Source organism: Diaphorina citri, unplaced genomic scaffold (assembly GCF_000475195.1).
Source record: "Diaphorina citri unplaced genomic scaffold, Diaci psyllid genome assembly version 1.1 scaffold813, whole genome shotgun sequence".
Lineage (NCBI taxonomy): Eukaryota > Metazoa > Arthropoda > Insecta > Hemiptera > Psyllidae > Diaphorina > Diaphorina citri.
Genome location: NW_007378245.1, coordinates 22,888 through 83,646, shown reverse-complemented (window position 1 = coordinate 83,646; position 60,759 = coordinate 22,888). Strand labels below are relative to the sequence as shown.

The following is a 60,759-nucleotide window of genomic DNA, read 5'->3' as shown; positions in this document are numbered from 1 at the left end:
CCCCCCGAGTAAATCTTTTAAAAGAAAACAAATAATATTGGGGATTTTAGATTATTTTTGTATTCTAAAGTTCTAACATTATTTGTTTCTTATTTTGCACCCCCTCAGTAATCAATTTTCAAAAAGAAGATAAATAATAAGTATTGGGATTTTAGAATTTATTTTATTTTGTAACTTGTGTGTGACTATGATATCGATATAAGCTGTTCCATTTGATTTAAACTATTATCTAGATTTTGTTGTTTTCAAGTGTGAAGTTTAATATTAAGACCATTTTGTAAAACTGAGTACCTATATCAAAAGAGAGTCGAAATTACAATTACTAGTTGCGATAGCAAACTTGCTGTAGCCGGTTCCACGAAAGTATGGATTAGTAAAAGTTGCTGGTGTAAAAGTGATAACAATAATTTAGGTAATCATGCAGAATGTATGACAATGACAAAGAAAGCTCCTTTTTGTGTTTAACCTAAGCCTAAAACAATACATATCACTGCTCAAATTGTGAAAGCACCTTTTTGCGTTTAACCTAACCCTATAGGTAATAAACCTAATAACATTGCTCACAGCTTATTTGTGACAGCTCCTTTTTGTAGCAATTTTCTATTGACGTGACTTCTGAACAAGTACCATAATTTACACAAGGGTACTTTTGCTTACAAGATGGCTGCCTTACGCTAGTGATTTTTATTAGTCCATAATTTTGTGGAACAAGACACTAATGTAACTTATAAGTAACCAAAGACCACTCACAGGAGTTCTGACTGTCTGACAGACTACGGTGTGTGTCAGACGGTCTGGGCGTTGGTGGCTGGCATTAGACGTTTAAAAGCAGTGAGATGTGTAGGATACCTTGGGACCGAGCGGAGATAACAGAATAGGACAACAAGCGCATTTATTTTGTTTATAAAAAATGGTTTTGTCAGATGTGGAGTGTGGACGGTGCGGACTGACGGTCCGTATGGTCCGCACTTCAAAGTCTGACAAAATCAACGTGAAAAAAAAAACATACATTAGATAGATACCAAATAGAAAAAAATAAATATGTAATTGTCAACTAGTTTTAAGACCTATCTTTATGTATATTATTATTACCACAATAAAATCAACATATATTTACAATTTACTTATCGTACCCAAAGCGAAGAAGGAAGGCAGGATAGGAGAAAGCCAGTGGTTCCGAGAACGAACCTTATCTGGTTAGGATAAAGTTTGTCCGGGGCGGGAATCGAAACCGCGATCTAGCGATTTAAAGGCAGATGCATGAGACCTCTAAGTAGCCTGGTAAAATGTGCTCTAAATTTGTACTCGTTTTTCGATTGCAAATATTTTAATTAGTTACTGTCTGATGTTCTCGTGTTGACCCAGCACCTAAATGGAAGGTATTGTGTCTCTTATCGCCCATCTTATGAGAGGCATACCTTCTACATGTCGGATATACAACGACAGAGACCACATGAGTCAAATGTAGCCGAATGGTGATAGCAGAATAAAGAAAAGATATCTTTTTTGTATCTGCCATACACCGGGGTGATACCCGTATTTTATTATGTGTCTTTCTTCATAGTCAACATGGCCGGCTGTGATAAGGGCTTAAGCCTAGGTACTGATCCGTCATCCCGCGCGCAAAGTGTTCTACAAGTCAACATGGCTGAACCAATGAGATTCCGCTTTGGACGTCCACACTCCACCAAGCGGAATCTCACAATCTCATCTCATTTCAGCACCAAGGAGGGAGCATTCATCACGGATCATTTCCAGAGATCTCCTCCCATGTCTGTAGGATCCCTGGCACTCTTCATGCATGACTTCCAAGTCCCTCCTGTCAACTATGAGAATGGTAAGTCAGTCCAGTAAGAAATAAGGTGGGAAGAGGAAATTGAAGGGATAAGTCCGATTCCCAGTTAGTTTCCAATATCCGTTCAGGTTACGCTCTAGTCGGAATTTCGACATACTGTGAGTTGAACGGCAGATGAGAATACTGCCATTTAATTGCAAAGAATATTTTGACTGTACTTGACTGGAGTGCTCCACTTCACTAGCTTTACTTACCTACATTATATTGGAAAATCGGGCTTAAAATTATAATATAAAGAAATAAGTGAATAATTAGTTTGACACTACACGTGGAGACAATTTTCTTTTCAAGAAGTGACAAAGCAGACGAATTTAATACATAATACTAATTGACTCTGTAGAAGGCCATTTATATTTAAATAAGATTAGGTTCAACCTTATCGAACGTTTGACAAAGAGCCGTAACAAATATGTACCTATGTGAACCGGCAATAAGTATAGCAAATAAAGAAAATCGCTATAAAAATAGGGTTAATTAATCCATGAGTTGTGAGGAACCATGAAAACAAAAAGAATGAATCACTCATGAACTGTTTGAGACGAAGCTAGAAGTTTCTTCACAATTTTAGTGAATTAGTCAACGATAGGAACATGACTAGTGCCTCCTCCTGTGCTATTCAAATTTTCAAATACCCACTCAATTACCTACGTACTGGTCGCTACTCAATTACTGATTACACTGTCTTTCTGAGGCTGAGTGCACCTCAAATTCGGAATGTCAAGTATAGCCGAAAAAATAAGGAAGTGAAAGTGGAACCACGGCAACTTAAACTCATATCATACAAACACTGAGTTTTACAGAACACACAGGGTTTTTTGTGGGAAATCTTTCACAACTTTTCCACTTTTTCTGTCCTAGTCGGCATCAAATCCAGTGTATGGGGTCGGCACGATTTCTACCTGTCCCTCAGTAAGGCCCACTCCCTATTACCAAGCGTCCTGATTGCTCTCGAGCTCTACATGTCGCGGCCATTCCCTCTACCCGAACTCAATTTGGTAGCCCTACCCAACTTCAGCGAGGACGAGCCGATAGACTCCTGGGGACTCATGATGTTCAAGTAAGTTTGCATGGGAGGGGCGGTCGAATAGGAGGATTCGATGTGAAGATATTGCAAGTCTCATTGTTATTAGAGATTTACAACTTTACACCCACATTTATGAACTAAAATTCTCGGTCTCAAGTCAGCCAGTCCTGGGGAACATCTCTCAGGAACTCGTTTTTTAAAGCTCTGTTTTACGCGGGTATGACGCCTACCGAACGCGTGTCTTTCATTTCACTTCCCCTCCTGGCGTAACTTTTCGTGTTGACGCGCCCACGCTCAGACCATCTGACAGACCTGAGACAGAGTGGTGGAAAAATCTCGAGACAACTGTCTGTCAGACCTGAGACAGAGTGGTGGGTGGTGGAAAAATCTCGAGACAACTGTCTGTCAGACTCTCTGAGCATGAGTAATTGGCATTACATAAACTTACGCAAAACGCTTCCGGACTCCGGCATTCTCTTCCACCTAACCATATTTCCAAGCGTCGTGCCCATTTCCAGGGAAAGCGAACTGATGAATGGAGACAGCTTCTGGTTGACGTACAAACTGGCCAAGTATGCTTCGTCCCAATGGATCAACCATTTGACTACTCCAGATACCAACGCCACCATCTTCTATCAGGCCCTGCAACATTTCCTTGGGGACAAGACTTTTCTCCCTCTTAGGGCGTCCACACATCTCCACTTTTGGCTTATGCCTGTCTTGCAAATGCAAAATCATACCCTATATGAACATGATTTAGTCTATAAGGAATTTTCAGTGCAGCTGATTCTTCACATGCTGGAACACGTTCTTGGAACGCAGAGCTTCAAGGCCGGATTCCAGACATTCCTAGTGCGAAGGTAGGACCTGAAGACTCTAGGGACAAGACTTTTCTCCCTCTTAGGGCGTCCACACATCTCCACTTTTGGCTTATGCCTGTCTTGCAAATGCAAAATCATACCCTATAATCCTATAAGAACACGATTTAGTCTATAAGGAATTTTTAATAATTGTGTTAAGCCTACTTAAATGCTTGTCACAAATATCGTTCCCCGATTATTACACATAGATAAATTTTATAACTTGACCCAGACTCGAACCACCAACCTCCAGTTTCTCATGGTGCTTAATGGACAATTTCGGGGATTGAGCCTAACATATGTATAAGTCCCCATTTTCTATCTCTCTTTATCTGAAATAACAGATCTTCACATCTTCTCTTTTTCCTCATTCCCTCTTTCTCTATCTCCCTGCCTCAGTGCCTCTCTCTCTATCCCTCTCTCTTTCTTTCTAAAACCTTTTTCATTTTTCTAAAAAAAACTTTTCCTCACTTCTCTCTGTCTCTTTCTCTCTTACTCACGTAAGCTAACCTCTATCCCTCTTTCTCTTTTCTGTCATAAGAGTAATTTCATAAAGTTCTCTCTCTCTCTCCCTCTCTTTTTTTTCTCTCTCTCTCTCTCTCTTTCTCTTTCGTAATCTTTTACGATTCTAGTAAGATCCAAGCTAGCTATTCCTCTCTTCTTCTCTCTCATAATCAAACCTATTTCTATCTCTCTCCGTTTCATTATTTGTATTCATTCGCTCAGTTTATCCCTATAGGTATTAAGCGTGACTATCTTTTCATTCTGAAATCATTACCATATTTGAATATCCAGTTCTGATGACTAATATTCAGTTCTGTTACTTTGGACCATAAAGATTTGGAGGGTGCCACCCATTTGACTAAAAAAAAATCTCCACCTCCACCAAAGAATACTCGTAGAGGATGGTCCTAAGAACTTTCTATTGACGGAATGTATTGCAGAAATTGAGACATACATTCCATTGTTTGAAAAGAAATTAATTCTAATATTGATATTTTGATTGCATTCCTTCGATCACAACTCTTTCTCGAGATTTTTTCATAGAGGGAACTGTAACAATGGAGGTGTTATCGTGCCGAAATCGAAGAGGAGGACAGGAAGAAAGCCAGCCGTTCCAAGAACGAACGTTATTTGTTTAGAATAAGCCAATCGACGGACGTTCAGGCTAATCAGCTTTAACTAAATCTATACATACGTACATAGACTATACATACGTGTTGTTAGGGCCGTATCCAGGATTTTGTCGAGGGGGGCTCGAGAGTCCATGCTCCAAATTTTCGGAGTCTGGCTTATGGTAAAGGAGAAAAAATTAAGTTTAGGGGGGTGGGAGGACCTTCGGCAATCCCTAAGTACGGGCCTGCATGTTGTATTTCCTTGCATAAATTGGTTATTTCGCTGTTTATTTTTAAAATCCACCTCGCTCGTTCGCCCACTACTCCTACTAGATTGCCTTGTATGGGTGCACAGAGCGCAACGTTTAGTCAAATGGTCAACTAACTTTACAAGAGTGAACGTCCTCAACACCTCGCATTAGTGGATTTTTACTTTCCATTACCTCTATAATCCATTAAATCACGAATTTTATTTATCCTCTAAAGGCCTACTCCGAGGCTTAGGTGTAATAATAATAATAATAATAATAGTGCTTATTTATACTGCTCGTATAGGACTGAAAAGTCCCTTTACTCCAGCAGTAGGCTACTACTATTATTGAGGTCAAATTCTCAAATTATATTGAGGATAAAATTCTATACCTCGGCTGGGATTGAACCAACGCCCTCCTGTTTATCAGACGAGCGCCTTGACCACTACACCACCGAGGCCTACTTAAATGCTTGTCACAAATATCGTTCCCCGATTATTACACCTAGATAAATTTTATAACTTGACTCGGATTCGAACCACCAACTTCCAGTTTCTCAGGTGCTCAATGGACAATTTCGGGGATTGAGCCTAACATATGTATAAGTCCCCATTTTCTATCTCTCTTTATCTGAAATAACAGATCTTCACATCTTCTCTTTTTCCTCATTCCCTCTTTCTCTATCTCCCTGCCTCTCTCTATACCTCTCTCTTTCTTTCTTTCTAAAACCTTTTTCATTTTTCTAAAAAAAAAAAACTTTTCCTCACTTCTCTCTGTCTCTTTCTCTCTTACCCGCGTAAGCTAACCTCTATCCCTCTTTCTCTTTTCTGTCATAAAGAAAGTTCTCTCTCTCTCTCTCCCTCTCTCGTAATCTTTTACGATTCTAGTAAGATCCAAGCTAGCTATTCCTCTCTTCTTCTCTCTCATAATCAAACCTATTTTCTATCTCTCTCCGTTTCATTATTTGTATTCATTCGCTCAGTTTATCCCTATAGGTATTATGCGTGACTATCTGTCTGTCTCTCTCCCTCTCCCATTCTCAAGTATCTACCTATCTCTGTCCTCCCTCAGTTCTCTCTTCAGCTTTTCCTATAGTGAAAGTGTGGTCGTAGTTGACGATGAAGGGACCTGGAAGAAAAACAAATGGGTTAATTTCATGAGATAACAAACAAATGGGTTAACCTCTTGAAATCTGAACTTTGGTTTTGTAAATTTGTGGCCATTTCTTTCACCTCCCTCGGTTTTGGTGGTATAGTGGTCAAGACTCTCGTTTGGCAAATCAGAAGGTCGAGGGTTCAATTCCAACCGAGATATGGGATTTTATCATCAATATTGACAACTTGCTGGAACCCAACACATACCACTAGTACAGTGGGTGGCAGTACACACATAGTCCACGGCCGTCGATTGATGAGGATGGACGAGGTGAATCTATGTTGTCGAGGCAGTGTCGACGGTTTCAGTCATCGATCGACCACCGTCGACTATGTGTGGATATAGCTTAATGTATTACCCACTAAAGGCCCACCCCAGAGGATACCCACCAATATTTCCCGGCCGTACTTACAACCATTGGTAAAGGTAGGGCCATCGGCTTTAATAAACGCCCTTGGTCACTGCGACCTGGTTAGATCTTTTGTGACATACTTACAACCATTGTGTGCTTACCAATATTTCCCGGATTGAACACCATGAAATTCTTGGCCGTCAGGTTTTTGTCGCGGATGTAGATCTTCTGCTTCTCCTGGGGTTCCAACCATTGGACCAAGTTGGATATGTTCTCATAGTCCGCCATTTTGTCTTCCGTTACTATGACAACAGGTATCCACCAGACATCGGGCGTCTCCTTCTTGGTTTCGGCGGCGTAACAACGGTTGTAGTACATCGAGTAGGAATTGATACTCTGCAGATATGCTTCCTGTAAAGATTGGTTGTGAATTGCTCAAAGTTCGACAAAAATCGAGAGTTGAATGGAAAAAAAAACGTAAATCTAAAAAGATTTGCTCAAATAATTTTCTCAACTCCTGAGATGAATTGTGGGTCCCCAAAACAAATGCTTCGAATGTTGAGCAATTTTAAGAGAAAACCTATTAGGTACCTATTACATACCTAAAAGTCAAGAGAAATGTTCCAGAATTACCTAAAGTCTGGAGAGGGAGAGGAAAAAAGTTGCTGAATTTTTGGATATTTCTGATTAAAATATTGCTCGTGGGAGCTAGGTTTAGAAGAACTTTGTAAAAAAAAAGAACAATGACTAAGTTACTTACCACAATAGGGACTAAGCTGAGTCCACACAGAGTCGTCGGCCGTCGATCCACAACCGAGGACTATGTGTGGACACAGCTTTGGGTACTCACCTAGTAAATTGAATTGCCCGGTTTCAAATCCAATACAAAACATGGGACTCTATAGTCACTCTATCCAGGAGACGTGTAAACAGAGCGCAGAGACTAGCTGTAAGTTTTCTGTTTGGGTGTTTCAGTGCAGCTGATTCTTCACATGCTGGAACACGTTCTTGGAACGCAGAGCTTCAAGGCCGGATTCCAGACATTCCTAGTGCGAAGGTAAGACCTGAAGACTCTAGGGACAAGACTTTTCTCCCTCTTAGGGCGTCCACACATCTCCACCTTTGGCTTATGCCTGTCTTCCAAATGCAAAATCACACCCTATGAACATGATTTAGTCTATAAGGAATTTTTAATAATAATAATAATAATAATAATACTAATATAGTGCTTATTTATACTGCTCGCATAGGACTGAAAAGTCCCTTTACTCCAGCAGTAGGCTACTACTATTATTGAGGTCAAATTCTCAAATTATATTGAGGATAAAATTCTATACCTCGGCTGGGATTGAACCAACGCCCTCCTGTTTATCAGACGAGCGCCTTGACCACTACACCACCGAGGCCTACTTAAATGCTTGTCACAAATATCGTTCCCCGATTATTACACCTAGATAAATTTTATAACTTGACTCGGATTCGAACCACCAACTTCCAGTTTCTCAGGTGCTCAATGGACAATTTCGGGGATTGAGCCTAACATATGTATAAGTCCCCATTTTCTATCTCTCTTTATCTGAAATAACAGATCTTCACATCTTCTCTTTTTCCTCATTCCCTCTTTCTCTATCTCCCTGCCTCAGTGCCTCTCTCTCTATCCCTCTCTCTTTCTTTCTAAAACCTTTTTCATTTTTCTAAAAAAAACTTTTCCTCACTTCTCTCTGTCTCTTTCTCTCTTACTCACGTAAGCTAACCTCTATCCCTCTTTCTCTTTTCTGTCATAAGAGTAATTTCATAAAGTTCTCTCTCTCTCTCCCTCTCTTTTTTTTCTCTCTCTCTCTCTCTCTTTCTCTTTCGTAATCTTTTACGATTCTAGTAAGATCCAAGCTAGCTATTCCTCTCTTCTTCTCTCTCATAATCAAACCTATTTCTATCTCTCTCCGTTTCATTATTTGTATTCATTCGCTCAGTTTATCCCTATAGGTATTAAGCGTGACTATCTGTCTGTCTCTCTCCCTCTCCCATTCTTATGTATCTACCTATCTCGATCCTCCCTCAGTTCTCTCTTCAGCTTTTCCTATAATGAAAGTGATTGAGAGAAGTGAGTGAGAGAATTTTTTTATTATTTTTTTTTTAGAGGATTGATAGAGGGAACTCTAACTGCTATGGTCTTATCGTCCCGAAGAGAGAAGGAAGACAGGATAGGAGAAATCCAGCCTCTACTTAGAGGTCTCATGCATCTGCCTTTAAATCGCTAGATCGCGGTTTCGATTCCCGCCCCGGACAAACTTTATCCTAACCAGATAATGTTCGTTCTTGGAACCACTGGCTTTCTCCTATCCTGCCTTCCTTCTTCGCTTTGGGTACGATAAGACCTTAGCAGTTACACTTTCATTAAACTTATTTAGCAGGTTACATTCTGGTGTTCTCGTGTTCACCCAGCACCGAAATGGGTAACATTGTGTCTCTTATCGCCTATCTGTTGAGAGGCATACTACGGGATGGGCATGCTACGACACAGAGACACAGACGACATGAGTCTAATGTAGCAGTTGTTTCATTGCTACGAAATTAAAACGGCGGTGAAACACTCATCTTTTTTTTAACTGAAATCTGACTTCGTTTGATTTTCTCTTTCAGACTTCTCAACATGACGCTTATCAATGAAACCAGTTCCAAACATTTCACGGAGGAGGACAAATTTCCAGCAAGTTGTCAATATTGATGATAAAATCCCATATCTCGGTTGGAATTGAACCCTCGACCTTCTGATTTGCCAAACGAGAGTCTTGACCACTATACCACCAAAACCGAGCGAGGTGAAAGAAATGGCCAAAAATTTACAAAACCAATGTTCACATTTCAAGAGGTTAACCCATTTGTTTGTTATCTCATGAAATTAACCCATTTGTTTTTCTTCCAGGTCCCTTCATCGTCAACTACGACCTACAGAATTGGTACTTCCTCTCCCAGAAGGCCACAACGCTCCCCGAAGCCATCCGCATCCAAGTCCTGCACGATGCTCTCTCCCTGGCGCTCATAGGGCGTCTCAACTACACCGTGGCGCTTAACATGACGCATCTGCTACGCAAGGAGCAAGAACCCACCGTGTGGCGAACGTTCTACCCTCTGGCGGAACAAATGAGGAAGCAGTTCATCGGCAAGTCCTGGTTCACAGTTTACCTTCCTCGCCCACTTCTTTAGTGTTGACTTTGACGGTAGAGGGTACTTTAGTGTCATCCTTAAGTATTAGTAGCATTTTGGGCTAATGCGGTGCAATGTCATGGCTTGAATTATTTCTTCAGCAGACCACCTTACTAATCTATGACAGTCTTTTAATTTCAATATTTGCCGTTCATCGGCACAGAGCTTGCGCGTCCGTTTGATGTGAGTGGGTTGCGATCAATGTCGCCGATTTAGAGCGACTTCGAAAGATGTAGTTGAAAGTTTCCCCATGAGATTTTAGGTCATTTCGTTCAGGACAGGCACACTACCATCACGTGACGTGACGTGACGTAAGATGGTAGTGTGGCTGTCGTAAACGAAATTACCTTCAATCTTATGGAAAAACTTTCAACTACATCTGACTCCCCATGACTTTACGTGACGTAACGTGATGGTGGTGTGTTTTCACTTTTTGTGTCTTGGACATGGGAGTGTAAAGACGTAAAGTGAGCAACCAAGACCTCACTTTTCAATTTAATTCCATTGGATTCCCAGGCATACATCCGTACACTGATCCAGCCGGTATTTGACGCGCTCGGCGCGGCTAGTCCTGACGAATCCGCGCTCAAGTCGGACTTCCGCGCTAAAACCAAACACATCCTGTGCGCGGCCGGACACGAACCTTGCATTAACGAAGCGCGAACCATGTTCCAACAGTGGACCAAGAACTCTGCGCCTGACTTCGGTAAGTATAGGGTTCCTACCACACTGATGGTGGATTTCAACAATGACTGAGAGATTTAACTAATGGGAGAACTTAGTGAGATCTCTCATTAAGTTATTGGTGAAATCCACCATGAGAAAAAAAAATTAGTGACTCACCTATTGGGGAAATTCAAGTTTAGGCCAAAATGGGCCCCGCTCAATTCTCGGACCCCCAATTTGAACATGAGACGTGCTTTGACGTGAACCTGTACAGAATCAGACCAGGCAATCGCGCGTTATAGCGGAACAAACAAACACGCATCCAAACCAAATGCATAATGGTCGAGTTAAAATGTATGCTAATGAATAGAAGCGTCTTCACTTCGTTCGGTCAAAAAACATCATCGACCATCGCAGAAACACCGAGTTCCATTTCTTCATTTTCTGCGAGGGTCGGTACTATGGTCGAGGCTCCGTTGAACCTGCTTCTATTTATTAGTATGGTTTATTGTGTCTTGGGTCGGTACTAGGCTATGGTCGATGATCAGTCGGTTCTCCGTTGTGGACGCCCTACATGTACCTAAGTCGGGTTGTACAACAAACTGGTTTTTCTTCTCGCGGACCAAATCCATCACTTTGTACAGACTTCCATTAACCTCGGCTGCTAACCCGGCAAACGCGGGTTGCATAATTCTCATGAAGGGGTTGCTCTCTTTTTCATCCCCTGCAACACATTAGAGACATTTCGCACTGCTAACTTGATGGAACTGCTAATGTTAGTATAATGAACTGTTCATTGCTCAATTGCTCATCTCTTTCCAGGTATGCCTATCGCCAGCAGTTACCTGTGCACGGTGTTCGCCTGGGGTTCAGTAGAAGAATGGAACTTTGCTTTGGATCGGTTCATCAACTTCCCATCAGAGAATAGAACCCAGAGTGAAAAGGTGTTCCTGCTCCGGACACTCTCAGGGTGCCCTCAGGATGCGATCAAGTTGGAAAAGTAAGTATGTACGAAGCTCATCAGTCACTCACGGGGGAAATCATGCCGAGGACAATCATTGGAGAGAGGAGGCAACGCCGGAACGACGAACGCCTAACTACACATGTATGCATGTCTGTCTGCTACGCTAAATAGACCTTTGGTTGTCCTCTTTTCACGCAAAAACGGCTGGACCGATTTTGATGAAATTTTTTGTGGTTGTTAAGAAAAGTACTCCGGGTGACACAGGCTACTTAAAATCGTTAGGGGGTGCAAAATAAGAAACAAATAATGTTAGAACTTTAGAATACAAAAATAATCTAAAATCCCCAATATTATTTGTTTTCTTTTAACTCGGGGGGTTGTACAAACTGGTTTTTCTTCTCGCGGACCAAATCCATCACTTTGTACAGACTTCCATTAACCTCGGCTGCTAACCCGGCAAACGCGGGTTGCATAATTCTCATGAAGGGGTTGCTCTCTTTTTCATCCCCTGCAACACATTAGAGACATTTCGCACTGCTAACTTGATGGAACTGCTAATGTTAGTATAATGAACTGTTAACTTAATGGAACTGCTAACGTTAGTATAATGAACTGGTAACTTAATGGAACTGCTAATGTTAGTATAATGAACTGTTAACTTAATGGAACTGCTAACGTTAGTATAATGAACTGGTAACTTAATGGAACTGCTAATGTTAGTATAATGAACTGTTAACTTAATGGAACTGCTAACGTTAGTATAATGAACTGCTAACTTGATGGAACTGCTAATGTTAGTATAATGAACTGTTAACTTAATGGAACTGCTAATGTTAGTATAATGAACTGGTAACTTAATGGAACTGCTAACGTTAGTATAATGAACTGGTAACTTAATGGAACTGCTAATGTTAGTATAATGAACTGTTAACTTGATGGAACTGCTAATGTTAGTATAATGAACTGGTAACTTAATGGAACTGCTAACGTTAGTATAATGATAAAATCGTTACATTCCATCCTGATTCAAAATGGCGGCGGTTCAAAGTTATGCCTATTATGCTGCACTGTGGGACGTGTCAGGCTGTCAGGGAGCGCGTAGCGCGACCGTGTGTGTGGGTGTGAGGGTGGTTTGTGTGGGTGTGAGGGTGGTGTGTGTGGGTGTGAGGGTGGTGTGTTTGGGTGTGAGGGTGGTGTGTGTGGGTGTGAGGGTGGTGGGTGTGTGGGTGGTGTGTGGTGGGTGGGTGTGTGTGGTGTGGGTGTGTGGTGGGTGGGTGTGTGTGGTGTGGGTGTGTGGTGGGTGTGTGTGTGTGTGGTGGTCCCGTACAAAGGACGGGTCAACCACTTGTTCATCATGAGTTCTGTTTTCATCAGATGAGAAGAGAGGCTCATCACCATATGGGAAGAGAGGCTCTTCACCAGATGGGAGTTCATCAGATATGAGATCTGCTGTTTCATTCAGGGGATGCAACGTCGCGAAATATTTAGAGAGAGGTGGTCCCACTGATGATCTATAGTGCGTTCTTCTCGTTGCTTCTATCTTGGCGGCCATTTTAGGTACCATAATTCTCATGTACGAGTTGGTCTCTTTTTCCTCCCCTGCAACACACCGTTTGCAACCCGTTTATATTCGGGACCATGAGTGTTTACATGGGACCATAAGTATTTACACGGGATCCAATTATATTCGGGACCATAAGTATTTACAGGGGGCCATAAGTGTTTACACGGGACCCAATTATATTCGGGACCATAAGTATTTACAAGCGACCAGTATTAGTGGACCATAAGTATTAACACGGGACCAGTGTTAGTGGACCATAAGTGTTTTTAGTGTTTGTCAGTGTTTGAGGTCGAGTGGATTGGAACACATCACATGCCTTCAGGCACACTCCACCTGTCAAGGGTCCTGGTTTCCCTTGTCCTTGGGATCAATTTAATTTGAAGAAACCATTTACTGATGAATTTGTAATGTAAACCCAATTCGGAATCATAAGTATTTACACGGGGCCAGTGTTAGTTGATAAGTATTTTCAGTGTTTGGGGTCGAGTGGATTGGAACATATCACATGCCTCCAGCCACACTCCATTTGTCAAGGGTCCTGGTTTTCCTTGAAAATTTGTAATGCCAACCCAATTATATTCGGGACCATAAGTGTTTACACGGGAAACAATTATATTCCGGACCACAAGTGTTTAATGCGGCAAGTCTAGGCAGTATAACTCTAGCGAACGAATTGGTCTCTTTTTCCTCCCCTGCAACACACCGTTTGCAACCCGTTTATATTCGGGACCATGAGTGTTTACATGAGGACATGCGTGTTTACACGAGACCCAATTATATTCAGGACCATAAGTATTTACATGGGGCCATAAATGTTTACACGGGGCCATAAGTGTTTACACGGGAAACAGTAATATTCGGGACCATAAGTGTTTATACGAGAAACAGTTATATTTGGGACCATAAGTGTCTACACGGGAAACAATTATATTCGGGACGCTAAGTGTTGTTTTTTCGTATACTTTAGTTTTTTTCTCCATAAATGTTTACACGGGGCCATAAGTGTTTACACGGGAAACAGTAATATTCGGGACCATAAGTGTTTATACGAGAAACAGTTATATTCGGGACCATAAGTGTTTACACGGGAAACAATTATATTCGGGACCATAAGTGTTTACACGGGAAACAATTATATTCGGGACGCTAAGTGTTGTTTTTTCGTATACTTTAGTTTTTTTTCTCTCTCTTTTGTTTTATATTTAATTTTAACAGATAATAAATCTATTGGAGTTCCAGAGGATTGGAGTAACGTCTTGGACCAAACAGAGAAATGAATGAAATATGAAATCGTCTTAACCTTAAATCCTTAATATTCTTAATCTTTCTTAATAAATAAAATTAAAGAGCATTTTTAATTTTCAATAGAAACATAGAAAAAGATAAAACATTTTTTGAAAATAAGAAACAACGAGAAGTTATACTATGAAAATAACGCGAAATTCGACTAAATTGTTGCATGTTGCATACACAGAAATATGTCTATTGGAGTTCCAGAGGATTGGAGTAACGTCTTGGACCAAACAGAGAAATGAATGAAATATGAAATCGTCTTAACCTTAATATTATTAATCATTCTTAATAAATAAAATTAAAGAGCATTTTGAATTTTCAATAGAAACATAGAAAAAGATAAAACATTTTTTGAAAATAAGAAACGAGAAGTTATACTATGAAAATAACGCGAAATTCGACTAAATTGTTGCATATTGCATACACAGAAATATGTCTATTGGAGTTCCAGAGGATTGGAGTAACGTCTTGGACCAAACAGAGAAATTAATGAAATATGCAATCGTATTAATCTTAATATTCTTAATCTTTCTTAATAAATAAAATTAAAGAACATTTTGAATTTTCAATAGAAACGTAGAAAAAGCTAAAACATTTTTTGAAAATAAGAAACAACGAGAAGTTATACTATGAAAATAACGCGAAATTCGACTAAATTGTTGCATATTGCATACACAGACATATGTACTGTATGTCTGTCTGTTACGCTGATGGACCTTTTGTTGTCCTCTTTTCACGCAAAAACGGCTTGACCGATTTTGATGAATTTTTTTTTTAAGACATATGTACTGTATGTCTGTCTGTTACGCTGATGGACCTTTTGTTGTCCTCTTTTCACGCAAAAACGGCTTGACCGATTTTGATGATTTTTTTTATGGTTGTAGAGAAGAGTACTGTGGGTGACATGGGCTACTTAAATTTGTCACATTCCATCCTGATTCAAAGTGGCGGCGTTTCAAAGTTATTCGGCTGATCCCTGATCCCGTACAAAGGACGGGTCAACCACTAGTATTGTATATTTATATTTCTCAAACTACCCTCCATGTGTGCTCCCACTCGTCCGCCGTAGTGCTGCTCTCTTCTATCATTACGCCAAGTCTAGTCATTAAAATTTTCATGTACGAGTTGGTCTCTTTTTCCTCCCCTGCAACACACCGTTTGCAACCCGTTTACATTCGCGATCATGAATGTTTACACGGGACCCAATGATATTCGGGACCATAAGTGTTTACACGGGACCCAATGATATTCGGGACCATAAGTGTTTACACGGGACCCAATGATATTCGGAACCATAAGTGTTTACACGGGACCCAATGATATTGATGGATGGAAATTTTTATAGAAGTTACCCCATAGCCTGATTTACTTATTATAAGTATGTGCCAGGCTATGGTTTATGTACTGCAAAAATATACCAAAAAGAAAAGTCGAAAGTTATTTGGGAACCGTAAGTGTTTACAGGAGACCATAAGTGTTTACACGGGACCCAATTGTATTCGGGACCATAAGTGTTTATTAATTTATTTATTTTTTTTATGCCTACTTTAGGATTTTTTTTTTCCTGTTTCATACTTGGTTTTAACAGATAAGTGATCTGTTTTATCTATAGGAGTTCAAGGGGATTCATCGATAGGACTTATCGGAGCCACGTTTTGTCCACGAATGGACTGCACAGAGCACGGAAGGAAATAATCGACATATATTATGGTGTGGTGGTATCCCCATATGATGTGGTGTGGTCGTGTGGTGCTATCTTCTATCGTGTGGTGTGGTGGTATCCCCTATGATGTGGTGTGGTGCTATCTTCTATGGTGTAATAATAATAATAATAAAATTTTGTACATTTCTTCTATATTTTCATGTACTACGTATAATAATGTGTCATGAAATGGTCACAAATTGTTTTGTATAACATAGACTTTATGTATAATGGAACAATCTTCTTCATACAACACATTTTATAAGATATAACATTCAATTTGTTCTTTAAGTATTTAGTTTGATTTGACCATTTCATGTCATGATTGATCAAAATGAATTCCCAGATATTTTATAGATTTATCGTTTTGTATTTTCATACATGAACAGTTCATGTAATTATTATCAATGCATTTATTTTTATGAATAATCAAATAAATACTCGTTACTTGATATTTCTCTGAATCTTAACATTGGACTTACACTCAACATCACAATGGTCTTATCTTTAACACGGGACCCAATGATATTCGGGACCATAAGTGTTTACACGGGACCCAATGATATTCGGAACCATAAGTGTTTACACGGGACCCAATTGTATTCGGGACCATAAGTGTTTATTAATTTATTTATTTTTCGTATGCCTACTTTAGGATTTTTTTTTTTTCCTGTTTCATACTTGGTTTTAACAGATAAGTGATCTGTTTTATCTATAGGAGTTCCAGGGGATTCATCGATAGGACTTATCGGAGCCACGTTTGGTCCACGAATGGACTGCACAGAGCACGGAAGGAAATAATTGACATATATTATGGTGTGGTGGTATCCCCTATGATGTGGAGTGGTGCTATCTTCTATCGTGTGGTGGTATCCTCTATGGTGTGGTGTGGTGGTATCCTCTATCATTCTGCATGATTACCTAAATTATTGTTATCACTTTTACACCAGCAACTTTTACTAATCCATACTTTCGTGGAACCGGCTACAGCAACTTTTGATATAATCAGTTTTACAAAATGGTCTTAATATTAAACTTCACACTTGAAAACAACAAAATCTAGATAATAGTGTAAATCAAATGGAACAGCTTATATCGATATCATAGTCACACACAAGTTACAAAATAAAATAAATTCTAAAATCCCAATACTTATTATTTATCTTCTTTTTGAAAATTGATTACTGAGGGGGTGCAAAATAAGAAACAAATAATGTTAGAACTTTAGAATACAAAAATAATCTAAAATCCCCAATATTATTTGTTTTCTTTTAAAAGATTTACTCGGGGGGTTGTACATGGGTCCCCAGTTTGGAAATTTCCCTCTACACGCTTTGTGTCTGGTCTTACCTCGTTATTATTATTTCGTGAATTCATTTATCTTATCTTTATTTAGAAATATTTCTTTTTTATGTAACCAAATTGTTATTTTATTCAAATTGGTTTGAAGTATTTTGTACATTTCTTCTTTATTTTCATGTACTACGTATAGCTTATCTTTATTTAGAAATATTTCTTTTTTATGTAACCAAATTGTTATTTTATTCAAATTGGTTTGAAGTATTTTGTACATTTCTTCTATATTTTCATGTACTACGTATAATAATGTGTCATCCGCATATTGTATGATTTTTGATTCTATCCCTATTCTATGTATACTACTAGCAGGTTACCCGTGCTTCGCCACGGTTTAGAATATTTTAGTAAAAGAAAAATTCTCCGTCAGTAGGAATTGGAATCCTCACCAGAAAGAATGCTACCGTTGACTACGCGCTCCCTACTGGCTTTACACCTTTTAGAAAAAACGGTCGCGCTACGCGCTCGCTTTTGACTTCAATCTTCTATAGAATATGGTCGCTCTACGCGCTCCCCATCGGCTTCTCACTTTGAGAGAATACGGTCGCGCGCTAAGCACTCCCCATTAGCTTCACACTTTGAAAGAATACGGTCGCGCTACGCGTTCACTATTGGCTTCGCACTTTGATAGAATATGGTCGCGCTGCGCGCTTTCTGTTAGCTTCGCACTTCGAGAAAATAAGGCCGCGCTCCGTGCTCCCTATTGGCTTCTCACTTTGAAAGAATGCGGTCGCGCTAAAGAATACGGTCGCGCTACGCGTTCACTATTGGCTTCGCACTTTGATAGAATATGGTCGCGCTGCGCGCTTTCTGTTGGCTTCGCACTTCGAGAAAATAAGGCCGCGCTCTGTGCTCCCTATTGGCTTCTCACTTTGAAAGAATACGGTCGCGCTACGCGCTCCTCATTGGCTTCTCACTTTGAAGGAATACGGCCGCGAACGCGCTCCCTATTGGCTTCGCACTTTGATAGAATATGGTCGCGCTGCGCGCTCCCTATCGGCTTTTCACTTCGAGAAAATACGGTCGCGCTACGCGCTCCCTAATGACTAAATAAAGAAAAAAGGGGGGAATGGATTTGAAAAATGTTCCCTGATATTCCACCTGGTCGCGCTGCGCGCTCCCTATCGGCTTTTCACTTCGAGAAAATACGGTCGCGCTACGCGCTCCCTAATGACTAAATAAAGAAAAAAAGGGGGGAATGGATTTGAAAAATGTTCCCTGATATTCCACCATCCAAATACCGACCATGGTCAAAAATGAAGCTAAAACTCTGCGGGAGGAAAAAGATTCTCCTCGTCTTAAGTCTTCGCGTCTCTACTCCCTGTGTATTTCTTATGGGACATTTTGGCCTTCAGAAAAGGCCCATATCTCGGGAACGGTTGGGAATTTTAAAGGTCTGATATTTTTTTTTTTATTTTTTTTTTTTTTGGGGTAGATACGACCATTTTACTGGGGGTCTTCGTTTACACTTTTTTGATATCTATCATAGTTTTCTCTAAACAATTCCGACAGACATACTTACAGAAATACATATGTACATACATACATGACCCGTCCATATTTCTCTTTTACATATATAGATTTACGTATACATAAAATAGGGATATAAGTTAAATAGTGTAGCTGATCCTTTTAATTTTTCCCAGTTTTATTTTTTTTTTTCTTTTTTTTTTTTTTTTTTTTTTTTTTAATAATCGTTAAAGAAATTTTTTGTACCATTTGTTATGCCAAGTTCATCTAGGTAATACTTCAAGCGTTTTTGAATGATCAATTGTTTCATAAGCTTTTTTACTTTCTATTATTTAAATCTAAACTGACTGTCAAGCAATATTTATTTTGATCAAGGGCATTATTGACATCCTCCGAGTATTTATTTAGAGCTTGAATAGTGCTTTTCCCTTTTCGGAATCCAAATTGATGTTCATTGATAATTTTATGTTTTTTGAGAAAATCATTTAGTTGTCCACTTACATGTTTTTTCAATGATCTTTATTAAACAAGATAAAACTGCTATTGGGCGGTAGTTGGAATATTTTTCTTTTTGTTTCTTGTATACAGGTGATATTCTTGATATTTTCATTCCTGTAGGTATCTTGCCTTCTGTGATATGATAATCTTGTTAAATAAAGTCACCAAAATGTTTTGTATGGATAAGACTTTATTTTCGATGTCCTTAGGTCGTATCCCATCATTACCAGCTGCCTTCCTTTCATGTTTGTTTTTAGCTATATTTCTCAAATCCATATGTGTCATTTCCTCAATTTCAAAGAGTTCTCTTTCTTCATGGTGTGGTGGTATCCTTTATGGTTTGGTGGTATCCTTTATGGTGTGGTGTGATGGTGTGTAATCTTCTATGGTGTGGTGTGGTCTGGTGTTATCATCGATGGTGTGGTGCTATCCTTTATAGTGTGGTGTGGTGTTATCATTGATGGTGTGGTACTATCTTCTATGGTGTGGTGTGATGGTGTGGTGGTATCCCCTATGGTGTGGTGTGGTCCTATTATCGATGGTGTGGTGCTATCCTCTATGGTGTGGTGATGGTGATGGTGGTGTCCGTGACCATGCCCACGACCATGACCATGCCCATGACCGTGCCCATGACCATGACCATGCCTACGCTCGTTCCAAGAACTTTGAGTCACATTTGGATACTTCCTTCTTGCTCGTGCTCTCAAGGCGACCATTCTAGGTACTACAACCCTCAAGAACGAGTTGGTCTCTTTTTCCTCCCCTGCAACACACCGTTTGCAACCCATTTTATATTTGGGACGGTACGTGTTTAAACGGGACCATAAGTGTTTACAAGGGATTCAATTATATTGAGGACCATAAGTATTTACAGTTTTCCTCCCCTGCAACACACCGTTTGCAACCCATTTTATATTTGGGACGGTACGTGTTTAAACGGGACCATAAGTGTTTACAAGGGACTCAATTATATTCAGGACCGTAAGTATTTACACGGGACCATAAGTGTTCACACGAAACCCGATTATATTCGGGACCATAAATGTTTACAAGGGACTCAATTATATTTGGCACCCTAAGTGTTAACACGGGACTCAAATATATACAAGACCATGTGTAAGTGTTTAAACGGGACCTAATTATATTCGGGACCACAAGTGTTTAACGGGACCTAATTATATGCGGGACCATGTGTAAGTGTTTTATATTTTTGTATAGTATAATAACAGTCATAACTAGTACTTACCAATAGTTGAAGGTACAGTTGGTTCCTTTCGTTCCCGCTTTTCTATAGCCCACTTTAACTTCTCTGCAATCCGAGTGTTGTTAGGTTCAACATGTTTAGAGAAATACAGGTTGTTAACTGTGTACTCGTGACCGCAAAATACTTTCTGGAATAAAAGGAGGGAAAAATCAACATGACTGAAGAAGAAAAACAGGATATAACAGTGTGATGTTGTTAGGTTCAACATGTTTAGAGAAATACAGGTTGTTAACTGTGTACTCGTGACCGCAAAATACTTTCTGGAATAAAAGGAGGGAAATATCAACATGACTGAAGAAGAAAAACAGGAAAGTAAGTATTCTAGGCTTCAAATAACCCTGGGAGTTAGTAAGTATAAGTAAATTTACTTATGTAAACATAAAGGATAAAAAAAGATTTTTCCTGAAAGTTGTTTTTAAGATATGTATATCAGATATGCGATAACTGACACAAGACTTTCCGTTTATACGCTGCACTGGGCCAACACAAGAACACCAGAAAATACCCCCTTGAAATGTTTACAATTGAAAGACAAGTGTTTTGTCGACTCTGGGAATCGAATCCAAGATTAACCCTGGGAGTTAGTAAGTATAAGTAAATTTACTTATGTAAACATAAAGGATAAAAAAAGATTTTTCCTGAAAGTTGTTTTTAAGACATGTATATCAGATATGCGATAACTGACACAAGACTTTCCGTTTATACGCTGCGCTGGGCCAACACAAGAACACCAGAAAATACCCCCTTGAAATTTTTGCAATTGAAAGACAAGTGTTTTGTCGACTCTGGGAATCGATTCCAAGACCTTCTACATGAACTAACCGTTTCATTCGGGAGCTTAGCTAGTTTCACATTCAGGTTGTGATGCATTTCGGCACCGTCGCCTTCGAAAAACTTCCCCGCTCCAGCGACGAACAGTGTATCACCTGAAAGTGGGGAAGTAACAAATGCACCGTCGCCTTCGAAAAACTTCCCCGCTCCAGCGACGAACAGTGTATCACCTGAAAGTGGGGAAGTAACAAATTAAATAAATAAATAAATGCCGTTTTTTGTGTTATCAATGTTATCATATCACAACTTTGGTGCTCACTGCAGCATAGTAGGATTTTCTGAATATGTATCTCAATAATCCAGCACCCATGTTTACCTACCATGCTGGCACCAATCGCTATACGCATTTATATTACATAGCTACTAATTTTCCTCACAAGGCTGAGTGGGCCCTGCAAAAGCCAGTCAAATCAATCATTTGCATGATAAAACTTATTTTACCCCGCCGGAAATCGAACCCGGGTCTCCCGCGTGCAAGGCGAGCGCAGTGACCACTGCGCCATGGGAGCTGACTTTTGGTATTGGTATAAGTTGGGCCATCAGCTTTAATTAACGCCCTTGGTCACTGCGACCTGGCTGGATCTTTTGTGCCATGGGAGCTGATCACACTGGCCTGCAAAATGAAACGACCTGAGAGTTGCAAGCCAACTTTTAATGAATTCGGAGGTTTCTGAGGTCGCTGAATCCGAATATGATAACCGTATGTCGAACACATTATCAAAGAGTCAATCGGGCCTCAAGAACTTGGCATAAAGATAGGCAATCGTATCATCAACAACCTAAGATACGCGGATGACCTTGTACTAATATCAAACTCAAAAAACAACCTGACAGAATTAATGAAAAAACTCTATGACAAATCAAAAGAATACAGTATGAAGATCAACATCAAAAAGTCAAAACTGATGAGAGTTAGTAAGAAAGAAGGAGCCAAATGAAACGACCTGAGAGTTGCAAGCCAACTTTTAATGAATTCGGAGGTTTCTGAGGTCGCTGAATCCGAATATGATAACCGTTTTTCTGGGTTGGTTCAAAAATCGCGTTTTTTTAACGCGTTTTTACGTTTTTTCGACCATAGCGGGAGTTTGATTAGGTTTATATAAAACCTAAGGCCATATTCGGATTCAGCACAATATTTTACATATTATATCTAGTCCATTTTCAGGCCATATACAGGGTGTTCCTAAAATTAAAAATATATATATAATAATAATAAAGCTATGGTCGAAAAAACGTAAAAACGCGTAAAAAACGCGATTTTTGAACCAACCCAGAAAAACGGTTATCATATTCGGATTCAGCGACCTCGAAATACCCCGAATTGATTAAAAGTTGGCTTGCAACTCTCAGGTCGTTTCATTTTGCAGGCCAGTGTTATGATTAGACTTACTTAATAGGTTGAAGAGCGTGTGGCTGATGTCAGTACTCTATCTCTCGTTCATTTCCTGGATTTGTTCATCAATTCTTTGGTTGGTTGGTAATGGATGGTTGGTTGGTTGGTTGGTAATGGATGGTTGGTTGGTTGGTTGGTAATGGATGGTTGGTTGTTTGGTTGGTAATGGATGGTATGTCCCGTTTAGTCTGGTCCTTGGATGATAAAGTTGTCCAAACGGGTTTTGAAGATATTTGTAGATTGGGAGGTTACCAGTTGTTATGGGAGATTGTTCCAAGCGTTGAATATTCCATTTGTCAGGAAGTTTGATCTCTGAATCTTCTTGCTTCTGGTCTTGGTAAGCTTGTATTGATGACCCCTCAGGTTATTTTGGTTGTTGAATGTAAATGTCTCCTGATATTGTGGAGTACTTGTTCATTATTTTAAATGAGGTCCCCTCTCTCACGACTTTTTCCATATGTTGTTAGATCCAGTATTTGTAGTCTTTGTTCTAAAGGGAGGTATCTATCTTCACTTTGAAGAATCTATCCGTTAGGAGGTTTTCAAAATTTCAATCCATTTTAAAAGTTAACCTCTAATACCGACTAGGGTTGCCATTTTTTTTTTTTTTTTTTTGCCTTTACGGGACAAATCGGAAAAATGGGTAAAAAACAGGATTTTCCATTTTTACCCGGGACAATAAAATTGTTTTTCAGGCTTTTTTTTTTTTTTTTGAGGCGGGGGGATAATAATAATAATAATAATAATAATAATAATAATAATAATAATAATAATAATAATAATAATAATAATAATAATAATAATAATAATAATAATAATAATAATAATAATAATAATAATAATAATAATAATAATAATAATAATAATAATAATAATAATAATAATAATAATAATAATAATAATAATAATAATAATAATAATAATAATAATAATAATAATAATAATAATAATAATAATAATAATAATAATAATAATAATAATAATAATAATAATAATAATAATAATAATAATAATAATAATAAATTGGAAAATAATAATAATAATAATAATAATAATAATAATAATAATAATAATAATAATAATAATAATAATAATAATAATAATAATAATAATAATAATAATAATAATAATAATAATAATAATAATAATAATAATAATAATAATAATAATAATAATAATAATAATAATAATAATAATAATAATAATAATAATAATAATAATAATAATAATAATAATAATAATAATAATAATAATAATAATAATAATAATAATAATAATAATAATAATAATAATAATAATAATAATAATAATAATAATAATAATAATAATAATAATAATAATAATAATAATAATAATAATAATAATAATAATAATAATAATAATAATAATAATAATAATAATAATAATAATAATAATTATAATAATAAAACCTTCGGACATCCAATAAAAATCCTCATAAAAAGATATTTTTTTTTTTAAATTAACATTTATTATAGTGTGCAAACATAATTATAAAATGTTATATATACACTAGTTTTGAACAAACTAATAAACAGTAAAAAAATATCTTTTTGATTTGATTTTTTTTCCAAGTCATTTTTACTGTTTATTAATTTGTTCAGATGTTTTCCGTTGAATTGAAAAAAAAAAAAAAAAAAAAAAAAAAAAAAAAAAAAAAAAAAAAAACGGGACAAAAGTCATTTACAGGGTGCGGCGCAGTTATTTACTTTTTTGAAACTTTGATTAAAAAAAGGCTGTTATTCTTAACAGATGATTAATGCTGAATTATCAAGAAATGTGGGAGATTTGATTTTATGGAGTTTTGAAGTTGAAGAGTCCACCATTCAAATGACGACCGCCATTGAAGATACACTCTTGAGGCGATTTCTGAAATTTCGCTCTACTTTTCCAACATTGCAACAGGTATGCGTCCTATTTCGAGGTAAATGTTGTGCTTAAACTCTTCAATTGTTCTTAGAAAATCATTGTAAACATTGGATTTGAGGAAACCTAACGGGGTTACTAACATTCGCCGCGAAATAGGCCGCATACCTGTGGCAATGTTGGAAAAGTAGAGCGAAATCTCAGAAATCGCCTCCAGAATGTATCGTCAATGGCGGTCGTCATTTGAATGGTGGACTCTTAAAACCTTCATAAAATCAAATCTCCCACATTTCTTGATAATAATTCAGCATTAATCATCAGTTAAAAATAACAGCCTCTTAAAACCTTCATAAAATCAAATCTCCCACATTTCTTGATAATAATTCAGCATTAATCATCAGTTAAAAATAACAGCTTTATGAAATAAATACCTACCTGCCTTTATTGGTAAAAAAAAAAAAAAAAACAAACAAACAAAATAATAATAATAATGATAATGATAATATTTTTTTTCAGTTGTGTCAAGCTTACTTTCAAGTGAGGATATCTGGAAACCAGGTCATAATTGCCTCCCGCGTGATCTTGATGGTGATGCGTAGTCCAGATATGTTTGAGTTGAGCAGAGTGTGAGTTTACCGCATCAAGAATTTTGTGTGGTTCGACCGGGTCTATGGCAGCAGCATGTTTACTAGCTTTATCAACCACCTGAAACACACAACTCCAACTTTGAAAACCGGTTGAAAGACAACCAACCTCAGTGGTGTAGTGGTTAGCATGGTGGACTTTGAATCTGGTGGTTGGTGGTTCACACCCAAATAAAGTCATAAAATTTAACATATACGTAGTGTTGTATTCATTTGGGAATGACCTTTGTGACAAGCATTTGTGCTTAACACAATTAAAATTCCTATCTTTCAGTTGAAACAAGAAAGGAAATAAAAATCAAGTACTACTTAGAATGTAATAATAATAATAATAATAATACTGATACTGATACTGATACTGATACTGATACTGATACTGATACTGATACTGATACTGATACTGATACTGATACTGATAATAATAATAATAATAATAATAATAATAATAATGATAGTGCTTATTTATACTGCTCGCATAGGACTGAAAAGTCTCTTTACTCCAGCAGTAGGCTACTACGATTATTGTGGTCAAATTCTCAAATTACCTATATTGAGGATAAAATTCCATACCTCGGCTAGGATTGAACCCATGCCCTCCTGTTTACCAGGCAAGCACCTTGACCATTACACCACCGAGGTAATTTAAGTACAAAAAGTCCAAGTACCTACGACTTAGGTAGTGCTTTATTTTAGACTTATAACAAGATGTCCCATTATTAGATTAGAACAAGATGTCCCATTATTAGATTGGAACAACATGTCCATTATGCACACTTTTTACTTATAACAAGATGTCCCATTATTAGATTAGAACAAGATGTCCCATTATTAGATTGGAACAACATGTCCATTATGCACACTTTTTATTGATTTAATTTTGTTGTTACTTATACAAAGAATGACTTATTTCTCTCTTTGCTTTCAACATGATGAGGTCTTAGCAGTTACATTTCCCTTTATCAAACCTCTCTTATACTTACCAAATACATGTAGTTATCTTTCAATGCAGGAATCAAATCAACCGTATATTTTCCAAAGTCATGTGTAACGCGTTTTTCTCCATTATCAAACTCATGTGTAACAGCAGGTTTTCTTTCATGTCCAAAGGCATGTGAAAAATGGTTTTCTTCATGTCTAAAGTAATGTGTAACAGGTTTAAAATCATCATTGGCCATTGTACTGAACCTGGCCAAATAATTAACTGAAACAGATGTAGGTATTTTTCGTTTTATTTATATTTATTAGAAACAGATGTATATAATAAAAATAAAATGGCCCCATATAGCTCAAAGGAAGAAAAATAACAGCTTTTTTTTAATCAAAGCTTCAAAAAAGTAAATAACCGCGCCGCACCCTGTATTTTTACTAGGCGAGCGTCGTGACCACTACGCCACCCAGGCAGGTGGTATTAGGTGTGGCTTTTCCCATTTGTTTTATTTCATCAATTTTATTGACTAATTATAATTTCCGATTGATGAAATAAAACTTATTGAGCATTAGTGTGTAAGAATTCAATTTTTTTGTAACATACAGTGTTTTTTTTTTCTCTCTCTCTCTCTTTTCTCTTTTTTATTCTCTCTTTTGATATTTAAGCAAGGTCTGTTGTAAACATTATGTATTGTACTATGTTTAAACCCATAAAATACGCGAGACCTTGTTTAGACTGCTGGGGTAAAGGGACTGTTTAGTCTCATTCGAGCAGGATAAACAAGGTATATTCTATTCTATTCTATTAGAATTGTCGTTGTTGTTGTTGAAATAAGGTGTTTTGGATTGACTTGTTTCATTATCTCCGACACGTAGCAATTGTGGAACACCATAGACAAATCTCATCCTCCACTCTTCCTTGCCTTCACTTCTTTTCTGTTCCAACAAGTCCTGGAGAGTTTTCAGTTTTGCTCTCTGCGCTGGTGTCAAGTCATTTTTGACGTTTGTCATATTAAGAGTTCTTGCTTTCTTTAGGATTGCTACTGCTTCGCCTTTGTTTGCAGTTGAGAAAAGGAGCGGTCTTACATTTGGTGAGGACGTGTCATATCTTCTTTTGCCGACACGGAGGATCTTTGATGGCTTGATGTGTTGCATATTGAGTTTTTTCAGTAACAGATGAACTTGATGAATGTCATATTTCCTCCTTGTTATGGGGTGACCATCAAGCTCTTTTATGTCATAGATAAGAATATTCTTCCCCCTTCTGTACCTATCCTCCCTCTCATCGTATGTATAATTCATGCCTCCCCCCTAGAGAAAAAAAAAAAAAAAAAAAAAAAAAAAAAGAACATCTAATTGGTGTGATCTTTACAAGAAAGCTAGAAGACCATTTCAATTTAAGAACATCAAACTTTGGAGGCTGAGAATGGGAAAGGCCATTATTATCCGTTTCTAAGAATGGCCTTGGGAAATTTTGACTGCCTTTGTTTGAATCTAGTGTGCTTTACTAAAAGTGTTCAAATATGAAAAGTTCAAAGTTCCAATCTTATTCAAATTCTTTCAACAATATTGTACCGAGAAACAGTTTGGATCACTCACATTTAAACAGAAAAGGTGTTGCTGGTGGCAGGAGTGACATGCATTGTTTGAGAAGGGGTTTGTAAACCAGAAAACTAATTTTCCTTGTGATAGTCATGTTTAAAATTTTCTTATCGAGGAATGTAGGAGATAAAATGGGATGTTAGTCTAGAAAAATAAGCACAAAACAAAATTTCCATAGTTTTCTAGTTTTGACGAGAACAGATTTTTTGATTTTAGGTAATAACACTAACATACACTCTTAGTGCAAGACCCATCTTATCAGACAGTTGAGTTGCTATCTTTATTTTAAGATAACGTAATGGGTTAGTAAGTATTATAGGTTGATTTTAGGTAATAACACTAACATACACTCTTAGTGCAAGACCCATCTTATCAGACAGTTGAGTTGCTATCTTTATTTTAAGATAAGGTAATGGGTTAGTAAGTATTATACCAACAATAAAATATCTCCCTTCTACAAGGTGATGGAAAGGAGTATTCTCCTTTTTATGAGATGATAGAGGGGAGTATAAAAGGTAACAAAAGAGAGTATTCTAACCTTCTATGAGGTGATAGAAGAGGTAATAAATTTATAGCATTGTTCAGTTGTCATGCTTGTCAAATCCTGAATCATTTATCATTATAATCTTACATTATAAAATCAAGATCACTCTTTCATATTCACACACTGATCACTCTATCTCCTGAACCACAACACCTAGAAAGCTGAAATTTGGTAGGAATATTCCTTTTACAGTCATGGGAACGTCCATTGTTTGTTTCGTTTCTCTTGTTATCACTACCTTGGCCCTTCATGTCATGGGAACGTCCATTGTTTGTTTCGATTCTCTTGTTATCATTACCTTGGCCCTTCATGTCATGGGAACGTCCATTGTTTGTTTCGTTTCTCTTGTTATCATTACCTTGGCCCTTCATGTCATGGGAACGTCCATTGTTTGTTTCGTTTCTCTTGTTACCATTACCTTGGCCCTGGCCTGCAAAATGAAACGACCTGAGAGTTGCAAGCCAACTTTTAATCAATTTGGGGGTTATTGCAGGCCCGTGTTATTGATGCTCTGGAAATAAAAATAATGGAAAGTCTTACCTGTAAACACAGAGTGGCCTGTATGATCATCATTCTGAACATGATAACACAGATGTGTTCTGGTGTGACAGGGTGTTGTTATGGAGTGAATGTGCGTATGGTGTCCCAAAATGAACCCGCCATCTTGGTTTAGAATTGTTGTGACTCCCGGTATATTGTTACCTCCACCTATGACCTAAACAAACAAAAGTATCAAAAAGTGAGAGAGAAAAAAAAAAGAAAAATAATAATAATAAAATACCAGCCTAGTTAGGTGGGAAGGTAATGCACCTTGTTCCCGGGATTCCCCGGGACCCCCGGCAGACTTAGAATTGTTGTGACTCCCGGTATATTGTTACCTCCACCTATGACCTAAACAAACAAAAGTATCAAAAAGTGAGAGAGGATTTTGCAAAAATCTAAACCGATCCTGAGATATGATCAATTTTTGATTGCTAAAATCTCCACCATAAGAAATACACAGAGTGCAGAGACTGCAGGAGAGAAATGTTCCGCTCTCGACCAACATTTTGAGTTTTTGTTTATGTTTTTAGTTTGATAACTATGCAGCTAATAGGGAGCACACAGCCCATATTTTTATTATTTTCTACAAGTTGGGCCATGCCTTTTCTACCAGTTTGGCCATGCCTTGTGATGAATAAATAAAACCTAAAGGTAGGTACCTAAAATAACATTGGAGGGTGGTGGGTACTAAAAAGCAAGTTATATTTGACTTCTAATACAATCTCTTCTATCCCATGCTATTAGGAGGCCTTGTAATAGCCCATTATCTCGAGATAGGACCCTAATCCCATGTTCCCTTCATGCTTACCGCAAATAACACTTGTTAATATCGAAAACAGTGACATGTTTTCAAACACTTAATGCCACTGCTACACTGCAGAACAATCTTTACAAAGTGATGAAAGAAAGGTTTTTGAGGTACTCACCATTAAAAGATAAGCCGGCCAAAGGAATTTGCTGATAAGACGAGGAAAGGCTGAAAAAGCGAAATTGACAACTGATAAGAAAAAGAAGTGATAAGAACGTCCTTTGTCTTCGTTTTCTTCGTTCCCGTATCCCGTTGTCCCGTTGTTGACTTTATCTGAAAAAGCGAAATTGACAACTGATAAGAAAAAGAAGTGATAAGAACGTCCTTTGTCTTCGTTTTCTTCGTTCCCGTATCCCGTTGTTGACTTTATTACTTTCATACGTGAGAAGCGAGTCAAGTTTCGCGATTGATTCAGCAACTTTTTTTACAGATCGTGTGAACGGTTCTTGTGTATCTCGCGAAGGTTGTGACGTCATAAATCCTTATCAGCTGTTTATTTATCAGACAGGAAAAAAAAAAAAAAAATTAGCCGGCTTCGAAAAAAAAAACCATCTTGAACTTGAATAAAACTTTTTTTTAAATAATAGAAATAGAAAGTAATAGAAAGCAAAAATTCGGGGTTTCTGGCTGCCATTCGCTCTGTGTTTCCTTCATTTCTCTGTCTGTCACGTCTGTGATACTTTTATTTTGGTCTTTTGAAGATTTGGAATTTCACCAGTGTTTTTGAACCTCTGATTTGCTGATTCATTTGACATGTAAGTTGTATACCTTCACATAAGTTACCATTAGCAATAAGAAGCCTATTGGCCCAGGTCATTAACTCCTGTCTGTAGTTCTTTATGGACCTAGGTACTCCCAGCTCCCAGACTAATCTATTTTAGCCGAGCACCTGAGAGCAGCCTAAGACACATTTTGTTCTTATTTATATTAGCTCATTAGCTAGACAGCTCTGTAGGTGCTGGCTAAGAATTTGGAAGTGTTATGTACTTGTGGGGCGTGAGAAAGTGAGGACCTGTGAATAATGCAGTGGTCACCCAAGGTTTTGGGTTTATACTGCAAGAGCCCACCATACTATGCATGTTTACAACTGAGCTGTGTCCAGTAACTGAAATTTATTGCCCAGAAAACCTCAAAGTTACTAGTACTAACAAGATGTGCTAGTCATTGAAGGTGTAAAAACGTCAGCTATGTGTGATGCATTCCTTGGATGTATTGTGCCCATGATTCATTCACTGCCAGTGGGTAGGTATGGAAGTAATTAATCAAAGATGACTTGAAAAATTTGATATGCACTTTATAATTAGAGTAATTAAGTTAAAACTTTTATCTCACTTTATTAAGTAGGTAAATTGTATACAGGTGTAAAAAGCAAAACAGGTAGGTACTCATTTATAGTTATAGAGGTATAGACTATGTATTTATTTCAAACCTACTTACCTACTTATGTTGGCATTTAAATTGTTATCTCTCTATGACCTAAGCTAGAAAGTGTGGGCTCAAATCTCAACCCAAGTAAGAAATTTTAACCTCATCAGGTCCCCCCCTGTAATAATGGAGCCCTGTGTGTCAGCACATTACTTATTGGAGGAATTGACTACCTAAATAATAAAATTGTGTCCTACAATCTACATTATAATGTAATTGTGTCCAATCATTACAAATTTCAACAGAAGCCCTTCTCTTCTGTTCCCACCCTACTTTGTTGTAATGATGAACTAAAGTTTGTTTGTTTTGTTTGTTACAGCAGTCAGAGAGTATAGTGGAATTGAAACAAAATTGAAGATCTAAAAACCTAATAACTCATTTCAAACTAAAAAGAATTGGGTACCTTAAATTAGTGTCTAAAAATGTGGGGCAACAAATGAAAAAATAAAAAAAGAATAAAACATAGAGAAGTTTAGCTCAAAAATGATAGGCATTAATATTTTTTTAAAAAATTAAAATCTAAAAGGAAATGCTAGCTCTAAATTTAAATGGTTCAGGTAGTTGTTTTAAAACTTCTCTGTTTTATTCTAATAAGATCAGCCCTATGTTTTATTTCACTAAGCAATAGGTCAACTAAAATCTCTATCTCTTATTCAATGGTTGGTCTAAAAGAAAAAATCTAGTTCCCTTATCATCATTCTTTGTCTGCTAGGCATTTTTTTGTTGTGTAGGTAGACTGCTTTATAATAAGAGTCTTAACTCTTGAGAAGCAATAGGATTTATGTTCCTAATCAAAAAATATTGCATTGAAAATTGAACTGCTTTATAATAAGAGTCTTAACTCTTGAGAAGCAATAGGATTTATGTTCCTAATCAAAAAATATTGCATTGAAAATTGAAAAAAAAGAGGAAATCTTGAATCCTGATTACAAGTGGCCCAGTTTATTGTAGAACTCAGAAAAAAGACCAAGGTCTAAAAAGCACATTACTGTTGTCTTTTTTATCTAAATCTAAAATCAAACCAAAAAACAGACTGACAGACATACTTACTAGATAAAAAATTGGTGGTTAAACTACTCACTTAACACCTTTGCTCAGAAATTAAATAGAGAGGGATTTCCCAAGAATATTAGACATAGCTAAGTACTATTCTGATGGGACTACTAAGTACTTAAAAAATTGGTGGTTAAACTACTCACTTAACACCTTTGCTCAGAAATTAAATAGAGAGGGATTTCCCAAGAATATTAGACATAGCTACTATTCTGATGGGACTACTAAGTACCTATCAAAAGTTTTGGACCTAAATACACTCCCATGGTGTATTTTCAACCTGCTGAATTGGATATTGAGACCAACCCTTTCTGCCGTTCCTCTTCTGGATATGGGCAGTACTATTTTTCCTTCCATCTTGTCAACTGCTGTAAGAGGTGGTTGTGCAACTTACACTTCAATTTTTCTTTTCCAACAATTATACCTCGGCGCGGAAAAAAAAAAAAAAAAAAAAAAAAAAAAAAAAAAAAAAAAATGGTAGTCTTCGAATAAATATTCTCTAGTAAAAAAATTGTTCCTGAATTTAAATTGGTTGTGGAGTATTTTGGGCTAGTCAATGTAGCTTGTACATCACTGCTAGATTTATGATGATACAAGAGCCTTTCTCTTTTGATAAAGGTGAGTGATTTCTTTCTCTCTTCAAATTTCTTTTCGAGTACTTTGTGTTTTACGTATAGGAATGGTGTGGATATTTTTAGTTAGGTACATATTTAGTTTATGTAGGGTAGGTACGTTATGTGGTTTATGTAAGTATGGATAAGTATATGGACAAGCACCTTGGGTTTTTTGTTTCATGTCCAATTTCTAGTTTTCTAATCCGGCTTTATGAAAATTTTGTCCCTGGAATAAAATTTGTCATTTCCACAAGTTTTTTGTTTTAAAATATTAAATTTAACACAAGTATGAAAAAAAAAGAAAAAAAAAAACGACAAAACTTGCCCACCTGATGAGGGACATACCTACAACGGGATGGGCATGCCTTGACATAGGCCACATGTGTTTATGTAGCAGTTGTTTCATTGCTACAAAATATATATATATATAAAAAAAAATGTAAATGCAGTTTCTTTGTGTTATTATATCACAACTTTGGTGCTCACTGCAGCATTGTAGGATTTTTCCCAATATCTCAATAATCCTAACATACAATGTTTACCTACCATGCTGGCACCGGTCGCTATGCGCATTTATATGTCATAGCTACTCATTTTCCTCACAAGGCTGAGTGGGCTACGAAATAAAAACGGCGGTGAAACACTCATCTTTTTTTTTTTTTTTCTTCTTTTTTTTGTAAACTACAACATTGCTTCTTCTCCTTAGGTATGGCCGACCAAGTTACTCAGGAGGTGCGCCTAGGGGCGGTGCCCCCCGGGGCGGAGGGGGTCGTGGTGGCTATGGCGCCCCCAGGGGCTACTCCCGCGGTGGCAGAGGAGGAGGAGGCAGTAATTATGGCAGCAACTCGAACCTGCGAACCCCGAATTGGAATTCGATGAGCATGGAGCAGATTAATAAGAACTTATACACGCCGAATCATTTGACTGTGAGTCGAAGTCAGGGAGAGGTCGAGTCTTATTTGAACCATCATGATGTCACTGTGAAAGGTAGGTACTACCTACTTAGATTAGAGTCCCGCCCGGGTGGGTTTTATCCTAAACAGGCTGACTTTCTCCTATCCACCTGCCTTGGTGGTGTAGTGGTCAATACTCTCGCCTGGTAAATAGGAGGGCGTTTGTTCAATCCCAGCCGATGGTATGGAATTTTTTCCTCAATATAGTTTGAGAATTTGACCAAAATAATTGTAGTAGCCTACTGCTGGATTAAAGGGACTTTTCAGTCCTATAGACTTATAGAGCAGTATAAATAAGCACTATTTTTAATAGTGGTCAATACTCTCGCCTGGTAAATAGGAGGGCGTTTGTTCAATCCCAGCCGATGGTATGGAATTTTTTCCTCAATATAGTTTGAAAATTTGACCAAAATAATTGTAGTAGCCTACTGCTGGATTAAAGGGACTTTTCAGTCCTATAGAGCAGTATAAATAAGCACTATTTTTACTATTACTACATTTCTTTTCTCTCTCCAGGTAAATGTGTACCGCGCCCCATCCAACATTTCGAGGAGTGCAACTTTCCGCCGTACATTATGAAGAAAATCTATGAGATGGGATTCCAGGCACCCACCGCTATACAAGCCCAGGGATGGCCTATTGCCCTCAGTGGTTGTGATCTGGTGGCTATTGCCAAAACAGGTACGCAAGTAATTCTACCCCCACCGCTATACAAGCCCAGGGATGGCCTATTGCCCTCAGTGGTTGTGATCTGGTGGCTATTGCCAAAACAGGTACGCAAGTAATTCGTATTTCGTCGCGAAAAGGGCCCCAGTCAGACTCCCAAAGACCAAAATTACATTGTAACTAATATTTTAACTATTAGAGAGAGAATGAAAGACCCATTGCGAGAGAGAGAGAGAGAGAGAGAGAGAAGAATACCTCATCAAATCATGACTTCTTTGTGGTAAAGCAGAGACTTTCTTCAGTCTTCACAACTTTTAAGGATATCACAGTATTACTAAGTGTCTCTTTACTACCTATTGATTCTCATCTACTCATATCATCTTTTTTTTTTTTTAGAAATTTACGTTTTTTTAAAATTTTCGGGTAAACCCCCTTTTCCCTTCTTAAACCCATCTACTCATACCATCATTTTGCACTGATAATACCGCCACTGGTCGCTACTCGATTAAAGTACCTAGCTACTCGATTAAAGTACCTAGCTACTCAATTAAAGTACCTAGCTACTCAATTGAAGTACCTAGCTACTCGATTAAAGTATCTAGCTACTCAATTAAAGTACCTAGCTACTCAATTGAAGTACCTAGCTACTCGATTAAAGTACCTAGCTACTCGATTAAAGTACCTAGCTACTCGATTAAAGTACCTAGCTACTCAATTAAAGTACCTAGCTACTCAATTAAAGTACCTAGCTACTCAATTGAAGTACCTAGCTACTCGATTAAAGTATCTAGCTACTCAATTAAAGTACCTAGCTACTCGATTAAAGTACCTAGCTACTCAATTAAAGTACCTAGCTACTCAATTGTCCTCGAATCCGCGACCTAGCGCTTACAAAACAGACGCGCTACCTTTCAAACTAACTAGACTGGCTAAGGCGTTGAGTTTGGGACAAAAAATTCTACTTTCTTGTTTTCGTTTTAGCTTTTTGTCTTGTCTTGTACCTTTTATGTCAATAATATACAAAATTATTGAAATATTTTTTTTTACATACTTTCCCCAATAATTAATTCCTTGTTTATTTCCAGGTTCGGGTAAGACCCTGGGCTACATAGCGCCGGCCATCGTGCACGTTAACTCCCAGCGACCACTCCGCTCCGGGGAGGGCCCTATAGTTCTCGTGCTAGCCCCCACGCGAGAGCTCGCACAACAGATAGAGACCGTGGCGAATGACTTCGGTAGCGCCACTGCCACTCGTGTGGCATGCGTGTTTGGAGGCGCACCTAAGGGACCACAGGTAGGCGAAACTTGGAACTTTTCCCCGAATTGAGCGAACAGGAAGTAAAAAGTGAAGTAGGGTACAGTGAAACCTGTCTAATAGATCAGTTGCGCTTACTTGGGTGATGTTTCAAAGTCATAGAGCAGGAAAAATGAGGACCAACGGAATTTTTCTTTTTCTTCTACGACTTCTAGATCCCGAGATAAATCGATTTAAAAAATACCGGTAAATCGTCAACTTTGACGTCACGGCATACGCTCCCGTAAGCACTCCGCTCCGGGGAGGGCCCTATAGTTCTCGTGCTAGCCCCCACGCGAGAGCTCGCACAACAGATAGAGACCGTGGCGAATGACTTTGGTAGCGCCACTGCCACGCGTGTGGCATGCGTGTTTGGAGGCGCGCCCAAGGGACCACAGGTAGGCGAAACTTGGAACTTTTCCCCGAATTGAGAGAACAGGAAGTAAAAAGTGAAGTAGGGTACAGTGAAACCTGTCTAATTGGAACCTGTCTAAATGGGAAAAAAATCGTGGCCCCTTCATTGTAATTGTAATGGGAAACACTTTTATAATTGGGAAATCTGAAAACCTCTTACTTTTCCCGAATTATCTTGACAGAAAGTAAAAACTGAAGTAGGTACAGTCAAACTTGTCTAAGTGTCTAATGGTCGGCCTGGACGGGAATTGAACTCACTACCTAGCGCTTTCAAAGCAGACGTGCTATATTCCAATAGTAACCCGTTGAAATATTCGCAATCGAAAAACGAGTACAAATTTTTGTCGATGGTGGGATTCGAACCCGGGACCTTCTGCATGGCAATCATGAAAAATCATGGCAAATCATGAATTCTTTGTGGTAAAGCAGAGACTTTCTTCAGTGTTCACAACTTTTGAGGATATCACAGTATTACTAAGTGTCTCTTTACTACCTATTAATCCTGCCTCGGTAGCGTAGTGGTCAAGACGCTCGCCTGGTAAACAGGAGGGCGTGGGTTCGATCCCAGCCGAGGCATGGAATTTTATCCTCATTTATTTGAGATTTTGACCACATAATAATGGAGCTCTTCTGCTCCTCCGCTAGCGCGCTTGCATAGTAGCGCTACTTAACGGACGAAAAAAAAACAACTGCGTAAAGTGTGACGTCACACATATTTGAACTCTTTCATTAGAACGGAAAATGAAAATTGAATTTTCGACCTTTTACAGTTATTTTTTCGGAATTTTAACCTCAGATTTGGATTTTTCCCAACTTTTTACATAGGAATCGACCATTCATTTATAATTTTTACCCATTTGCTCCATTCTTCTTTTTTCTAGGGTGATTGGTTTGGGCTGACATTTGATTTTGGCTACATTTTTTTTTTTTTTTTTTTTTTGAGTGGATGTCCTTCACACTCAACCTTTGCTGTTTCTTTAACAAGGCAAATTTCAGGCTGGTACTTATGCTTCCTGTTTAAAGTCCCTCAGCCACACTAAGCAGGTCTACTCCCTGTTTAAAGTCCCACAACCTGACCTTTCACAGAGTTTGTCACAAATACCACATTTCTCTTCTGCTTCAGGTGAAAGCATTGCAGACCGGTGCCGAGATAGTCATAGCTACGCCAGGTCGCCTCATTGACTATTTAGAACAAGGTACTATCAATCTACATCGCACTTCCTATCTGGTTCTGGACGAGGCAGACCGAATGCTGGACATGGGGTTCGAACCTCAGATACGGAAGATAATTGGCCAGATCCGGCCCGACAGACAGGTGCTCATGTGGTCTGCCACTTGGCCTAAAGAGGTGAGAAGATATGGAGTTTATCGATAGGGATAGTTCTTTTCGCTAGGACCAAGGGTTTTCAAAATATTAAAAAAAAAAGAAAAAAAAAATAGTTCACTGATACTGTAGTAATAAAAAGTAAGGAGTACCTTAAGCTCATCGGATTATATACAAAAACTAGATGAATTCCGTCGCTTCGCTCCGGAATCCCGCTAGTTCATAGAGCGATCAGTGTGTGAAATGTGAATGGATCTTGATTTTATAATATAAAAATATAACATTTTTTTTTTTTTTTTTTTTTCTTCTTCTTCTTCTTCTTCTTCTTCTTTTTTTTGTAAACTACAACATTGCTTCTTCTCCTTAGGTATGGCCGACCAAGTTACTCAGGCGGTGCGCCTAGGGGCGGTGCCCCCCGGGGCGGAGGGGGTCGTGGTCGTGGTGTTAGCCCATAGATGTATCTGTAAAATACCATTTAAAAATAAATGAGAACATTCAAAATAATAATAATAATAATAATAATAATAATAAAATACGTGACATTGATAAAAAGATTGATGATACAAGTAGATGAGAATTAATATTAAAAGAGGCTCGTAATGTTGTGATATCCACTTGAAGTTGTGAAGAAGCTCTCTGCTTTACCACGAAAAATTCATGATCTTGAGATTTTTTTTTTCTTTATTTTATTATTTTTTTTAGAATATACCTTGTTTATCCTGCTGGGATAGGACTGAAAAGTCCCTTTTCCCCCGCAGTCTAACCAAGGTCTTATTTTAGGTAAGTTAAAGGGGAAAATAAAAAAAAAAAAAAAAAAAAAACGTAACATTGTGAAAAAGATTGATGATACAAGTAGATGAGAATTAATATTAATAGAGGCTCGTAATGTTGTGATATCCACTTGAAGTTGTGAAGAAGCTCACTGCTTTACCACTAAAAATTCATGATCTTGATGAGATTTTTTTTCTTTTCTCTATTTTTTTTTTTTTTTTTGGTCTTTGAATTTACGAATTTCAGAAGTAGAAAATTTCTTCAGAAAATCTTTTTATTTTTCTCATTACTTTGTCAATATCCACTTTGTCTTTATGGTTTTTCAGGTGCAAAAGTTAGCTGAAGATTTCCTAGTGGATTACGTTCAACTAAACATTGGTTCCCTCAACCCCACAGCTAATCATAACATAGTACAGATAGTGGATGTGTGTCAAGAGCATGAGAAAGATTACAAACTACAAGGTATAATAAAGTAGTGGATTGTTGTCCTCACGAAACTGAGCCCCGAACTCCAAGCATAGAGCCGAAATAACTTCGACCCACCGGGAATCGAACCCGGGAACTCTGGAGTGCAAGCCTAGTGTGATACCCACTCGGCCCCGGAAGGTGATAGATTACTTAGGGCTGACCTTTGGTTTTGGCTACAAATTTTAGGACTGGATGCCCTTCGCACTCAACCTTTGCTATTTCCTTTAGCTAGGGAACTTCAGGCTGGTATACTCCCTGTTTAACGTCCCCCAGCCGGACTAAGCTGGTCTGCTGCCTGTTTAAAGTTCCCCAGCCGGACTAAGCTGGTCTGCTCCCTGTTTAAAGTTCCCCAGCCAGACTAAGCTGGTCTGCTCCCTGTTTAAAGTTCCCCAGCCAGACTAAGCTGGTCTGCTGCCTGTTTAAAGTTCCCCAGCCAGACTGAGCTGTTCTACTCCCTGTTTAAAGTTCCCCAGCCAAACTGAGCTGGTTTAATCTCTGTTTAACATCCCCCAGCTAGACCTATAGGTACACTCTATTCATCTATTGTATCCTAATATGTATATTCTATTCTACTGTATTCTTTTCTATTCTATTCAGATTCTATTCTACTTTAAAGTTCCCCAGCCGGACTAAGCTGGTCTGCTGCCTGTTTAAAGTTCGCCAGCCAGACTGAGCTGGTCTGCTGCCTGTTTAAAGTTCGCCAGCCAGACTAAGCTGGTCTACTCCCTGTTTAAAGTTCCCCAGCCGGACTAAGCTGGTCTGCTGCCTGTTTAAAGTTCGCCAGCCAGACTGAGCTGGTCTGCTGCCTGTTTAAAGTCCCCCAGCCAGACTGAGCTGGTCTACTCCCTGTTTAAAGTTCCCCAGCCAGACTAAGCTGGTCTACTCCCTGTTTAAAGTTCCCCAGCCAAACTGAGCTGGATTAATGTCTGTTTAACATCCCCCAGCTAGACCTATAGGTACACTCTATTCATCTATTGTGTCCTAATATGTATATTCTATTGTACTGTATTCTTTTCTATTCCTATATATTCTATTCTATTCTATTCTAGGACTTCTCAGTCAAATCGGTTCGGAGCGTACGAGCAAGACCATCATATTTGTCGAGACCAAACGCAAAGCGGATGATATAACCCGGTCCGTACGGAACAAAGGTTGGGCAGCGGTAGCCATACACGGCAATAAGAGTCAGCAGGAGAGGGACCGGGTTCTGAATGAGTTCCGTATTGGGCGTGCTTCCATTCTGGTAAGTCAGTACAACAAGAGTCAGCAGGAGAGGGACCGGGTTCTGAATGAGTTCCGTATTGGGCGTGCTTCCATTCTGGTAAGTCAGTACAAAGAGAGTCAGCAGAAGAGGGACCGGGTTCTGAATGAGTTCCGTATTGGCCGTGCTTCCATTCTGGTAAGTCATTACAACAAGAGTCAGCAGGAGAGGGACCGGGTTCTGAATGAGTTCCGTATTGGCCGTGCTTCCATTCTGGTAAGTCATTACAACAAGAGTCAGCAGGAGAGGGACCGGGTTCTGAATGAGTTCCGTATTGGCCGTGCTTCCATTCTGGTAAGTCATTACAACAAGAGTCAGCAGGAGAGGGACCGGGTTCTGAATGAGTTCCGTATTGGCCGTGCTTCCATTCTGGTAAGTCATTACAACAAGAGTCAGCAGGAGAGGGACCGGGTTCTGAATGAGTTCCGTATTGGCCGTGCTTCCATTCTGGTAAGTCATTACAACAAGAGTCAGCAGGAGAGGGACCGGGTTCTGAATGAGTTCCGTATTGGCCGTGCTTCCATTCTGGTAAGTCATTACAACAAGAGTCAGCAGGAGAGGGACCGGGTTCTGAATGAGTTCCGTATTGGCCGTGCTTCCATTCTGGTAAGTCATTACAACAAGAGTCAGCAGGAGAGGGACCGGGTTCTGAATGAGTTCCGTATTGGCCGTGCTTCCATTCTGGTCTCCGATTTTGACATTCTCAGACAATGGCGCATTGCATGGGATGAAGCTGCTGTTGCAGAGGCTCAACATCTACCATGCATAGAGACTCAACCCCCTGGATTTGAACTTACAAGAAGACTTTGGGTCACCCTGAATAGAATTCGGACAAAATTCGGGAAGTGTGCAGCTAATCTCCATAAATGGGGTCTAAAAAGTTCAGCGGCCTGTGACTGTGGTGCCGAAAAACAGACCATCCTGCATATCATCCAGGATTGTCCCCGAAGACGCTACTCTGGTGACTTAAAGGACTTCTCGACCTTGAACCAAAGTGCAATTAACTACATTAACCAATTAGATCTCAATGTTTAGTTAGGTAGTTGGTCCATTTATTTTGTTCTATCTTATCTTTGTATTGTACTTATTTTTTGTCCTTCTTTTGATGCAAAATATAACATACTTACCATACGATTAATTAGTTAATTAATCAAGTTAAAAAAATGTGTCAAGTTAAGCATTACTGTTTGTCAGAAATGCTGTTCCCCGCTAAGTTTCATAACTTGTCTTGGACTTGAACTCCCAGATTCAAAGCCCACCATGCTAACCACTACATTTTTTCTAGTTTTATTACTGTTATCACCTTTTTTTTAATTAATCAGGGTTTTTATTTTGTAAAATGTACCCCCCATAATGTATCAAATATATGAGACCTTGGTTAGACTGCGGGGGAAAAGGGACTTCTCAGTCCTATCCCAGCAGGATGAACAAGGTATATTCTATTCTATTCTACCAACTCATCTGATGAGGGACATACTACGGGATAGGCATGCTACGACACAGACCACATGAGTAGCCAGTGTTTCATCGGTTGTTGAAAACTTCTTTTTTTTTAGGTTTATACTTTTTACATTTTTCCTAATTCTTTTTTCACTGAGTCACTATCTCGATTTTATTATTTTGGGGTCGACACCTTTTGTCTGATCACAAGTACATTATTAATTGTATTATATTCTTCTCAGGCACGGCCTATGCATTCTTCACGCCTGGTAATGCGCGGCATGCTAAACAACTAGTTGATGTTCTGATTGAGGCCAACCAGTCTGTGACGCCAGCCCTGAGCGAAATGTCCCAGATGTCGGCCATGGGACTTTATAACAAAAACAGTGGCTTTTCTCGGTTCAATGTCAGCGGCGGAGGTAAGAATTTACTAGGAATTTGACGTCACCTAGAGCTGGACAGACTTTTTTTTTTTTAAAAGAGGTTTGATAGGGCGAAATAAATTACCAAACTACTTAGCAATTATACCTCATAGTAATATTTAATAAATGGCGTTATTTCTGTCACAGGTGGCGGCGGCGGCGGATACAAACGTAAGAACACGGATGACTACGGATCTGATGGGACAAGGGCCAAGTCAGGACGTTGGGATCAGAGTAGCAGTGGTGGATATGGGGGGGCCGCCAAGGGGTATCAATCTCGGGGATATCGCGGTGGCCATAATGACAGGTACTAGAGTCCCCCCGGGGAAGTTTGGTGAGATTCGGCTCTGATATGTGAATAATTGTTCTTCTTTCTTCCTCCCTTCTTTTTTCTTCTACCTTCTTTCTTCCTATAATGACAGGTACTAGAGTCCCCCCGGGGAAGTTTGGTGAGATTCGGCTCTGATTTGTGAATAATTGTTCTTCTTTCTTCCTCCTCTTTTTGTATTTAAATCCTTTTTTTTCTCCCTTCTTTTGTATTCTGCCTTCTTTCTTCCTATAATGACAGGTACTATAGCCTCCTCTTCTTCTTGCTCCCACCTCTCTCTCCCCTCTTCTTCCTCCTCCTTCTGCTCTTCTTCTTATTCTTCTTGCTCTCACATGTCTCCTTTCTTCTCCCTCCTCCTCCTCCTCCTCCTCCTCCTCCTCCTCCTCCTTCTCTTTCCTCTTATATTTTCCGGAGATTGTTTTTTCTCATTTGATTATTTATGTCCTCTTCTTGCTTCTTCTTCTTCTTCCTTTTCTTCTACATCTCTTCATTCTCTTTCTTGCTCTTACATGTCCTTTCTTTTCTTCCGCTTTCCTTCTTCCTCCTCCTCGTCCTGCTCCTCCTCCTCCTTCTCCTCCTCCTTTCTCTTCCTCCTCTTCCTCCTCCTCTTCCTCTTCCTCCTCCTCTTCCTCCTCCTCTTCCTCCTCCTCTTCCTCCTCCTCTTCCTCTTCCTCCTCCTCTTCCTCCTCCTCTTCCTCCTCCTCTTCCCTCCTCCTCATCTTCCTCCTCCTCTTCCCTCCTCCTCCTCTTCCTCCTCCTCCTCTTCCTCCTCCTCTTTCTCTTCCTCTTCCTCTTCTTCTTTCTGTCAGTTTTTTTCTTCTTTCACATAAACCACTACCGGTTTTGAGTCCTATCCGACATTGGTGATTTAATTTTATTTATTTATTTATACTTTTTACTACCCATTAAGTCTTACTTCTTACAAAATAATTATTACTATTTTTATTCTTTCTCACCTTAACTCGCCAAATTGGTTAATCAGAATCTTGATGATCATGTTGAAATTTTGGCCTTTGAAGACCTTTTAAAAGCTCAATTTTCTAAGTAAGCTGTACACTTTGGTGAACTACCAAGTAGTTTTATAAACTTTATTGCATGCACCTGTTTTTGATGCACCATTATTATTCCATCATTTATACAAGACGCATAGACAGGTGAGATAAAGGGACTTTACAGTCCTATTCATACTGGACAAACAAGGTATACTTATTCCATTCTGTTTTCTCTTCCTAGGTATTTCAGGGAAATCACAGTTTCTGTTTGCTATTGTGTACACAGCAAGATATCTGGATCTCTTCACTAGTTATGTATCGGTGTACAACTCGTTCATGAAGATCGTATTCATTGCCGCTTCCTATGGCACTGTGTATCTTATGTACATTAAGTTCAAAGCTACCTACGATCACAATCATGACACATTCAGGTAATGAAAATTCTACATTTTATCTTTAACCATTTCACCCATAAAGAGACAATTTTTATTTTTATTTATTTATTTAAACCTTATATGAAGTTATATGTATGTCTACCTGTTTAGGATAAAGAAAGATAAGGAGAAAATCGAAAGGAGAAAGCCAGACGTTCCGAGGACGAATTTCATCCGGTTTGGGAATAAAGTTCGCACCGATCGGGAATCAAACCCGCGACCTAGCGCTCCCAAGGCAGAAGTTTTTTTTTATGGTCCGTTGTTCGTTCTCGTATGCGTGATACTTTTTGCAAAGAACCCCTGATATTTATCAAAAGTTATGCAATGTGCTAAGTGCTTTCAACGATTACATCCGCTTGATGACAAAACGTTGAGTTGTCAATCGCGCCGTTGAAGGGTGCCCGAAATTTTTTTCTTTTTTTTATGGTCCGTTGTTCGTTCTCGTATGCGTGATACTTTTTGCAAAGAACCCCTGATATTTATCAAAAGTTATGCAATGTGCTTTCAACGATTATATCCGCTTGATGACAAAACGTTGAGTTGTCAATCGCACCGTTGAAGGGTGCCCGAATTTTTTTTTTGTGTCCGCCACTGATCAGCAACCACAACACTAACGCCCTCTGTACTAGAAATTTGAAATCAAGCCACGTCACTTTTGGATTTGTGTACATCTCGAAAAATTTGAGATTTCGGTGATTTCTTCTGAGAAAATTCGACAGATAAAGAGGAAAAGGTTGGAAATAAAAGCTCTGTTTTCCCCTAGTTCACGGATTTCATCTCAAGCGAATCAAAATGAATATCTTCCGAATGACTGGCGATTTATCGCACTTGTTAGCGGCAATGTTGTTGCTGTTGAAGATCTGGACGACACGGTCTTGTGCTGGTAAGTTGAACCTCATAGACCTAACGTTGAGGATTTTCATTACCTGCTGATAAACCTCTCTTTTCACGCCGGTTGTTGAAAAATATTCGCCTCTAAAGTCTTGGACAGCAATGTGTCCTGCGATGAACAATGAATTCAAAGTCCTCTAGGTGGCCTATCAGTTGAAAGGTCTAATACAATTGTTTATTTTGGTCTTTTTTTTTTGCCACATAGGTTTTCAGCTCTTTCAGAGTTGGCTTTGCTAAATGGGGTTATGAGGGTCATGAGGTAGAAATCTGAATAAAAGAAATTGGTTCCAAATTTGACATTCAATGTGTCGGTTTGTGTCACGTTAACTCGCCAAATTGGTTAATCAGAATCTTGATGATCATGTTGAAATTTTGGCCTTTGAAGACCTTTTAAAAGCTCAATTTTTTAAGTAAGCTGTAGACTTTGGTGAACTACCGAGTAGTTTTATAAACTTTAATGCATGCACCTGTTTTCCATGCACCATTATTATTCCATCATTTATACAAGACACATAGACAGGTGAGGTAAAGGGACTTTACAGTCCTATTCATACTGGACAAACAATATTATACTTATTCCATTCTGTTTTCTCTTCCTAGGTATTTCAGGGAAATCACAGTTTCTGTTTGCTATTGTGTACACAGCAAGATATCTGGATCTCTTCACTAGTTATGTATCGGTGTACAACTCGTTCATGAAGATTGTATTCATTGCCGCTTCCTATGGCACTGTGTATCTTATGTACATTAAGTTCAAAGCTACCTATGATCACAATCATGACACATTCAGGTAATGAAAATATTCTATATTTTATCTTTAACCATTTCACCCATAAAGGGACAATAAGTCCCAGAGATACATAATTTTTAAAAATGGGATATGTCATCCCAGACCTGTCAAAAAAATTCCGTTCTCAGTGTTTTTCAAATGTTTCTTTTGTGATCTAAGATGTCAGTAAAATTCACTTGGCTAACTTGTCTGGTTTTGTCTCCTGATCAATTTTTGTTCAGTAGTCCTAGGACATGAAACTTTGTAAAGGTCTTATTTATAGTCCAAATAATAATGCTTGATCAGAAAAAAAAAAAAAAAAAATGTTTGGCTAGGGGATGTTAAACAGGGAGTGCACTAGAGAATGTGGCCACATAAACAGTAACAGTAACACTAAGGTCTCTGTCAGCCTAGCTAGCTGGCAGTATCGAAGGGTTCTCTCTGACTTTTAAAGACAATGCACAATGTCGAAAATGTTGACTATTCCTATTTATACGTGAAAACACGCAACCAGTTAAATCTAATATAATCCTAAACAGATAAGGTCTTTTCTGGAAAGTTTATTTCTTCTATTCTATTCGATTTCAAGACGACAAGACTTTGTTGTTAAAGTTCCTACGATCAAACCTCTTCTGAAGAAAAAACCTCATTTTAGAAAAAAAAACCTCTTTATAGAAACCTGTTACTTGTGGAGTGTGGACCCTTTTTATTAACACTACTTTTTTGTTTAGATTTGTGATTTGATTTTTCTCTTTTTAGGATGCTAGACTAGCTAGACGTTTGGGCTTAAATTTCGAGTGACTTTAACCCTTGAAAGAACTTGGTTCTCATATTTATTATTATTTTATGATAAAAAAGTTTCTTTGGCCGGGGGGACTACAAGTTCATGTTGAAGTGATTGTTGACACAGACTTTGAGCATTCTAATGGCCGGGCCGGGGCCACAATCGAAGTTCAAGTTGAACTCATGGATTTAGCAATCTGATTGGCTGAAAGTTTTGAAATCGACCAATCGATTCACGAGTTAAACTTAAACCAAGTTTAAACTCTCTGTCCCCTGCCATTTAGAGATCAACAATCATTTCAACATGAACCTGTTAGCTCTGGACCTAAATGTGTTAAAATAAGAATTATTTTCAATTTAGATTAACCCTTTGTTGTTTTAAGTTCCTAGAATTTTGTTTCATTTCATTTTCCTTCATTGTTCATTAAACGGATAGTAAATACTGCGGTCACCAAGTGACTATATGAAAGTCAGGTCTAGATAGATATGTGAGTGAGTGAGTGAGTGAGTGAGTGAGTGAGTGAGCCAGTCAGTCAGTCGGTCAGTGAGTGAGTGAGTAGGTGGGTGAGTGTGTGAGTGGGAGAGAGACTACCAAAGGAACTGGCACAAACAAGCAGTGACCAGTGTTATTATAGGGTTAGGTTAAACGCAAGAAGGAGTTTTCACAAGTAGAGCAATGATTAGTGTTATTATTTATAGGGTTAGGTTAAATACAAAAAGGAGCTTTTCTTTTCCACGGATGTGACTTCTGCATGATTACCGATTACCGGGTTATCAGTTGTACAACTGGTTTGCTGCAGTCTTGGTCCATTTATTTTGTTCTATCTTATCTTTGTATTGTACTTATTTTTTGTCCTTCTTTTGATGCAAAATATAACATACCATACGATGAATTAATTAATTAATCAAGTTAAGACAATGTGTCAAGTTAAGCATTACTGTTTGTCACAAATGCTGTTCCCCGCTAAGTTTCATAACTTGTCTTGAACTCGAACTCCCAGATTCAAAGCCCACCATGCTAACCACTACATTTTTTTTTCCTTTTATTACTGTTATCACCTTTTTTTTTAAAAAAAATTAATCAGGGTTTTTATTTTGTAAAATGTACCCCCCATAATGTATCAAATATATAAGACCTTGGTTAGACTGCGGGGGAAAAGGGACTTCTCAGTCCTATCCCAGCAGGATGAACAAGATATATTCGTGAGTGAAAGAGAGAGTTAGTTGTAATGAGCTACTCTTTTCAGGGGACTACTCAGTGAGTCAGATCCTACTGTAGGAATTTATAATTCATTTTCTTGGGATCATCCAGATGTACGAGTAACTAGCAACATTTGTACTCGTTTTTCGATTGCAAATATTTCAACGGGTTATATTCTGGTGTTCTCATGTTGACCCAGCACCTAAATGGGAAGTATTGTGTCTCTTCTCGCACATCTCTAATTGTGAATTGTAATGAATAAACTTATTATTATAGTGAGTGAAAGAGAGAGTTAGTTGTAATGAGCTACTCTTTTCAGGGGACTACTCAGTGAGTCAGATCCTACTGTAGGAATTTATAATTAATTTTCTTGGATTTTCTCGTTTTTTGATTGCAAATATTTCAACGGGTTACATTCTGGTGTTCTCATGTTGACCCAGCACCTAAATGCGAAGTATTGTGTCTCTTCTCGCACATCTCTAATTGTGAATTGTAATGAATAAACTTATTATTATCTGATGAGAGGCATACTACGGGATGGGCATGCTACGACACAGACCACATGCATCTAATGTAGGAGTTGTTTCATTGCTACGAAATAAAAACGGCGGTGAAACAAGCAATGTAATTGGTTGATTTTTAAAAAATTAACCCAATCAGATTTTTTAAATCGAGTTTAAAAATTAAACGGAGTTTAAACTCAATTTGTGGCCCCCGGGCTTAAACGATTTTTTTTTCTTTCTTTTTTATGGTCACATGCACCTAAAAAAAAATGTGACATCTAGTGGTCACATGCACCTAAAAAAAATGTGACATCTAGTTAAAGAAAGTGCAGCACCCAAAAGAATGCCCCCACAAACTCCATTTTATCTATTTTGTTTAAAAACTATTTGTTTGTTTCTTATTATTTTTTTCTCAGATAAATTTTATTTTAATTATCTATGATAATTATAGACGACCCAGAAAAATAAAGTCAGGCACGTAAATTTAATAAATCCCCTACATTTATTTTTAAAATACTGAAATTATGGTTGTTTTTATTTTGCTTACTTTGGTAGGTACTAGGTACGTCATTTCGTCATTTACCTATGAAACTATCTACGATTATACGAGAATTTCATTATGAGAAGACAGGCTAGGAGAAAGCTACCGATGAGGGACATACTACGGGATAGGCATGCTACGACACAGACCACATGAGTAGCCAGTGTTTCATCGGTTGTTGAAAACTTCTTTTTTAGGTTTATACTTTTTATATTTTTCCTAATTCTTCTTTCACTGAGTCACTATCTCGATTTCTAAATTTCGAGTGACTTTAACCCTTGAAAGAACTTGGTTCTCATATTTATTATTATTTTATGATAAAAAAGTTTCTTTGGCCGGGGGGACTACAAGTTCATGTTGAAGTGATTGTTGACACAGACTTTGAGCATTCTAATGGCCGGGCCGGGGCCACAATCGAAGTTCAAGTTGAACTCATGGATTTAGCAATCTGATTGGCTGAAAGTTTTGAAATCGACCAATCGATTCACGAGTTAAACTTAAACCAAGTTTAAACTCTCTGTCCCCTGCCATTTAGAGATCAACAATCATTTCAACATGAACCTGTTAGCTCTGGACCTAAATGTGTTAAAATAAGAATTATTTTCAATTTAGATTAACCCTTTGTTGTTTTAAGTTCCTAGAATTTTGTTTCATTTCATTTTCCTTCATTGTTCATTAAACGGATAGTAAATACTGCGGTCACCAAGTGACTATATGAAAGTCAGGTCTAGATAGATATGTGAGTGAGTGAGTGAGTGAGTGAGTGAGTGAGTGAGTGAGTGAGTGAGTGAGTGAGTGAGTGAGTGAGTGAGTGAGTGAGTGAGTGAGTGAGTGAGTGAGTGAGTGAGTGAGTGAGTGAGTGAGTGAGTGAGTGAGTGAGTGAGTGAGTGAGTGAGTGAGTGAGTGAGTGAGTGAGTGAGTGAGTGAGTGAGTGAGTGAGTGAGTGAGTGAGTGAGTGAGTGAGTGAGTGAGTGAGTGAGTGAGTGAGTGAGTGAGCCAGTCAGTCAGTCGGTCAGTGAGTGAGTGAGTAGGTGGGTGAGTGTGTGAGTGGGAGAGAGAGTGAGTGAGTGAAAGAGAGAGTTAGTTGTAATGAGCTACTCTTTTCAGGGGACTACTCAGTGAGTCAGATCCTACTGTAGGAATTTATAATTCATTTTCTTGGGATCATCCAGATGTACGAGTAACTAGCAACATTTGTACTCGTTTTTCGATTGCAAATATTTCAACGGGTTATATTCTGGTGTTCTCATGTTGACCCAGCACCTAAATGGGAAGTATTGTGTCTCTTCTCGCACATCTCTAATTGTGAATTGTAATGAATAAACTTATTATTATCTGATGAGAGGCATACTACGGGATGGGCATGCTACGACACAGACCACATGCATCTAATGTAGGAGTTGTTTCATTGCTACGAAATAAAAACGGCGGTGAAACAAGCAATGTAATTGGTTGATTTTTAAAAAAATTAAGCCAATTAGATTTCTTAAATCGAGTTTAAAAATTAAACGGAGTTTAAACTCAATATGTGGCCCCCGGGCTTAAACAATTTTTTCTTTCTTTCTTTCTTTTTTATGGTCACATGCACCTAAAAAAAATGTGACATCTAGTGGTCACATGCACCTAAAAAAATGTGACATCTAGTTAAAGAAAGTGCAGCACCCAAGAAAATGCCCCCATAAACTCCATTTTATTTATTTTGTTAAAAAAACTACCTTTTTTTTTTTTTTTTTTTTTTTTTTTCTTTTTTTTTTCTTTTTTTTTTCTTTTTGTAGAAAAGTTCAAGTAAGTCAACGAGTTTAGAAATCTATGAGAATCAAGTGAGAATAGAAATATATATTTTGTTTTACCTTTGAGAACACTTTGTTATTAATATTAAGACCTGGCAGGAAGGTGTCTATTTAAGTGTGTTATATTTTCTAAAGCGTGGTACATGCGCTAATAAAAAACTACGTTATTATTATAGGTAACTAAGTATGCACTAGATTGTTTATGTCACATGTTTTCACTTGTATGCACTTTTATGTACGTTTAGAAATTAAGGTGTTATTTCTTCGACCATTTTAGAAATTGGTTGGTTTTTGTCACACACTTTGAAAACTTTTTGAAAATTATTTTATATTTTCAACCATATTAGAGTGTAATTTTTTTAAATTAGGTGTTACTGTCAAACAATTTGAAAATTTTAGGTGTTATTTTCAACCAGTTTTCATTTTGTTTTTTGTTATTTTTAAGAGACACTATTTTATTTTTATTTTACTCCCTTGAACATTTGTGATTTAACGCTGTGAGCGAAATTCGTTTGTTTTCTTTCCTTTTGTATAATTAATTTATTTTATTATTTGTCATTTTGAATGACATCCATCAGAACTCTATCTGCCTAGATTAACTTTATTACTTTCTATAAAATGTAGGGTCCACATGTACCTAACAGTTTACAGATAAGTCTATTTTAAACAAGTAATCTATTGTGGAAACCAGTTAGATGAATTATTTAAGGTGCATATAACTCTGTCATTTGAATTCTGCTCTTTTTCAAGGAATAATTACGATAAGGAAGAATGTTTTTTTTTAAGGAATAATTTCTAATATTCTGTTTTTGTTCTCACAGTTCTCGAGATATTTAGTCAACATGCATTTTAATTTATCTTTGCTATTTATTATTCTAAATTCTGGAGGTAACAGGTCAGAATTACAGATAAGTCTGTTTTAAACAAGTAATCTATTGTGGAAACCAGTTACTTCAGAAAATGACAGTGTCGAAAATGTTGACTATTCCTATTTATACGTGAAAACACGCAACCAGTTAAATCTAATATAATCCTAAACAGATAAGGTCTTTTCTGGAAAGTTTATTTCTTCTATTCTATTCGATTTCAAGACGACAAGACTTTGTTGTTAAAGTTCCTAAGATCAAACCTCTTCTGAAGGAAAAACCTCTTTCTAGAAAAAAACCTCATTTTAGAAAAAAAAAACCTCTTTATATAAACCTGTTACTTGTGGAGTGTGGACCCTTTTTATTAACACTACGTTTTTGTTTAGATTTGTGATTTTTCTCTTTTTAGAATGCTAGACTAGCTAGACGTTTGGGCTAAAATTTCGAGTGACTTTAACCCTTGAAAGAACTTGGTTCTCATATTTATTACTATTTTATGATAAAAAAGTTTCTTTGGCCGGGGGGACTACAATTTCATGTTGTAGTGATTGTTGACACAGACTTTGAGCATTCTAATGGCCGGGGCGGGGCCACAATCGAAGTTCAAGTTGAACTCATGGATTTAGCAATCTGATTGGCTGAAAGTTTTGAAATCCACCAATCAGATTTCTTAATTCACAAGTTAAACTTAAACCAAGTTTAAACTCTCTGTCCCCTGCCATTTAGAGATCAACAATCATTTCAACATAAACCTGTTAGCTCTGGACCTAAATGTGTTAAAAGAATTATTTTCAATTTAGATTAACCCTTTGTTGTTTTAAGTTCCTAGAATTTTGTTTCATTTTCCTTCATTGTTCATTGAACGGATAGTAAATACTGCGGTCACCAAGTGACTATATGAAAGTCAGGTCTAGATAGATATGTGAGTGAGTGTGAGTGAGTGAGTGAGTCAGTCAGTCAGTCGGTCAGTGAGTGAGTGAGTGAGTGAGTGAGTGAGCGAGTAGGTGGGTGAGTGAGTGTGTTAGTGAGTGAGTGAGTGAGTGAGTGAGTGGGAGAGAGAGTGAGTGGAACTCCTGTTTTCACGGTTCTCTCTATCAAACCTAAAAAAAAAGTGGGGAGGAGGGCAGAATTATTTGTGGAATAGGTCACTTGTCTGTTGGGAGTGACACTCACTTGATTTATGAAGTGACAGTTTCTTTTTTAATCATTTTTTTATTAAACAATTTTAAAATAATGTTCTCCTTCTTCCTTGCCATTTCCCATGTTCAAATGGGGTTGATGCCTTTTGTCAGCCTCTCAATCAGCCCTAACTAGGGTGATTGCTTTGGGCTGATGTTTGGTTTTGGCTGCAAAAACTTTACGAGTGGATGCCCTTTGCACTCAACCTTTGCTCTTTCTTTAGCAACGAAAACTTCAGGCTGTTGTCCTCCCTGTTTAAAGTCCCCCAGGCAGACTTCTTTTAAAATATCACATAGGGTTATTGGTACTTGTGCAGAAGTCACGTCCGTGGAATATTGCTACCAAAAGAACTGGCACAAATGAGCAGTGACCAGTGTTATCATAGGGTTAGGTTAAATGCAAGAAGGAGTTTTCACAATTAGAGCAGTGATTAGTGTTATTATAGGGTTAGTTTAAATACAAATAGGTTAAATAAATACAAAAAGGAGCTTTTCTTTTCCACGGACGTGACTTCTGCATGATTACCGGGTTATCAGTTGTACAACTGGTTTGCTGCAGTTTTCCATTCTTCTCTTTTTTCTGCCAATCTTTTCATTTCTTCATAACTATTCAGTCCTAGGGTCTTGATAAATTGGTTGCGGTATTTCAACAGTGGTCTACTACCTACCTCTTTCTTTTCCATCTTTTGTAATGTCAAAACCTTTGTTGTATTATTATTGATGTTAATAAATGAGGCCTTTTTAAACTGTTGCCATAATGGGACTTTTTAGTCTTAGCCGACAGTATAAATAAGGTATATTAAATAAATAAAAAATAAAAATAGTTTGCGTGAAGGGTAATGTGCTTGCGTCGTAAGCAATAGGTCGCGGGTTCGATTCCCACCGGGGGCAAAACAGATAAGGTTTGTTCTTGGATTTTATATAAAAAATGTGGTTCGCTCTCGGAATTTTTGGCTTTCTTCTATCCTGTTCTTCTCTCTGATTTGGGGACGAAACCGACTCGAGTTTTGCCTCTCTCGTGGACTTTTGTCAAGATGACTGATTTTGATTTGTTGTTTTTTGTGTAGGCTGTCATCTTGAAAAAGCCTACGAGAGAAGCGAAACTCGAGTCGGTTTTGGAAAATCACTTAAGAACCCTAGTCATATGAAATAAAGTAAACAATTAATTATCTTGTTACTCACAACAACACTCAACACACAATAAAATCTTACATAGAAAACGCAGGTTCTCGTTTCTCCACAATTTCCATCTCTGAAGTATATAACACTTCCAAATTCTTGGCCAGCACCTGAGAGCTATGTCTAACTGATGAGTTCAAATAAGAACGAAACGCGTCTTAGGCTGCTCTCAGGTGTTGGCTAAAATCTATTTTGGGTGTCTATACACAATGAAAAAGATTAAAGATAATATAAGATAAGATGAAGATAAGATAAGATAAGATAAGATGAAGAGATCGGAAGGACAGTTTGGCGTCTTTACCAAATAAAGAAAGTAGATATTAGATGGATATTACTTCGTGCTTTATTTAGACTGTCGAATTAGGACATGTAGTCCCATTATCTCAACAGTTTAATATTGCACCACTTTATTTATTTGAATCATAAAGTACAAAATGGTAGGTAACAAGTATTTGTCCAAAGAAAGTATTTGTCAAAAAAAAAGTAAATTCTTGTTTCTCTCACCAGGTACTCTGGACGTTCAGCATCTACTTGGAGTCGGTGGCCATTCTCCCTCAGCTATTCCTCGTCTCCAAGACGGGTGAAGCTGAGAGCATCACCTCTCACTACCTATTCGCATTGGGGGCCTACCGGGCTCTCTATCTACTCAACTGGGTCTACCGTTACTATAGTGAAGACTACCTGGACCTTATTGCCATTGTAGCCGGAGTTGTTCAGACCGCCCTCTACTGTGACTTCTTCTATCTGTACATCACTCGAGGTAAGCCTGTAGACTCGTGTGGTCTGTGTCATAACATTGTACCGGGCCCTCTATATCTACTCAACTGGGTCTACCGTTACTATAGTGAAGACTACCTGGACCTTATTGCCATTGTAGCCGGAGTTGTTCAGACCGCCCTCTACTGTGACTTCTTCTATCTGTACATCACTCGAGGTAAGCCTGCAGACTCGTGTGGTCTGTGTCATAACATTGTACCGGGTCCTCTATCTACTCAACTGGGTCTACCGTTACTATAGTGAAGACTACCTGGACCTTATTGCCATTGTGGCCGGGGTTGTTCAGACCGCCCTCTACTGTGACTTCTTCTATCTGTACATCACTCGAGGTAAGCCTGCAGACTCGTGTGGTCTGTGTCATAACATTGTACCGGGCTCTCTATCTACTCAACTGGGTCTACCGTTACTATAGTGAAGACTACCTGGACCTTATTGCCATTGTAGCCGGAGTTGTTCAGACCGCCCTCTACTGTGACTTCTTCTATCTGTACATCACTCGAGGTAAGCCTGCAGACTCGTGTGGTCTGTGTCGTAGCATGCCCAAGGCGCTAGCGTTTCTCTCTGACGGGGTGATTAAATTTTCGCTCTGAATTCGAGCCGTATTCAGACGGGGTCGGCGTGTTTCGTCAGCCTCTCAATCAGCCCTAACTGGAGTGATTGCTTTGGGCTGACATTTGGTTTTGGCTATAAGAGAGGTTTTAATAATCTCTCTAAAAAAGTAAGGAGACGGAAAAAAGCTAAGTGTTTCATCGCCGTTATTTTTTTATTTTTTTTTTTTAAAAAAAAAAGATGAGTGTTCCACCGCCGTTTTTATTTCGTAGCAATGGAACAACTATTCATTAGACTCATGTGGTCTGTGTCGTAACATGTCCCGTCCCGCGGGTCTTTCGGAGCCCCATCGGCATCTTTCTGAATAAGTTCTGCAATTTTCTACTATTAATTTATATGTGTTGAGGTTTTATCTTTTATCACGTCACTGTATTACTGGCAAGGTCTTGGTTGTACCTACAGTTCGCAGATCCACTAGTTTAGATTTTTTCTGCCAATCTTTTCATTTCTTCATAACTATTCAGTCCTAGGGTCTTGATAAATTGGTTGCGGTATTTCAACAGTGGTCTACTACCTCTTTTACATTTTCTTCCTACTCCTTCATCAAGTAAGTGTTGTAGCATACATACTTTCATGCCTAAGCAGATGTCCAATCATTATCATTTTTATTTCTTTTTTTAAAATAATATTGATTAAAATTAATCCATGGAGAGAGATTAAAAAACCTTCTCCTTATTGTAGAAACAATGAGATGGCTTTGTATTGTGTCATACAAGGCACCATCTGTCCTCTGTGTTTCCTCACTATGCTGTCACTTACGGTAGTTATCAGTAGATGCTATGTGCTGAACCTCTGATAAGACAGTTAATCGGACATCGTGTGTTCATGTGGGCTGGTTGTGTAATGGATTTAGGCCTGGCTATACACTCTTCTTTACAATGTACAGTAGAACCTCGATTATTTCAACTAATTGGAACCAGGGGTAGTTGAAATGATCGAGGTTGAAATAATCACTTTCTATGATCTTTTCCTCTGATAAGATAGGAGTTAGATAAGACAGTTAATCGGACATCGTGTGTTCATGTGGGCTGGTTGTGTAATGGATTTAGGCCTGGCTATACACTCTTCTTTACAATGTCCATACAGTAGAACCTCTATTATTTCAACTAATTGGAACCAGGGGTAGTTGAAATGATCGAGGTTGAAATAATCACTTTTTATGATCTTTTCCTCTGATAAGATAGGAGTTGAAATAATAGAGAGTTAAAATAATGGCAGTTGAAATAATCGAGGTTCTACTGTATTTTAATGTAAAATGTAGCCTGTTCATGAAAGAGTATGGACTAAAGAAAATCGTTTGTGTAAGGCAGCCATGTTGGAAACAAAAGTACCATACCTTTTGTAAATTATTATTATCCCTTTTACACCGATGAATTCATTAGGTATTCCATATTTTTGTACAACAAGCTAATGGTAACAATACTATTGTCTTCTTCTCAAGTTCTCATGGGATTGCATTAGGTAGATTGTAGTACCTAAAGATTCGTAGTAGCTAATTTACATTTACCTATACCACCTACCTATACATATACCACTAGACCACCTGTTAATTTACATTTACCTATACCTATACCACTATACTGTGACTTCTTCTATCTGTACATCACTCGAGGTAAGCCTGTAGACTCGTGTGGTCTGTGTCGTAACATTGTACCGGGCCCTCTATATCTACTCAACTGGGTCTACCGTTACTATAGTGAAGACTACCTGGACCTTATTGCCATTGTGGCTGGAGTTGTTCAGACCGCCCTCTACTGTGACTTCTTCTATCTGTACATCACTCGAGGTAAGCCTGCAGACTCGTGTGGTCTGTGTCGTAACATTGTACCGGGCTCTCTATCTACTCAACTGGGTCTACCGTTACTATAGTGAAGACTACCTGGACCTCATTGCCATTGTGGCCGGGGTTGTTCAGACCGCTCTCTACTGTGACTTCTTCTATCTGTACATCACTCGAGGTAAGCCTGTAGACTCGTGTGGTAGTGAACCAATGGGAACGGGTGCAATTATGCTAGGTATTGTCACGGGGTTATTGTGTATTGTTGTTTTTAATTATTGGCAAAGAGTCTCGCTGAGGGACTATAAACAGATAGCAGATCAGCTTAGTCTGGCTGGGGGACGTTAAACAGGGCGTAGAGCAGCTTAGTCTGGCTGGGGGACGTTGAACAGGAAGTAGAGCAGCTTAGTCTGGCTGGGGGACGTTAAACAGGGAGTAGAGCAGCTTAGTCTGACTGGGGGACGTTAAACAGGAAGTAAAGCAGCTTAGTCTGACTGGGAGACGTTAAACAGGGAGTAGAGCAGCTTAGTCTGGCTGGGGGACGTTGAACAGGAAGTAGAGCAGCTTAGTCTGGCTGGGGGACGTTAAACAGGGAGTAGAGCAGCTTAGTCTGGCTGGGGGACGTTAAACAGGGAGTATACCAGCCTGAATTTCCCTTTCTAAAGAAATAGCAAAGGTTGAGTGCGAAGGGCTTCCACTCGTAAAATTTGTAGCCAAAACCAATTGTCAGCCCAAAGCAATCACCCTAGATCGAGGTTCTACTGTATTTTAATGTAAAATGTAGCCTGTTCATGAAAGAGTATGGACTAAAGAAAATCGTTTGTGTAAGGCAGCCATCTTGGAAACAAAGGTACCATACCTTTTGTAAATTATTATTATCCTTTTTACACCGATGAATTCATTAGGTATTCCATATTTTTGTACAACAAGCTAATGGTAACAATACTATTGTCTTCTTCTCATGGGATTGCATTGGGTAGGTTGTAGTACCTAAAGATTCGTAGTAGCTAATTTACATTTACCTACACCTCTACCACTATACCACCTATTAATTTACATTTACCTTTTTTTTTCTAGTTAAGCAAGGTCTTCGAAAGTTTTTAAGTAGCGAGATTTTTCAGGTTTTAGTGACCGTTTTACCTTTGAAGATCTGAATTTTCAATCAATTTACTTGACTTTTGTGAACTTAGCGAGTTGGCGCTCTTTAGAACCAGCAGTGCACTGTATGCCTACATACCTACTTACACGTTAGAGTATAAAGTTCTTATAGATAAAACACTTCATCTAACATCATTCCAGAGGGCAACGTGCTTTATGATGCTTGAGCAATTGAATGGGTAAAAGGCAGAGCGGACTAAGTCCAAAACTTTCTGAGTTATCTATATCGTTGGAAAGAGCGCGAAAAGATCTACTTTTTATATTGGTCGCGAACTTCACTTTTTTTTCGAATGAGGCGCTTTAACATGTTAATTAATGTCGTTCGCGCCGGAACTTCACTTTAGTGTTGTATTGAAATGAGAACAAAAACAAGATGGCTATCTCCATTTAAACTTTGACAAGTCCTAAACTTTGACTCCATTTATCTCAAAACGTGGACTTGGTCCGCTCTGCCTCAGTGCAATAGTCCTAAACTAAAATGGACGCGGCACATCAGGGATCAGGAAGAGACCGCCTTAACATAATAATAGTTATTCAGTTGCCCCTTTGGATGGCCAAAGAAACTTTCTGAACCAAGTACTGACGGATCACCAGAAACGTGATATAGGGCGACTCCAAAATAACCTACACGTTAGAAAATAGTATTAGACTGCTGGGGTAAAGGGACTTTTCAGTCCTATTCGGGCAGGATAAACAAGGTATATTCTATTCTATTCTACATCTGAATAAACTTCAGAATGGGCTTTTTGTGTATGGAGTAGTACCTATTTGACTTGAAAAAAAGTTCTGTCAGTGCAACATACCTATTTGATTATTTTTTGGGTAGCGTGTCTGCCTTGTAAACACTAGGTTTTGATGAAAATAGTACAGTAAAGGTAGAAACACACTACTTACACTTCACGTGAGCTCACGTGACATGGTAGTAGGCAAGCGCACTTTTTTCCCGACTGATTTTTTTCATGAATTGGAATAATAGGCGTGTTTTGAATTTATCTGAAACATACCTATTTGATTATTTTTTGGGTAGCGTGTCTGCCTTGTAAACACTAGGTTTTGATTGTGGGATCACGGCCTGTGTGGTGTTGGCTTATGAGTTTAATATTGAAAGTAGCTGGCCTGAGGAGATACTGGAAACAGTCAGTCTTGAATCAACTACCATACTGGTAAGTCACAATACGACATTGATCTTTAAATAGATTATTGTTTACGTCTTAATTTCCCTCTATCAAAGTAGGTATAGACAAAGGGAAAGCTAACTATATATATATATGCCGTAGGCTAACTTTGTAACATCAAGCGGTTATCCATTTTTTGTCGAGTTTTTTCTAGGTTACAGCCCCAAAGGATGAGTTAAGCTTTTAGGTTACAAAAATGTATCAATTAACTGTCCAGATTGTCTCAATCTAGGTAATGTTACACGTTCTGTCATTATTAGGGATTTAGGGCACTAGATTTTAATTTTATTACTTTATCAACAATGTAAGCAAAATGCATTACAAGTAATTCTTCCTAACGAAAAAGATTGGTTTTACTAAAGCTGCGTCATATTAGATAGGTTACCTATCTATGTTCAAATTGAAGATGAAAATTAAAAAAATCTTAATTATAATTTTATTACGTGTGTTATTAAATTTTTGTTTTGTAAATGTCTGTGTATTGTAAATATTTATTTTAAAAAAAATATTAAATATAGAAGAAAACTCGTAGAACTTTTTTTATTATAAATTTCTATTAAAAATTTAAAACCTTATAAATTATAATTATTTGAAGATTTTAGGGTCCCTCATGTATGTGGGAAACTTTTTAGGGTTTCTCATGTAATGTGAGAAAAAGATTGAATTTTTTGGGCAATGTAGAATAGACCCTTTTTATACCGCTAAGAAAGTAGAGGCCAGGGAAAGCTCAACTTTGACACTTTCCCCCCAAAAATCGCTATTTTAGACCTCATTTCTCTTTTTTGGCCGAAAAGAGGGTCTCTGTGTATTCTCTGAGATTTTGTTTCCTTTCTATTTTTTTAATATTAATCTATTTGTTAGAATCGAACTCGCGACCTAGTGCTTACAAGGCAAACGCGCTACCAACCAAGCTAACTAGTTTGGCACCCAAGGGCTTGATGTCACTGTTTAACTCTAAGGCGGATTTCACATCTAGACTGCAACTTGTAGTATACGGCAGTTTTCATGTTGAGGGCTACATAGTCTTATGGGCCTGTTCACACTTCAACTTTAAGTGTGAACAGGCCCATAAGACTACGTAGCCCTCAACATGAAAACTGCCGTATACTACAAGTTGCAGTCTAGATGTGAAATCCGCCTTAGAGTTAAACAGTGACATCAAGCCCTTGGGTGCCAAACTAGTTAGCTTGGTTGGTAGCGCGTTTGCCTTGTAAGCACTAGGTCGCGAGTTCGATTCTCGTCCAGGCTGGATTTTATCCTATGGATAAAGTTCGTTCTGACAGAGGCTGGCTTTCTCCTATCCTGTCTTCCTTCTCTCTTCGATTTCGGGACGATAAGACCTTAGCAGTTATAGTTCCCTCTGTCAAACCTCTTAATTCTTGGGGGAAAAATGGGCGTAGGAGAGATAAATAAATAAACACCAGAATATGAACATTAAAATATACAAATAAAACATGAATTTATTGCAAAATAATGACAGTTAATCTTTGGATTTAAGCTCTAGGGACTTCAAAACGTGTTTTAACATTAAAAGTGAGTTCTATTGCAGTTCCCTAGGTTATTCACAAAGTAGATAATAGTCATAGCAAAATTGCACAAACTATTGCGGAAAAGTTATTATGGAATGGATAAACGGAAAAGTTATAATGGAATGGAGAATAATAAAATAAAAATCTGGTGTGAACATCACACGACTTTCCTTATCCTATTGAATGGTGCTTATTTGGGTGTTCTGTTGTAACATTCACAATATCTCTAACCGTTTAGTCGATATAGCTGAAAACCGCCAAAAAGCGGTCAAAATACCGCCAACCGCAGCTCCTATTTTAACCAAACGTTTTGTGTTGCATCCTTGTCACATTTCTGAACTACATACCAAATTTCAATTCTTTAGCTTATACCGTTCCCGAGATATTGTTAAATTACACCGAAAA

At 38.1% G+C, this 60,759-nt stretch overlaps 4 protein-coding genes across 4 annotated transcripts; 2 read left to right on the top strand and 2 right to left on the bottom strand.

Moving 5' to 3' along the window:
• The first annotated feature begins 1,425 nt into the window (after nt 1-1,425).
• Nucleotides 1,426-11,486, top strand: LOC103512239. The gene is made up of 11 exons (XM_026825768.1): nt 1,426-1,475; nt 1,722-1,837; nt 2,714-2,912; nt 3,398-3,739; nt 6,927-7,018; nt 7,588-7,669; nt 9,253-9,323; nt 9,536-9,764; nt 9,966-9,999; nt 10,333-10,522; nt 11,305-11,486. Exons 1-11 carry the CDS (start codon nt 1,426-1,428, stop codon nt 11,484-11,486), a joined length of 1,587 nt encoding a protein of 528 aa, XP_026681569.1.
• A 231-nt stretch (nt 11,487-11,717) lies between these two features.
• LOC103512238 (hydroxyacylglutathione hydrolase cytoplasmic) lies at nt 11,718-30,036 on the bottom strand. The gene is made up of 9 exons (XM_026825767.1): nt 29,888-30,036; nt 27,872-28,018; nt 26,326-26,546; nt 25,229-25,406; nt 24,811-24,869; nt 22,815-22,851; nt 21,416-21,519; nt 20,576-20,720; nt 11,718-11,954 (listed from the first exon to the last, which is right to left on the bottom strand). Exons 2-9 carry the CDS (start codon nt 27,966-27,968, stop codon nt 11,797-11,799), a joined length of 999 nt encoding a protein of 332 aa, XP_026681568.1. The 5' UTR covers nt 27,969-28,018; nt 29,888-30,036; the 3' UTR covers nt 11,718-11,796.
• LOC103512237 (insoluble matrix shell protein 4-like) lies at nt 28,014-29,806 on the bottom strand. Its single transcript, XM_008476986.1, has 4 exons — nt 29,770-29,806; nt 28,959-29,126; nt 28,609-28,848; nt 28,014-28,018 (listed from the first exon to the last, which is right to left on the bottom strand). The coding sequence occupies exons 1-4, from the start codon at nt 29,804-29,806 to the stop codon at nt 28,014-28,016; spliced, it is 450 nt and encodes a 149-aa protein (XP_008475208.1).
• Nucleotides 30,037-30,294: 258 nt separating the features above from the next.
• Nucleotides 30,295-42,372, top strand: LOC103512236 (ATP-dependent RNA helicase p62-like). The gene is made up of 9 exons (XM_017445318.2): nt 30,295-30,524; nt 33,568-33,848; nt 34,331-34,495; nt 35,566-35,774; nt 37,312-37,536; nt 38,610-38,745; nt 39,801-40,973; nt 41,611-41,871; nt 42,022-42,372. Coding segments are annotated over exons 1-9 (2,619 nt in total). The 5' UTR covers nt 30,295-30,522; the 3' UTR covers nt 42,189-42,372.
• The last annotated feature ends 18,387 nt before the right edge of the window (nt 42,373-60,759 follow it).

What these genes read in the sequence shown, in the direction of transcription:
- LOC103512239 (XM_026825768.1), top strand. Translation starts at nt 1,426, where the DNA reads ATGTCGGATATACAACGACAGAGACCACATGAGTCAAATGTAGCCGAA. An exon ending in AATTGATACTCTGCAGATAT is followed by an intron (nt 7,019 to 7,587) that starts GCTTCCTGTAAA and finishes TGGGTGTTTCAG; the next exon opens with TGCAGCTGATTCTTCACATG. An exon ending in GAACTCTGCGCCTGACTTCG is followed by an intron (nt 10,523 to 11,304) that starts GTAAGTATAGGG and finishes ATCTCTTTCCAG; the next exon opens with GTATGCCTATCGCCAGCAGT.
- LOC103512238 (XM_026825767.1), bottom strand. Translation starts at nt 27,968, where the DNA reads ATGACTATCACAAGGAAAATTAGTTTTCTGGTTTACAAACCCCTTCTC. An exon ending in ATATCCTCACTTGAAAGTAA is followed by an intron (nt 24,870 to 25,228) that starts GCTTGACACAAC and finishes ACATTGCCACAG; the next exon opens with GTATGCGGCCTATTTCGCGG. An exon ending in TAGGTTTCCTCAAATCCAAT is followed by an intron (nt 22,852 to 24,810) that starts GTTTACAATGAT and finishes AACGAGAGATAG; the next exon opens with AGTACTGACATCAGCCACAC.
- LOC103512237 (XM_008476986.1), bottom strand. Translation starts at nt 29,806, where the DNA reads ATGTCACTGTTTTCGATATTAACAAGTGTTATTTGCG. An exon ending in ATTAACAAGTGTTATTTGCG is followed by an intron (nt 29,127 to 29,769) that starts GTAAGCATGAAG and finishes TTTAGGTCATAG; the next exon opens with GTGGAGGTAACAATATACCG. An exon ending in AGGCCACTCTGTGTTTACAG is followed by an intron (nt 28,849 to 28,958) that starts GTAAGACTTTCC and finishes TTCATTTTGCAG; the next exon opens with GCCAGGGCCAAGGTAATGGT.
- LOC103512236 (XM_017445318.2), top strand. An exon ending in GAAAGATTACAAACTACAAG is followed by an intron (nt 38,746 to 39,800) that starts GTATAATAAAGT and finishes ATTCTATTCTAG; the next exon opens with GACTTCTCAGTCAAATCGGT. An exon ending in TCCCCGAAGACGCTACTCTG is followed by an intron (nt 40,974 to 41,610) that starts GTGACTTAAAGG and finishes TTTTTCACTGAG; the next exon opens with TCACTATCTCGATTTTATTA.